Consider the following 71,356-nt stretch of genomic DNA (forward strand, 5'->3'; position numbering starts at 1 on the left):
AAGGGTGGAGTCTGGCTCCACCTCTCCCAGACCCCATTTAAGGGCTGGCCACCACTAGGGAAGAATCTCTTGTTGGAGATCCCTCTCTTGTGGAGCCCTGGGTGAGCCCTGACCATCAGTGACAGGTGAGCCTTTCTTTATTTACTAGTTGTCTGTATACCATCCAGATAAAATATACAAAATACAATCCACCTTTATTATTTTCTGTGGTTACTGTTCTTTTGGATTATACAGCCTACATGAGCCTAAAAAGTAACAGCTTCATCGGCTGTTCTGTTCACTCCTTTGCAGTCACAATAATGAAATCTGGAGGAAATTGAAAGCACTCTGACTGCAGAGCCTGTCAGCTAACCATTGTAATTTAGCTATGAAATAAATAACCATTGACTAGCAAGCACAATTAACTAATAATGTTAATAATAATTAGCTTCATCTTAACCCCATTTCAAAAAGACCCCTGGTAGTCTAGGGTGACCCTTTCACCCATGTCACTCTGCCCATGGGAGCTGGTACAACAAAAACAAAACAACAACAAAAAATCCAGGCATGTTTTCCTGTGAGCCATTTTGGTGTGCTCCTGGAAGAAGAGCTGGCTGTGGCCTGGGCAGCACGCAGCTTGTTAAGCTATTAACATCCAGCAATGTGCTGCTCCCTCTGCTTTGTGCAGGGATGAGCTCTCTCTCCTTCCTGGGCTGGAAAGCAGAGCTTCTACTGCCCTGACAGCAAGCCTGGTGCCAGAATGCCTGCAGCTCTCTGTCACAAAATTTGTATCATGTTTTGTTTTTATTTTACATTATAAAAACAAATGGCTCCCTTTTCTGTCTGTTCCGGACCTATAGCAAGCCATCAGCGAGCAGTGCATCTTCTAAGAACGACAGAAGTCATTGTGGTGTAATGAAGTCTCCAGCCTTCATGGGCACTTCCTGGGCCAGTGCTGGTTGCTGAGAGGAGCTGCTGGTGGGCAGGGCCATTTTCAAACTCCCCTTTTTATGCCCACTGCGTTCATACTCTTTGCATCTGCTAGCTGGGCCTGCTGAGCTGACTGCAATGCCAAACAGGGTTGCAGTACAGTTTGCTGCCTTCCTTGGAAAAGGATACCACCTGCTCAACAGCCTTCTGATGGATGCTCATTGTCCCTTCCCTCCCAGAGGGGCTGATTTCTGAGACTATTTGTTCCTCTGCAGGCTGTAGTCCTGTCACCTGGTATGATTTCCCTGCTGGGTTCAGCCATCCTCTGAGTGCCATGCCAAGCATGAGCAGCTGAGAATCTCACCTAGTGACTCACCCAGACTCAGGTCAGGAGGAGGTCAACCAGAGTCCCTTTGGCAGCACTGATGGTATCTGATGCTCTTGCTCCTCCCCTTCCCTCTTCCAGCTAGCTGGTCAGAGTGGGACTTAAAGTGGTGCACCAGAGGTTGACGTTCTTTAAGAAGCAGCAGGAAATCAGCCTTCAGTGCAAAGGTTATCTGTTCCTACGCATTTCAGTTATGGCAATCGCAGGACAGGGTCAGAAAATCATTTTGCATTCCCCAGCTTCTTGTGTGAAAGGTGTTTTGGCTCATCATGGGCTCATCATGCCTAGCTGCACCATGGTTTTTCCTGCTGCATCTTACTTGCTGCAGTCACCTCTTCCCAGGAATGTGTGGGGCTTAATGTAGTCAAGTCACTCATCATAGAATCACAGAACTATAGAATATCCCAAGCTGGAAGGGACCCTCAAGAACTGTGGAGTCCAGCTCCTGGCTCCACATAAGACTACCCAAAATTAAAAACCTGTATCTCATCTGCTGCTGCTCATCGCTCATACTGACTCTTGCTCCTGCTATCTACCAGTATTCTTCTTCTGCTGCTCATTATCTCTGTCCTTATCAACTCAGATATCATATTTGTCAGTCTTAGGGTCTAGACATCACTTGGGGAAAGGAGATGGAAGCTGCCTCCTCTCTGCTGTGCCTTTATAACCTAAGGTAGGCAGATGGACAACAGCTCCAGCCTGTGCCTGCCTCTGACAGGGTTGGTTGATGACCATGCTGTTCTGCTGCTATTTTTAGCTCTAATCTTCTTGCTTTGTAGCTAAATGCTGGTAGCAGAGAACGCAGCTGTATTGCTGCTTTCTTGCATGCTCTTTGCTACCATTTCTGACTGTATGCACGTCATTGCACAACACTTGATAACAACAGTGCTCCCTCTCTTACACAAAATATGGAATTTCAATTGCACTTGTCTCTGCCTCCCCCTAATCCTGATGCAGAGTGAAGCACAAAAAACACACTTTAAAGCACTTCTAAACATCTCAAAATGAAATGATTTGAATAAGGACCCAAAAGCCTCATTCACTGTGGATTTCAACTGCTCTCTTCAGGTGGCACTCAATTGAAAGGGGAGGAGGAGGATGCAGGGTTACCACTTCCATGGTGATGACTGTCAGTGCAAGTAGTAATCTGTTAGCATTCCATCAAGAGAGAACCCTGCTCAGACTTAAAAAGCCACAAAACATTGGATTTAGTGTACATGTTGACTTGCCATGTATTAAATGCTTATTCTTAGTATTAAGGATGGGCTGGTCCTGGAGAATGGGAGAGGTGCCTGAAGACAGGAGGATAGCCAGTGTCACTCCGGTCTTCAAAAAGGGAAAGAAATAGGATCTGGGGAACTATAGGCTGGTCGGACTGACCTCTGTCCCTGGAAGGGTTTGTTCTGGATGCAATTTCTTGTCTGTTGGAAGAGAAGAGAGAGTAGTCAGCGTGGGTTCACCAGGGGGAGGTTGCACTCAACCAACCTGGTGGCCTTCTGTGATGTAATTACTGGCTGAGTGGATGAGGGGAGAGCAGTAGATGTAGTTATTTACTACACACAATTTTCAATTCAGAGAATGCAGACTTGCACTGATTTATGCACTATTTTGCTGATCCTAACAACAGAAATCCAGCAGTCCTGCCCAGGGAGAAGGAGGCAGGGAAGGGAGGAAGTCTGCTTGGTCTAGGGGTATGAATGATGTCTGGAGCACCCCTCTTCCTCAACAGGAGATTTCCAGTGGTGTCAGGGACAGAGCTGGAGGTGGTTGTCTTTGGGAAGAAGGTGTACTCCTTTGGCTTTCTGTAGAAGAAGAAATTCACTACCACACTAGCAGCTAAAGTTGGTGGAACTTCAGGCTATGAAAATGTACTTTAAATCTTCTGTTTTTAAGAAGAGAAACTCTAACACAAGCCCAGATGAAACTGCAATACAAGAGAGTAGGAACAACAACATTCTATTTACAAAATTTCCTTCTAAGAAAGAGTAAGAAGAGCAAAGAAGGAAGTCATATTTAAAAAAAGGAAAAAAAAGCCTGAAGACAGGAGACAAATCAGGAAAGGGTAAAGCCCTCAGCCCAAAAATGTTGTTCTGCCATATAGGTGGCATACAAAAGAGGTGTGGTTTAGACTGCAAATCAGGAAGCTATTGGAAAAGGAGGGTCACTCACAGGAGGCACCCAGCTCCAGCTGTAGTGCTAATAAGGAAAACTTTGTATAAAAAATCCCTCCTTTAGTTTATTCAGTGGAAAGCTAGGGGTTGAACCAGTTGTAATGGCTGGCACGCATAATTCTCACAACGGTTTCAGGCTACCTGCCAGCTGTTGCCATACAGGTAGCAACCTCCTGCTCCGTTGTGCCCATGTCTCCACGCTTACCCTGAACCAAGCCTTCAGACTGCACTGCCTTGCCCAGCTTCACCAAGTGGGTCATGCACTGTGCCAAGGGCAGCTATGCCCATATGACTCCTGGTTTGGCTCTGCACTACAGGAAAGATGCTAAGGATCTGGAGAGTGTTCAGAGGTCAACAAATGTGGTGAGGGCTCTGGAGCACAAGTCTTATGGGGAACAGCTGAAGGCACTGGGGTTGCTCAGTCTTGAGAAAAAAAAAACCATGGATTTCTACAGAAAACTGCAGAGGCTGTTATGAAGCAGGTGAGTAGTACTGACTCAGAGGTGACTAATGCTCCACATAAGGTTGTGGCTAAGCAGCCTTTCTGACCCACAAGTGTGGCAAATCCTGGCCCACTTGCTGCTCCTGAGTCCCCAGTCTGGCGGTATTTCCCAACCAGGTTTCCTTTCACCCGCTTGATAAAGGGTGTGCTCAGCAAAGACTGGTAGGCAAAGACTTCCCCATACTGGAAGATTGCTCAGGCCTACTGGGAGAGCTCATGGGTCAGCAGGGCACCAGCACAGCTGCCCTGCTGCATGCCTTGGGGAGAGGGAGACAGCACCTACACTCTGCTCCTTGGTGCAGTATGGGTACTTACAGGAGTCAGGCTCCAAGATCTCTGTATTGGGGAAGAACCATAGATATCATTTGTCTGGCCTTTGACACAGTCTTCCATAACATCCTTCTCTCTGAAATGGAGCTGGATTTGATGAATGGACTGTTTGATGGACAAGAAACTGGTTGTGAGATCATACCCAGAGAGCGGCGATCAATGGTTCAGAGTCCAGACAGAGATCAGTGATAAATGGTTCCCCTCAGGGGTCAGTACCGTGCTTTTCAACATCTTCATCAGTGATATCAACAGTGGGATTGAATGCACCCTCAGCAGGTTTGCAGTTGACACCAAACTAAGTGGTGCCTCAACATGACCGAGGGACAGAATGCCATCCAGAGAGACCCAGACAGGCTCAAGAAGTGGGCCCAGGAGAATCTCATGTGGTTCAACAAATCCAAGTGCAAGGTCTGCACCTCAGCCACTGATTGGTAATAATGACTTTTATGCCCACCATACCAAAATATTTTCCTCCTTCCTCATAACTCACTGCCACTAAGGACAGTTTCACCACTGATTTACAGTGCATTATATGACAAAAACATATTATAAATCCTTGGAGGGTTATGGCATCCTTATCTGAAATTTACTTACACTGGCATGAAAATACCACTAAGCGAAGGGCAATTCAAGTCTCAGTTATTATTTTTTTAATTCTAGTTTTCAGAAAGCTGAATGCCTTGTTGTGTATGAAAATAGCAATGCAGTAGATTTTAGTGTAAATTGTAGGGGAGGGATTCAATCATTTGAAGTCTCAAAACACATTTTCTCTTCTCCCTTTCTGATTGAAAGTCTACTAAAAAAAATTCCTCAAAAACCAAAGCCTTATTTTACTAAGCATACATATATAAAAAACAGTACTTAGCTCAAAGAAATGTTTATGTGTTCATTTCAGTGCCTTTCAATTGAGAGAGTTGAAACAGTAAAGTGATTCCATAGCCACTGCTTTTTCTGTGTGCATAAATAATACATTGTTTTGTTTCATTCAGCAACTGACTCAAGGTTGAAAAGAACAGTGGAACAGCCTGTTTTCCTCTGTCCACTGTCCTCTGTTCTCAGTATGAATCAAAACACTGTGAGGGAGGCAGACCTCTACCAGTTCGGAAATATCAGTGGGAATTTCAATCAAAAATTCTCAGTTTGATTCTTTAACTGCAGCTACCATCTGCTTTGTTTTGAAAAATGAAAGTTTAGTATAAAAGTTAGTATAATGAGCCATCACTGGCCTGACTTCTAAGGCTTTCATATTCATCAAAGTAGTAAGGTGATGAACCAAATGCTGAAAGAGCAGCACTGTCACCATTTCTTACCCAGCCATCATGACTCTAGAAAGCTCTGGGGTTGGCCCATAAAAACCCTACCACTGTCTTAACTGTTTTCAGGTAGCTTCCTGAAAGGAAAGACAGGAAAGCTGTTATCTTTCTTCAGTGTCTCCACCCTATGTGTGGCTTAAGTCTTGTTTAAATCACTGGGCATGGTCCCTCTGCTTTTCTGCTTGCCATCTGGTTATACGTTGTGTCTCTTTTGGAAAGACCAAGCACCTGAAAAAAATACACCAGCTAATGCTCAGAGAGGAGAGGTTTGTCTGGGATGTGAGCTTGCTTTGGTACATGCCTGCATACATGCCCTCGGAAGCACAGAAGTGCTCTAGGTCAGTGGTAGGAGTCTGCTGTCTTTTAAGACATGAAAAGACAGCTTTTAGAAAGTAACAGTAATGGTGACTTTCAACTGTAGGAGAGAGGTCAATTCATGCCAGAGCCAGAGAACTCTCTGCACATGGCTACTTCTTTAGCTGCATATTGTCATTTAACCTATCAAGCAGCTCAGCACCATACAGACCTCGGCTCACTCCCCTCTCCTCCTGGGGGGATGGACGAGAGAACTGGGCACAAGAAGTAGAACTTTTAGGTCAAGTTAAAATCTATTTACTAGATCAAAAAAGGAAGATAGAAATAATAGTAACGATAATTTATATTTACAAAACAAGTGATCACAGTGCAATTGTTTTACCATGCACTAACTTATGCCCAGCTGCCCCACTACTAGCTCCCCTCAGTTTTATATTTTCTTCACATAATGACATACAGTGTGGAATATTCCTGTGGTCATTTGGGTTAGCTGTCCTGGTTCAGTCCCCTCCCAGCTCCCTGTGCCCCTTCCCCCAGCCTCCTCACTGGTAGAAGTGTGAGATGCTTAAATACCGAAACATCCTTGGCTCTGTGCAGCACTGCTCAAAAATTAGTACAAACATCGGTGTGCTATTAACACGGTTATTCTCCTACAGCCAAAACATAGCATCACACCTGACTCTATGAAGAAAATCAACTCTGTCCCAGAAGAAACCAGGATACTATAGCAGTTGCCACAGCTTCCAGCCCTTCTGAAGTCCAGCACAAAGCAAATACACTATGTTGTAAAGATACTCCTTTTTACCTCGCTTGTAAAGCAAGCAAAGGCGGTGACAGAGCCTTTATTTGAGGTGGAGGCGCTACAGAAAGAGATATTAGAGATAAGGGGAATGAACTCACCCCTCCCGGTGACCGTTTCGGCTAAGGAATGCAGCCGCCTCTCGTTTGAACACTGGCGCGCCGGGAGGAAGGGAGCCGCGGAGGGGGAGGGGCAACCCGCGCAGGCTCTGAGCGTATCTGCGCTCCCGGAAGCGCCGCCGAGAGGGAGTGGGCGAGGACCGGTGGACCTGGGCTCCTGCACTCAGGTCACTCATGCTCATTCACTGGTTTAGGCTGTGACCAGGCAATCCCACTATGCTCGCCATTACGCTAGCTTGTTTTCTCAGCCAGAGGTTTAGTATTAGTTTTAATCTTAATGTCATTTTATTCAGAAATACAACCTGCTGTCTCCTCCTCAAGTACACAAACATGTCCAGCATAGCAAATAACTTGAAACACCGCAGTACAACTATTTTTAATAAATAAGTAAATAAACACAGCATAACATGGGACTTAGAGCAAAAAGAACCTCAATATGGAAACTGTCATAAGCTGAAGACAGTAAGAGTTAAGCAGGCAACAATATTATAGTGCTAAATTTTGCTCTGTGCTTCAGACATTAAACTGTAGCAAAGCAGCATGTTTAGTGTCAGAAGGAAGTTGCTCTGGGGCAAAGTCCTTCCTCCATTTATTATCTCCTGTAGAGCAGCATTATGACAAAACTTTTTGTAATAACTTTTTGTCCTTAAGAGCTTTAACTTAAAAGACATACTCTAGTCTCGCTTCTATTCTCTTAGAAGAATTCCTGTTCTTACATATTTGTAGCCTTCTGTCCATGAGACACCTTACCTAATGTGGTTTCTCTGCTGGATTTTGGCTAAAATCCCACATGTTGCTGACACTGGGGACTAGGCACACATCACATGTCCCTCTTCAGTCTTGTAAGGCAGCTGATAAAGTAACATGGACCTGAATGTTTTTTAAAGACATTCCCTTTTACAGAGGGATCATCAGGTAAATTTAAAAATATGTTGTTTTGAAACTGGAGTGGTATTAAAATGCTTAATTATGATTCTTTGTCTTCTCTTGTAATAATGCCATCCTGCACATTATTTTATAAGGCACCACTTTAAATAAACATTGCCTGAAAAAAAAAATCTAATATTCACTTTTTTCCCCCTGGATTTATTATTTTTTGCAACCTGAAATGTATCATGACAAGATCTAGATAACTCTGAAGTTTGTTGGAGTACTCCTCTTTGTGAGAAATCTAATGAAGAGGTTTTAATCTCCTTTTATAGGAGCTACTTCTTGCACCTGGGTCAAGGCAACCACCACTATCAACTCAAGCTAGAGAATGAAAGGATAAAGTATAGTCATGACAAAGAAATCCTGGGGGTACTGGTGGATGGCAGCTGGACATAAGCCAGCAATATGCCCTCACAGCTGAGAAAGCCAATCATATCCTGAGCTTCATCAAAAGCAGCGTGGCCAGCTGGGCAAGAGAGGTGATCTTACCCCCCTTCTCTGAACTGGTTATGCCTCACCTGGAGTACTGCACTGTGGGGTAAATAACTCCCAAGGATGGTACTTCACAAAGAAATAGTATAGATGATGGTATATTTTGAGTAGGGTCAAAATATATTAAATTGAGTAGGATCAAAATGTATTTGATTGGTTGGGAGTGGATAGTCCAATCCTGGGTAGCCCACTGTGTGATCCAAAAAGTGAGCCCCCGATACACAGCCCAACTATCTGTGCAAATATTCAGGATACCATCACCAGGTTCCTTGGTTATAACCACCCACACAGCCCACAGCTCTGCCCACTGGCTGCTTTGACCATCCCCGTCCTTGAACCATATTGTGTCTGTGGCAGGATGGTACGCTACTGCTCTCCACTTACTTGGGTTGCCCTTGCTGGACCCTTCCGCGTACCAGGCATCTTCAGGAATGGGATATTTTCCTTCCTGGACGGGACTCTTATGTGGCAGAGCAACCAAAGTTTGTTTCGGTGCATCACTGTGATACATTACTGGACCTAGAACCTTCTGAAGCTCTTCTTTCAACGGTGAGGAAGACAGACTACTCCTCTGACTGAGATAGGCGGCCCATCATGCCACCATCTGTGCCTGGGCCACACCTGTCTTAGGAAGGTGGGTCAGATCTTTTACCCACCCCTGAATTGGCAACGTAGTCTTAACTATAACTTCGTCCGTTTGGGTTATTGGCTCTACCACTTGTAATGCGGAATAGGCAGCCAATAACTGTTTTTCAATCATACTATATCTTTCCTCTGCTCCATGCCACACCTGAGACCAAAATCCAATGGGGGTCCAAACAGAACTCGGACGTTGCCACAGGCCCCAGCCAAAGCCATCCTGAGTAACATGAACATCCAATTCAGCTGGGAGGGTAGGATCAAATATACCCAATGCCTGGGCTTGTTTCACCACCTGTTTTGCCTGTTGAAAAGCATCCTGTTCTGTTCTCCCCCATTCCCATAATTGGCCCTTTATGGTAAGTCTATATAAAGGTCTCAGCAGCTGCTCCAAATGAGGTATAAAGGAACGCCAATATTCCAATATACCTAGGAACTCCTGCAGCTGCTTTGGTGTTGTAGGGACTGGAAATGCCTGAACCTTATCTACAATGGCACTGGGCAACACTTTGGTCTTTCCTGACCAGACCACCCCCAGAAATTTTACGGACAGTCCTGGACCTTGCACCTTTTGAGGATTGATAGCCCATCCTCTTTCACTTAGGTAGGCAGTTAATGAATCTGCTGCCTCCCCTACTGCTTCCAGCGAGTTGGATGTTAACAGGAGATCATCAATATAGTGGTATAGGTTTACGTTATAATGTTTTCCCCAATTAGCCAGGTCACACACCACCAAATTATGACAATACGTTGGTGAATGCACGTACCCCTGTGGCAGGACCTGAAAGGTCCACTGCCTGCCTCCCCATGTAAATGCAAATTGATTTTGTGATTCCTCGGCAATCGGTATACTAAAAAACACATTTGCCAAATCCAGGACACAATGTTAGGTTTTGATCTCTCTACTGAGAGTGTCCATTAAGGAAGCAATATTGGGCACGGCCACATGAATGGGTGGCGTGACCTTATTTAGTTCCCTATATTCCACCGTCATTCTCCATGTTCCATCCAACTTCCGTACTGGCCATATGGGGGAATTATATGGGCTGTGTGCAGGTCTTATAATACCTACTTTCTCTAATTCCTGCACCACCTTTGATATTTCTTCTTGCCCCCCCGGGAGTCTACACTGTCTTATGTTAGTAATCCGGCGTGGTTTCAGCAAAGAAATGTGCTCATGTTTTGCATGGCCCCTCAATATTGTTTGTATTGCCTGGATACTAATGTACCTCTGCTGTAGTCTGAACTCTCCCACAGTTGTCTGGAGAGCCAGACCCCATAAAATGTCTATGCCCAAGATGTATTCTGGGATTGGGGCAATCGACACTTTATACTCCCGGGGCAGGAGACACCCAACTCCCAATTTCAACCATGTTTGGGTGACTGGAATAGTCTGTCCCCCAAACCCACCAATCATCACTCTATTACCCTTAAATTTCATTGGATCTCCATATATGATTGATGTCTCTGCACCAGTATCCACTAGAGCCATCACTTTCTGTACATTTGTCTTAGACCAGAATATTGTCAGTTCTACATAGGGCCTCCGGTCACATCTGGAGGCCATATGGGGACAGTGTTTTTCGTTAATCCATGAACTTTGCCAGATCCAAATCTTTTGCCACAGGTGGCTCAGGCACTATAGCCCGCAACACCTGCAGACGTTTTTTCTTCTGTTCAGTATTATGAAGTCGGCCAGATTCCAGGTTGTTGTCGGTATTTCTTGTATAATTTGTGATTTTCTGGGAGCACTCTGAAATTTTTGATCCTTTTTAAGCTGTTTCCACAGCTGTAACAAAACACAGCTGAGGTGCCCATCGATTTCAGTAAACACAACCCCAGCCCATATGAGGTCATTAAACATGGTCCTTCAGGATACCCATACGGGGCCTGATTGGGGTATCCGTGGAGCAGACTTTCTAGTTTTAATGGGGAAGGCCTCAGATTCTTCCACTATATGGACGTTGTGCTTGGTTCTTATGCGCTCTGTTTTTCCTAAATCTGCCACCAACTGGGCTGCCTGCTGTACGATGGCTTCTGAGGCCACCAATGGATTTAATATAGAAACTAATGTCCCGTATAGGTGAGAGGGGGCCTACTGTAATATTATATCTCACATGCCTGCTGTAAATTTCTCTGTATCGGGGCTTTCAAATACATCCGCGTACATGCCTCCCTCATACCTAACTCTCAGATGTATGTCTGGAGGTCCTCCATAGAGGACCACAAACCAGCGCTGACGGGATATATCGGTTTTGTTAGGCCATGTTAGGTGGCATGCTGCCATTAACCAATCTATAATAGAATGGTTTTCATCATTGTAGTGGACGGCTGCATATAACTTTTGCCTCAAGGCTGGGTGTATGGTTATGGATGCTAATTTTGACATCTCCATCCCATTCACTAGAACACTTTCGGTTCCTGCATCCCATAACCTTAGGAGCCATGATGGTATGCTTTCTCTCGGTTTTTGATGGAACCATTGTACTAGGTCCATCAACTCATTAGCTGTATATGGACATGCTGTCACAGGAAGGCAGGTTTCAGCAGGGGGCCATTGGTCAGGAGGCACCCCTGCTGGTCTATCTTGTACCTTTTTTGTTTTATGCGTTATAATAGGTCGATCTCGAATGGATTCATAATAGATGGATTTTTGAGATCTGCCTTAGAGATCTTTTTTCCTGTCATATCTAAGTCTGCCTCCTCTGATTTTTGGATGTCCTCTACCAATATACTCCATATTTGTCTCGTGAGGACATTTAGATCAGGTTTTTTGGTTGTTAATGTACCCAGCTGTTGCTCAAGTTTCTCAGTACGCTCTCTTAATAATTAGTTTTCAGTTTCCATGTTAATATTTGCAGCATCTAACTTATGCATGGCCATTACTAGAGGCCAGGCTACTGCAGAGGCAGCTAGCTGCTGCTCCTTCATAGTGAATGTATCTTTATCTAATCCTAGAAAGTAGTCAGTCAAATAAGCTGGGGAGGGAGAGGCAGTCCTTGGAACCCACAGGGGTCCCCATTTCTCAATGACTGATGCCAACCCATAGCAGGGTGACCCCATGAACCCTGGAATTAGACCAGGGATTGTTTGGTCTAGGGGGGTAACGTTCTCCCCCCTGGGCCCATTTAAACATATTCCAAATGAAGGACATGTTTGGTAAGTATGAATTATTATTACTAGGCCTTCCTGCTTGCCAAGTTCAGGGTAAATAATTCCCAAGGATGGTACGTCACAAAGAAATAGCATAGATGATGGTGTATTTTGAGGAGATCTATATAGATAGCACACAAATAATACAAAAGAGAAGATAGCTCACCTTCAGGATGACAAGGCTCACAGGGGACTCCATGTGGGAGGGATCTCTGAGAAGAAATCTTTCCCTGGTGGTGGTTAGCCCTTAAATGGGGTTTGGGAGAGTATATCACCTTCACCTGTGCCCCCGTGGCTGACTCGGTGCTCACCTCAGGTGGCCAATCAGTGGTTCAGGTCATGATTCAGCAGTTCCCATACATGTATCCAGGTATGAAGTCCTCAGTACAGGTAAGAGAAGGACCTGTTGGAGCAAATTCTGATGAGGGCCACAAAAATGATTTAAGGGGTGGATCCTGTCCTCTTCAAGAGCAGGGTGAGAGCTGAGGCTGTTGAGCATAAAGAAGAGACAGCTCTGAGGAAACCTGGTAGTAGCATTTCAGTATCTAAAGGGGAACTACAAGAAAGAAGGGGACAGACTCTTCAGCAAAGTCTAGGGTGACAGAACAAGGGGAAACAGTTTCAAGCTTAAAGAGGGGAGATTTAGGTTTGATATGAGCAAGAAGAGTGTGGTGAAGTACTGGAACAGATTGCCCAGAGATGTGAATGCTCCGCCCCTGCAGACTTTCAATGCAATGCTGGATCAGGCCCTGGGCAACCTGATGTGGCTGTGAATGTCCCTGTTCATTGCAAGGGAGTTGGACTAGTAGGTCCCTGTCATCTTTAAGGATTCTCTGATGATTCCATCATGATTCTGTGATGATTTATATGTTAGTGCTAGTGTGCAATGCACAAACATCTCATTACTGTTTTCTTTACAGCAATTCTATTGACAAGAAATATTTTTTCCCACAAGGCCTTCCTATTTCAAAAATCTCCAATTACATGCACACACACAAAAAAAGATTACAAACAACTTTACAGAAAATCTTAGCAGACATTCTGTTGTTCAGTTTGGCCAATTTGTGTTTGCAATGATAATAAAGGAACCTATAACAGCATGGAATTATTTCTCAAAGGTGAAGATTCCTTTGAATTTGCAGTTTTGTAATGAGAAAGCATGTAGGAAGATGTGTGGTTGAATCTTTCTAAGTAATCCAGATCTCAAAGAATCCTCAGCTTCAGAAACCACAATTTCTGCTCACCTTTCCTCAGCACAGCCTTCAAAGTGTTTCAGAGTCTAACGTGCCCCATTCTGATGCTGATGTTACCGACACTCCATGGCATCTGACTACGGGCACTTATTCTGAACTAGCTGCCTACTTCTCTCCCAGGCCAAGACACTAAAAATTATTAGTTTTGATTCTGAACTCTTTGGGGAAAATGGCATTGAAGACTTTGTTTTTGATTCATGGGTTACTGATCATGATAAGTCCACAGTCTCCTTGAGAATCTGTGTCTAAAAATGTAGGCATTTATTTTAAGAACTACAGCTACTGTTTTATTTATTTATTTATTTATTTATTTTTATTCGTAGGAAAAATGTGCAGTTTTAAAATCTTACCCTGAAAGGATGCCATCATCATCAGCCATGTAGCCCAGCAGCTGCAGGCTGCTGGCTTCTCCAGTGGTGATCTGAAACAATTGAAGAGATTTCTGGGGTGTCCATAAATGAAAGTCTCTTGTTTGGTTTCTTTTCCTGTTCATGGTTAGCAAAATCAGAAGGAGTGCAAGACAGAGCAGGCTGCTCTGAAATGGGTAGCAAGTGGTATGTCTTGGTTCCACTAGTGTTTTGCCTGCACACGTAAGACTGCGTGCTTCCATTAGGCAGTCTTCAGTGACTGATACAATTTTTCGTCCTCTTCCTTTACATGAAGATTCTGCTTGTGAGAACTGTAAAATGAGCACATGAAGTGAAAAAACATACTACAAAGTGAGGGCTATTTCCTTGAATTTCTCTGTGGAGTCTTTAGGCCTGTGGGCTGTTAGCAAAGAAGATGACGCTTGAAAACACCAGGGAAAGCGTTAACATAGAAACACATGCAAAACTATCAGCTCAGAACTAGAAAACAGCGATCCTGTGAGACAAGAACAAGATTATCTCCATGAGAATGTGCCATCGTGGAAACTGCTACCATTGGTTGTGGGTATTACATGGAACAAAGGAAATATAGCTGGAGTGTACAATAAATGCTAAAACGTCAGCCAAGGCCCAGTCAGCACTACATGAGGTAAGGTAATTGAAGGAGGTCTGTGGGCCAGATATACTCTTGGAGCATTATGCCACCTCACTTTGCTTATGTTTTCCTTGTTGCGACCTGGCCTCAGCTCACGCAGAGTGAAGGGCTCTGTGGATGGGCTACCCAAGGGCTGCTGCCCCATGGGCCTTTTGGGGCAGATGAAGGAATCACAACATGACTACAGAGGGCTCATGAAAACCTGAATAAAGTGATTCCTGCACTGTGGGGTGGCAAACATTCCTGGCTGTGAGGGATTCCCACAGCACTGGTGCAGTAAAGCTGCTCTTCAACTCAGCAGCTGTGGCAGCAGCTCTGTAACATATCACCATTATGTCATTACGATACCTCTGCAAGTGCTGCGATGAAACTTTCTTTTTTTTATCTCAATTGGATTAGCAGTCTCTGAGATGAAGCAAGGCTGCCTGCCAGAACATTCAGCCACAAAAATAATGCTGGGGCACAAAGACAACCAGAACCCATTCCCCTGCCCGCTGCAGAGGCTGCCGCAGGCGGCTCGGAGCTCCGCGAAGTGGGCAGAACTCACTCTTTGCAGTAGTCCCAAGGGACCACACCCGCTCCTCGCTCTCCTTCCGGCTCCGGGATTCGAACCGGCTGTTCCACAACCTCACGGCCCAGTGGCCGCCGTCTCCAACTGCGCATGCTCAGGAACGAAGGTCGGCGAGGCACACGTGCAGCCGTCGTGAGGGGAGTGGAAGGGAGCAGCAGGATATGCGCATGCGCAAGCGGATGCCTGCGTACATTCGTTGCTATAGGACGGCGGGAGCGGGCGGTGCCCTGTGGGCGGTTCGGGATGCGTATTTGTGCCGGCGGCGCGGCCCGGCTCGGTCTCACTTCACCTTAGCTTACCTCTATCGGTTGCCATGGAGGAGCAGCGAGTGAGTGCTGTTGCCAGGCTCGCGGTACCCTTGAGGGACTTCGGTGGGGCTCTGGGGCCGGCTGAGGGCTCGGGTGCCCGGGCGAGCTGTGAAAGGCGGCGGTGGGGGAGGAGTGCCCGGTGCCGCCGGGCGGGGCTGGCGCCATGCTGCCGGGCGGACACGCTGCGGGGCAGGCGCGGTGTGCCAAGCACAGTGCTCCTTTCTAAAGACTGCTCTTTGCAGGAAGTTCTGACTCAGCCCTTCGGCTTGCGGGCCTTCGGGCTTCTCTGGCTTCCTGTGCCTGGGAGCTGCTTCTGAGCAGCGTCTGTGCAGCTTGTGTTGCTCGTCGTCTGCATCTTACGATTTAGGGATCTTTGCTATCTTTGTTACTAAGTATTTCCGTGCTGGCACTTCATACTTGTTCGGTGCTTCTGAAGGTGAGATGTGAATTGCCAAGAAGTGCCGCTGAGTCTGGAGCTGCTTTACGTGGGTTAGCCTGAGATAGGGCTGCAGCTGTTCTGGGTGCTCCAGGTTGGCATTCACGTCGTGTTTGGATTTCGGTGTTGCTGAGAGGTTGCAGTTCATTTCATATTTCACAGTACTTTGTCTGCTAATTTTCTGTTATCTTCAGCCTTTTTCAAACTCGTGCTACTTCAATGTATGGAAGAAGTGCAGACTAGGCTAGTGAAGGCTGTGTAAATGTGTCCTGTCTGAAACACGGTCAGTATCAGGCTGAATTTAGGCTGCTGAACAGAAGCTTTGTTTTGAATCCAGCTGTATTGTGAGTGTGATCTTGAGCAAGCTGACAACTTACTGTTTAATCAGCGCTGATTTAACTATTTTACTGAAGTTTACTTTTTAGCTTCTACTAGGTTTGCAGCTGCTTCAACAGGTTTCATGCAATATCAGTTACTGGTTACTCAGAGGGGGGTATATTGTCTTATGCTGCTGGCAAAACTACAAGACATCACGTGTTGCATGGCTTCATCTCCTCTTTCATACCCTTTTATGTTTACAACCTTCATACATAAACAGCAGAAAATATAATACATATTAATGATCATAAAAAAGGTATATTGACAGTGGTTACAAGCTGACTACGTTCTGATGGCTCCTGCATTGGTGGTGTATTGGATTAATGGAGCAAGACTTTAGTAGCGAAGAGGCTGCAGACGACGCCTGTGAGAAGAGACTAGGGCTATTGTCCTGTCAGACAGGGGCAATTCCAGCTGGTTCCAAAACTGGCTCACTGCTGGCCATGCAGAGATCACCAGCAGTGCAGATGGTGCCTCTGTGATAACATAACTTCAGTAAAATAAAACAAAGCACTGTGCAGCATCTGTTGTGAAAGGAGTGAGGAAAATAGGAGAAAAGCAGCCCTGCAGCCACCGAGGTCAGTGCAGAGGGAGGTCAGGAGGTGTTCCAGGTCCTGGAGACAAGAGTACCCTGCAGTCTATGGGAGAGATTATGGTGGAGCAGTCTGTGTGAAGGAATGTGCTTAGTTTTTATTTTTCCCTTTCCTAATCTAATGCCCAAGCTGGTAGTAAGTTAAATTATACTTTCCCAAGCTTAGTCTGTTTTGCCCATGCTGGCAACTGGTAAATGATCCCCTTTTCCTTCTCTCAACCCACATGCTTCTTCACCTCATTTTATTACCTTGTCCCGCTGAGGAGCGGGAGTGGAAGAGTGTCTTAGTGAGCATCTTGCCACTGTCCAAGGTTAAACTGTCTCAGGTGGATAAGAAAAATGCTCTGTTTTTAGGCCTCTTGTATCTGTGTTTGCAGAAGGCTTCTAACTCTCCAAGTTTCATTATACTTGGTGGAATTTGTTTGGAGAAATTTGTGGCTTATTTTAAAAGTTATGTACTGATTGATTGGTTTACCTTCAGGTGTGAAAAAACTTGTTTACTAGTTTGCTTAGAGTTGCTGCTGTATTTTATATGATTATTTAAATGATTACCAAGCTTTTTTCAAATGTAAGTCTTTTCCTTTAGTCATACACATGTATAAAAGCCAAAAGCATTGTTCAGAACCATGTACAAGACTGATCTTTTTTCTGCATGGTAGAACTGAGTAAGCTCTAAAATCCCAGTTGAAAGAGGATTGGGAATTTTCTTGTTCATCCAAATTGACAGTTATGTTTATAGGATCTAAGGCTTAACTATGGGCTGACATGCAAAAACAATTGCTTCTGGTTGGTAATGAATGTAAAAGCAGCTGGTTGGATGGTTGCATTCATCTGGTGGTCTGTGCACAAAGGTATCTTTTAACTATGTTAAGCTTTAACCCAGCAATGAACAGATTCTGCAATGAAGTGATGAAGGCTTGTTATGCTGTCTGTTTCTGCAAGAAACCAATCTGGTTTTATATTTGCATCTGACAGTCAATTCCAGGCATTGCTAGCAGTTGCATTATGTCTTTCACAACATGCATTGTGATAGTGTTTTGTAAAGCAGTAGAGCTTTTTCTTTAATAGAGTATTATAGTGTGCACACAGGAAGTGGACCACAGTCACAGTAAATGCATTGAGGGTTCTTTGAAGGCTTGTGAGGAAGGGGGTCAGAAAAAAATGGGCTTGGGACTGTCAGAAAGGTTTCTTAAAGTAACATTAGGATTCACTGTAGAAGTAGATTCTAATAATCCTTAGAGGTCCCTTCTAACCCCTACAATTTTGCGATTCTGTGATTTTTTTTTTCTTGCTCTTTAGCAGACATGAGATCTTTAGTAAAGGGTTAAGAAATTGCTGGGGGAGGGAGGTGGAGCATGAGATAATGGCCTCTGTGACATCTTTTAGATAGCACACTTCAAAAACAGGCTTATAAGCTTCTCCATCAACCTTGGTTACTTGTGTTGTCAAGTAACAGTGTTAAGTGTTGCAACTCAAAACAGTCCAGAGGAATACTAAATCCTAATTACAATTAAGGCAGCTTATGCTTTTTTAACAAGCCACATAAACATAGCATTTTAGATTCAGATTTGCTTTGAAAACTGATATATTTGGTATTCTGATATGTTCAGAATTTGAACTTTACTGTAAAGAGTTAAGTTTTACGTACCAAGGCTCAGTGTACTTTACTACAGTCTTCTAACACAAGAATGACTTTTTAAGGTTAAACTTTGTTTTAATTTATAAAGCATGTTTTGATGTGCTTAGCAATTTTTCATACTGAGTATGTATATTGCAAGTTTAATCTACTGTTTTTTAATGGCTGACAGTAATATCTTGTAGAGAACTTCGTCTTTCCCAGTTGCTGCTGTGCTTTTGTCTTTGAGGTTGCTCTTAGAGTATACAAAGTACTTACCACATTACATGTGCAATAAGCCTAATATAGCTACTAGGTTTACTCTGCTGATTGCATAGAATAAATGGTTAGTTTAGTTATTTCACAGAACCACAGAATTGTAGGGGTTGGAAGGGACCTCTAGAGAGCACCTAGTCCAACCCTCTTTTTTATTTACTCTAGCTTATTTATTTTTTTTACAATAGATAAGGTTAATTTTTCCAGTGGGTTTCTTTTCAACTGCTTTATTTTCTTTATTGCTTCTCTGCTCTGTTGCTTTGCTCCATCTTCTAGTGAAGTTATGCAGAGTAGTGTGGTGACAGTAAGTAGCCTGGTTATTTAGGTGACTGGGGATTTTTAATGTAATTAAAGTTTAATTTGGTAAAATGCTTTTTTGGTCATTAATGTTTTTTTCCATTAAAAATGTATCTTGTGGTCTTGTATTAGAAGAATTGAGCTTACAGTTAGAACGTGCATGGTAAATTTTCATGTGTTGAAGTTTTAAGCTACAAAAGGACCCTGTAATTTTTGTTTGTAATCCTAGGAGACTCTGCAAAGGATAATCTCAACTCTCGCGAACAAAAATGATGAAATACACAACTTCATTGACATGCTGAACCAAACAATACAAAATGTACAGGTATGTTTGTCAGGATTCATAGTCTGTACATGGTGGGGAGTGGCTTTATATCAGGTTTAGTAAGCCTTAAACTGGTTGTGTAGTGTGTCAGGGGTGGGCTGTAAAAATCAAATTTAAAATCTAACTTATGTTGGAGCCAAATAAAAACATTTTATTTCTAAAATTCTGCCTCAGCTTGCAAGGTGCAGTGATTTTCCTTTTCTTGCAGAAAGCTATCTGGGATTTGATTTGTTTGGAAGGAACTATCTGATTTTGATGTATTATGTCAGACTCAAGTTAGTTGCAAGTTATTTCAGACTTACTGGCAGACTGAAAACTGAGACCATCTAAACACTTGAGAATTCTTTGCGCTGCTGGTAGTTAGTGTTCCCAAATTGATGGGTTTGAGTAAATTTTTAGAAGATTTACCTCTTAGTTGTGGTTTAGGTTCTTTTAGTCTGTCAGTAAGCAGATTTTTCTTGTTAAAACTGAGCCAAGTTGATTTCAGAAAATAGTTATTCAGAAAATCTTTAAGATTACTTTGAGTGCAGTTTAGTTTCAAATAAAAGTTCTTCAAATGGAACTGCCTAATTATGTGTTTACAAACATTTGGGAGCCAGTATATAATTGTGAGAGAAAGCTGAAGGCTTTTTGACATGGAATGCCATTGCCAAATGTTAGTTCTGTGCAAGTTTGACTATTAGAGTTTTCTTGATTTTCACTGTACTGATGTCATGTGTCTCTAAATCACCGTAGTGATTCTATGGTGATTTAGAGACACATGTGATTACAATCATGTATATCTAGATCACCGTACTGATGTCATGTGTCTCTAAAAGGGGCCCCTCCATTTAATATTTTATATGATGAAGTGAGGAGCAATAACAAGATATATTGTGGTTATGGCAGAGTGTATTTAGGCAAACTGCATGATTTTTAGTCTAAAAGATAAGTGAGTCTGCATTGTTTCCACTACAAATTGCAGCTGTTTTCAATTCTCTTCTCAGATAAACTCTTCTAATGCGATCAGTGAGTTGGTTGATGAATTCGATGGTTTATATTCTATATTGGATGAGATGAAGGGGAGTATGTCTAGCACTATTCAGCAAGAACAGGCTCGTAAAATTCATGTTCTTCGGGTAAGTGTAAAATTCTTTGCAGTTAGGTACAAGAAATTTTAAACTGATTTAAAGTCTTAACTGAAAATGAAATTTTTTTAATTGTATTGCAAGAAATAGTATAGCTTCAAGGTGTCTTTTAAGTGCTTCTCTGACCTCTTCTAGTCCCTGGTCTATGTTCTGGGCATTACTGTCTATCAAGGAAGTGGTATACCATGTAACTTACAGGCGGAGAAATACTGCATAGCAGTATGGCATATGTTTCTGTTTTCAAACTAATGAACAGCTTCTGGTCTGAGATCACTTTCTTTCTCTGTTTGGAATATGACCAAAACAGTATATGGACCTACTTGAAGTGATTTTCTGACTTTTTCTTGAGTTTATGTGGAAAATGTATGGGAGTTGCTTAGGGACATGTTGCAAGTTATTTCAGACTTATTGGCAGACTGAAAACTGAGACCATCTAAACACTTGAGAATTCTTTGCGCTGTTGGTAGTTAGTGTTCCCAAATTAATAGGTTTGAGTAAAATTGTAGAAGATTTACCACTTAGTTGTGGTTTAGGTTCTTTTAGTCTGTCAGTAAGCAGATTTTTCTTGTTAAAACTGAGCCAAGTTGATTTGGGCAGCCCATTCCAGTGCTTGAGCACTCTTTCGGAGAAGTATTTCCTAGCATCCAGGCTGAATTTCCCCTCTTGCAACTTGAAGCCATTCCCTCTAGTCCTATCCCTAATTATCACTAATTATGGGAGTGAGGAGGCCGGCCTCCAGCTTGCTACAACCTCCTTTCAGGTAGTTATAGAGTAACAAGTTTTTCCCTCAGCCTCCTTTTCTGAACAATCCCAGCTCTCTCAGCCATTCCTCATAGAACCAGGCTCTTCACCAGCTTCTGTTGCCCTTCTCCCAACAATCTGCCTGGGGGAGAGGGAGGCCTTACAGAGGGATCTGGACAGGCTGGATTGCTGGGCTGAAGCCAATGGGATGAGGTTCAATGAGACCAAGTGCCGGGTCCTGCACTTTGGCCATAATAGCCCCATGCAGCACTATAGGCTTGGGGATGTGTGGCTGGATGACTGTGAAGAGGAAAGGGACCTGGGGCTGTTGGTTGATGCTTGGCTGAACGTGAGCTGACAGTGTACCTAGGTGGCAAAGAGGGCCAATGGCATGCTAGCCTGCCTTAGAGGTAGTGTGGCCAGCAGGAGCAGGGAGGTGATCATCCCCCTGTACTCAGCTCTAGTGCATCTGCACCTCGAGTACTGTGTTCAGCTTTGAGCCCCTCACTACAAGGAAGACATTGAGGCCCTGCAATGTGTCCAGAGAAGGGCAGTGAAACTGTGAGGAGTCTGGAGCACAAGTCTTATGAGAATGGCTGAGGGAGCTGGGATTGTTTTGTCTGGGGAAGAGGAGGCTCAGGGGAGACCTCATTACACTCTACAACTTCTTGAAGGGAGGTTGTGATGAGGAGGGGTTTGGCCCCTTCTCCCAGGCAACAAACAGGACCTGAGGAAATGTCTATAAGTTATATCATAGGAGGTTTAGATTGGACATAAGGAGAAACTTTTTATCTCAAAGAGTGGTCAGGCACTGGAATGGTCTGCACAGGGAGGTGGTGGAGTCACTGTCCCTGGCAGTGTTCAAGAGGTATTTGGATAAGGGGCTATGAGAAATGGTTTAGTAGCTTGTGCTAATAATGGTAATGGGTGGATGTTTAGACTAGATGATCTTGTAGGTCCTTTCCAACCTTGTAATTCTGTGATGGCTCTACATCCAGGTTGAGGACAGTGATGAGTGGTGTCCTCCAGGGGTCTGTCTTGGGGCTAGTGCTCTTCAGCATCTTTATTGATGACAGATACAGTGGTACTGAGTGTACCCTCAGCAAATGATAAGGGTCATCATCTACTGATGACACCAAGCTGAGTGGTGCAGTCGACAGGACAGAAGGAAGGAATGCCATCCAAAGGGACATTAAAAAGTGGATCCTGGTGAAGTTCAGCAAGGCCAAGTGCGAAGTGTTGCACTTGAGTCAGGGCAGTCCCAGATATGTGTACGAACTGGGAGAAGAACTCCTTGAGAGCAGCACTGTGGAGAAGGATGAAAGGATGGCTATTAGCCAGCAGTATGCTCTTGCAGATTGGATAGCTAATTTTATGCTGAGCTGCATCAAAAGATGGATGGCTAGCAGGGTGAGAGAGGTAATCTTCTCCATCTGCTCTGCTCTTGTGAGGCCCCATCTTCGGTGCTATGCCCAAGTCTGGGGCACCCAGCACAAGAAAGATGTGGAGCTGTTGGTATGGTTCTAGAGAAGGGCAACAAAGGTGCTCACAGGGCTGGAGCAGCTCTCCAGCCCTACTACAACAGACTGAAGGAGCTGGGTTTGTTCAACCTGGAGAAGAGAATGGTTTCTAGTACTTGAGGGGCGCTCAGGAGGGAGGCTGACTTTATACAGAGTCTGTTATTGATAGAAGGAGAATAGTTTTAAACTAAAAGAGGGCAGATTTGCTTTAGATATCAGGAGAAATTCTGTACTCAGAGTGGTAAAGCACTGGTATATGCTGCCCAGAGAAGTGTTGGATGCCCTGTCCCTGGATGTGTTTAAGTCCAGTTTGGATAGAGCCTTCAACCTGATCCCGTGGGTAGCAACACTACTCACAGCAGGAGTTGGAACTGGATATGTTTTAGTGTCCCTTTCATCCCAAGCTATTCTATGAAAGTGTTTCTGCTATTAACTTGTTTTGAATTATTACAGTATATTAAGTATCACATGGATAGAAAGGCATCTTGAATGGCTATAGAAAAGCTGATGCCAGGTGTAAAATGTGTATCTTGTTTGATCTGCAGGCTATTTACAATCCTGTGGAGTATTCAAAATTATCTATTTAGGGAGTATATCCTTAGTTATGATTGAAGTTCCTTATGCGTTACTTTAGCCATTAATAAATTACTATTTCCAGTGAATAATTGTCAGTTATTAAACTGACACTCATCTTAAAGTTTCTTGTTGCTTTTCCTTCTCTGTTCCTCTTTCTGTATCATCATTCATTATACTGTAGTTCTTGTTTTTAGGATACCTATGCCAATTCTAGAAGGGGATAAAATGCCTTCCCTTTTTCAGTGTTCATTGATGAAGGACAGTTTTGCAGGTAGAAATAAGAGCATGTGGACTTTAGCATTTCATCGCTTCTGTAAACCTAATGTTATGAGAAATATGCCTTAAAAATCTAATCTGCCTTTTATATCCTGTTTCTGCATTCTCTACCAATTAAACTATATTTCCCTTTTGGATTTGTAGAATGTGCTCTCTTTCACTGTGCACTTGTCAAGCATGGTGAAGTTCTAGTTAACACTCAGTGTATATCAATTGACTAGCTAAGGTATCTTTTTAAGTTGTTAAAGAGGCATAGCAAAGCCATGTAGCTGTAATACTTGGCAAATAACTTCTTAAATATGAATACATAAAATATTATTTTTTCTTCAGAATCAGCTTAGCCAGTGTAGTAGTGCCCTGGAGAGTTCTGAAGAGCTACTGGAACTTGCTGCACAGTCACTGGACATAAAGGACCCTGTGAAATTCTCAGAGGTAGAAAATATTAAATGGATATGTGTTAGGCAAGTGCTGGTATTTGAATTAATTTGTATTGTGCTTGTGGACTCAGCAGAGTACTAACTGCATTGTTAAGACTGTAGTCTTGAGTTTTAACTTGTTTTTGTCAAGCTGACCTGTTGAGATCTGGTGTTCAAAGAAATTTAGTATCTGGGCAGGTCTGAATGTGCTTCTGAGTGTGCTCACATAACTATATGACTGGTGGACTTAACTCTGAGATATTTGTTGCTCAGATATGTGGGGTTGATGACTGGACAAAAAGCAGAGCCTATGCTTAGTTTCTGTATAAGTACAGTTAGCCTCTTCCAGCCATCTTTCAGTTGATGTGGTATCAGTCTTGGTTATACTTAAGTGTGTGTAAAGTTTGAGACCTTAAATGCACAGCTGTGAGTCATTCTAAATTGGTTTATCATGACTGCTATTAAATGCATTCTCTACTAAAATAGATATTGTCTTATTTATTGTGAGGAGGAAGGAAAAGGAATGTCTTTTCATGGATAACTAACAGTATTTAGCAAATCTGTATTGATGCTAGGTAAGTCAACCCAGAAAGTGATGGTGGAAATAAATCCCTGTAAAATGGAGCTGAAACTTTGGGGTAATCAGCCCTTAAAACCATGGCAAATGTCCCACTGTTTGCCCTGCACTGTTGCATGACACTTGCAAAGCATCCTTGTATTCTAAATGCAGTTGTATTTGTGTTTCAGAACTTCATGAAGGCTATGGTACAAATTTATAATTTGAACCCTTTTACTTTTATGAAAGATCTCATGAAACGGAATTCAGGACAGTTTGTTTTATATTCACGAAAACCTGCTAAATTTATTTACATTCTGTGAAGGCTAGAGCCAGACTTGGACCTTGCACTGTTATTCTAATGTGAATAATCCAGTCTTTGTCTCAGCTTGCTTATAAACGAGATTCAACATGTGCCTAAGTAGAAGAAAGATATATTACCAACCAATTGAACTGTTATGGATATACACTGACTCAGTACAGTGGGTTCTCTAATGTAACCTACTGTGAGAATTATTACAGTAATAGTAGAGTCACCCCCACCGAATCCAAGACCAAATTACTTTTGGTCTTTCTGTCTTTCAATGGGAACAAGAATGCAAATTACTCCAAAGGAATGGGCAGAAAAGCTGTCTTAACGTTACTTGTTATACCTTTTGGTAATGTGTACTGATTTGCTTTGAGTGTCAGTTTTGATTCATTTGCCTTGAAAGCTAAACTAAATGCTTTTCCTACCACTTCACTTTGGGTTATCTTTTCTGACTTGTAGTGATGTGTAAAGACTAATTCTTGAGCAGCATGTAGAATGTAGTTTTGTATTCGTTTTAAGTATTTGTGTATAGATAATCTCTAATGCTTTTTTCCAATCAAATATGCAGAGGCATGTTGTTGAATGTTTAGGGAAAAATGGCTTTAAATTTGGAGTTTTCTGGATCCCACGGTAAATCCATTCAAGAAAAACAGCTCAAGACTAGGCTTTTTTGTGTGTGTAGTGTTTTTATACTTTTAATGCATTAGCTTACCTAGAGGTCAGAGCATGAATACCAAACACATGCAAGAGTATAGTAGTTCAACAGGGCGTGATTTGATACTGCTGTGTAGTAGATTGGCCAAGAACCCTTTTTTTATCAGTGGTCTGGAAACAAACGAAATTCAGAGGTGTTAAGACAGGACTATCTTGCAGAGAAGTGTGTTCATTGAATGCCACATATTCCACCAGATGTAGAGATTATGAAGAAGGCTTCATAAGTAACACTGACTTATCTACAGCTGTCAAGTAGGAAAATCAGTATTAGTTCCAACAATAACTTTGACTTGATATAAAACAAAGCTCTCTCTTAAGCTGAATTATTTATAAACAGTTATTTCTACTTCCTGGTTTGGAAACACAGAATTATTTTTATATAGTAGGGATGTTTCCCTCCCACCACCCACTTTTTTTCTCTTCTATACTTAACAGAAAAATGTAGTCTTCGGAAAGGATGGTAGTAAAGATAACACTGCTACTAAGGTAGCATTAAACTCCGAATACAGTTTCAATAGGTCTAGCTAAGACATCGTGAACTTCTACAGTAATGTTTTCAGTTTGCTGTTCTTCTCAGTGAGGAGCTGGGATTTTTGTCTTTACAAATGCTGGTTAAGATTTCTCTTTGAAATATGACACTATTTCTGCTCCTTCCTCAGTGTTATCTCTTAAATACCGAAGAAAAACTGTATTTGGTGTTTTGGAATATTGGCATATGGAGACTGCCTTTTAGGGAGTGGTGTTAGAGTAGTACAATAACTTTCAAAGGAAACATGTTAGTCTTATTAATTTTTTGACTAAATATATATCATAGATAAGTTGAGTATGGTTAAATACCACTATGCACTTCCCAATTTGAATGGAAATAACAATAATTAAATTTTACTGACTTATGGGGCTCTTCTGAAATATGATGGAGAGTAACTTAATGGATGTGGAGAAATCTGCAGGGGGGGAAATTTACAGACAGGAAGTTTGGTAATTAGGAACTGATTTTCTGTGGTTCTTGAGACTGATCTTTTTCCAGGTAATATACATTTTTGCAATTCTAACTATTGCTATTCACATGCTTTATAGAAATTTTTTTCTGCAAATGTTGAACTTGTTTTGGTTCTTAAATCTGAGCAATAGAATTTAGGTTGTTCTCGGTCTTCTTGCATGGTGCTTCCTTTGAGACTTTCATGAAAATGCTGACTACTTTTTCTTTCTTCTCCCTGATGTGCCTCAAGGCTGCCAGACAGATCAAAGATAGGTACAGTACAAAGCCTACACTTTTTGTCTCTTTTAATTAGTTTTATCCTTGAAAATGTATTTTTTTTTTAAGGAACATAGTCAGCTTAAATCATTTTAATGGGAATCTTCTTTCTTAAGTGTTCTTCAGTGACATCACAACTTATGAAAGAACTAAAACTTTTTTTCATCTTCAGTGTTGTTCCTTGCTGGTTCTGGACTTTCATCCCTTCATAAAAAGGAATGTTTTTAACACAGGGAAATACATCTCTACTGCAAAACTTCTGATTGTTCAAATAACTGATTGATGAAGTTGAATAATATTTCAAGCTGACTCTATTCCTTTAAATTATGATCAAATCTTGATGAATGTATTACCACTTACAGACTTAGCTAGCTAGCTTTAAGTATTTCCAGTACTATCACTGGACTCTAAATTTATTCTATTGCGTTTTCCTTAAACGCTGTCTTGAAACTACTGCTTAGAAATGTAAACTTTTGTTTCAGAATAAATGCTAAGGCCATTTTCTTAAGCGTAAAGTGTTAATTGTACTCTGAGGGTCTGACATCCTGGTTCAGAACGCTTCTGATGTTGTACATAACAATTTGTAAGACCACTCACAGGATGTTACTTATGTATGTTAGTTCTACTGACCAAATGGGTTTGCTTTCAGGTTATGTATTTTCAGTGGAGAATCTGGTTGTATAAATAGTCTGGAGTTATATGTAAAATGAGTAATTTGTAGAAAATCTTCTCTTTTCCAAGGGTAATGATCTGGAGCAGTTAACAAAGTGGATGGTGGCAGTGATAGGTATCTTAGCACTTTAGAATTTAATTGATACTTAACTAATAATACTTAGAAAGTATCCTCTTATCCTTCCTAGTTTCTTGAAATGCTCTGCAAACTTGCTTTTGAACCACTTGTAACATGCTGTTTCTATTAGATTGGTGCCTAAAGAGAAGTTAGTATTGTCTGAAGCTGACTTCTATTGTTCTGTTAAAGCTAATCAGAGCATTTTCCTTTAAGAGATTTACTCCATACAGGGCAGGCAGTGGAATCTGACTGCTACCTGCCCATCCTAAATTCCAGGAAGTTAATTGTCTTGGGATATTGTCTGTTTTACTGTGCTCATTTTATTGGCATAATTGTCTTGTATTTCCCCAAACTATAATCTTCCCATGCTTGTATTTTAATATAAAGCTTCTTGTTTATTTGTTTTTCTTCACTGCCTAACATTTTGATGTTTTTCATCGTTCTTCAGTGTAACTGTAGTTTAGCACACCATCTCTACTATACACCAGTGAAGCGCATAGTATACCTCATGGGAAGTGATATGCGTTAGGCATTAAGGTGTAACATGAGTGTAGATTGGATGTTGGTGTTTCCAGTTGACTTTCCATTAATGTCTATTTTGTACTTAAGCTTTTTTTATAACAAAGTTAAGACCCTTATGCTGTCTCAAATCAATGTTATCAGGCCATGCAGCAGAATTTGAATGATTTTGGTGTTTCTCTATAAAAGAGACTTACTCTTTTACTTTGATCTAGTCAAAGTAGTACTCAAGTGTCCTAAGTGTATTCATAATAAGATTTAAATTAAGATTCCAGAAAAGGAAATGGAGTAGTGCTTTGCTTTGGTATATTGGTCTTATAAGTCTGATCAAATACTTGCATGTTCCTGAGTTGTGTCTGCAATGTTGGCATTTCATCCATGCAGAAGAATCAAATTTGCAAGATTCAGGTTTTTCACAAATATTTTAATGCCTTTCAGGCAACAGTTAGCTTTAGAAAATGCATTCAATTGTTTAGGTAGTGAGTGAATCTTGTCCTTTTTGGATGCCTTAAATTTAAAACATCGTTTCATGTTTCTGAATATGTAAAATGCAATCACATTCTGCACTGTTTTAGATTTCTATGCATTTTTTCATTTTGTGTAGGGTAATACAAGTTCTTTGTTTCAAATCAGATTCTAAGGCATTAAAGACAGGCTTCTCTAATCATTTTTAGTGTCTCTTTATTTACTAATAGAATCACTGGGAACTTGCACTGCAGTCTCTGAGACATCGGGGCTATTTTGGAATCTGTGCTAAACTGTTATGAAAGACTACAACATTTTTTAGCTAGAATATTCTTTGGCTAACAGTTTGGAATTAACAATACAGATATCTGAATGCTGTTTTTGAAACTGACTACAGGTCTTAAACAATGCAAAATGTGTTTTGCTAATACTGCTTTCCTGGCTTTAGAGTCACAATGGCTTCAGCATTTCGCATCTCTCTGAAACCAGAGGTCAGTGACAGTATGACTCATTTGATGGTGGACTTCACCCAAGAAAGGCATGCTCTCCAGTCTGTTAAGTTTTTGCCAGGTAAAAACTGTATGCAGTGAGTTTTGTTACTACTTGAAGAAATAACTATATTAAAACAATTTGCATGCATCCAAAGTTTTAATTGGATGTTAAGCTGAATATCTTGATGGTAAAAGTTTTCTAGTTTTTTTGTTCATTTCTATATAATAAGGCACTTCTGAGAACTATGCTTTTATTTTCTGAAGTGGGAATGTCTTCCAGACCATGTTTGGTTTTTTTTCTTGTATGTTCTTCTGTATTTTGTGAAACTATCTGAAGTTTCTGAAGACTGTACCTGGTAGCTTGATGCTTAGTGTTGCTCTGAAGTCCTAATAACCTATAGTAAATTGTGCATGGAACTGTAATCTATTGTTACTTATGTGAATAGTGATGTGATCTAAAATACATAGTAATGGTTATCTGCTACAACAGTGGAACTTCTGAAATTGTCTGTTGTGGTTTAAACTGGCCTGTACCTCAGCACCACACAGCCATTTGCTTGCTTGTCTGCAGCAGGATGGGAGAGAAAACTGGTAAAAATGTAGAAGTGCAAGAACTTGAGGTTTGAAGTAAGGACAGTTTAATAAGAAAGGGGTAAAAAATAAAGAAAACCATGCAAGAATAAATACAGAAGCAAATAATGCACAATATAATTCCTCACCAGCAGCTGGCTGATGGTGGTGCCAGTACCCTAGCAAAGATAACTCACTACAGTTTTTATTGTTCAGACTGACATAGAATCATTAAAGTTGGAAAAAACTTCCAAGGTCATCTAGTCTGCATACCACCAGTATTTCCCCACTAACCCATGCCCCCTTAGTACCACATTTTTAAATGTTTCATAGAATCACAGAATGGTCCAGCTTGGAAGGGACCTCAAGGATCATGAATCTCCACCCCCCTGCCACAGATAGGGCTACCAGTATCCCCATCTAATACTAGACCAGGTTGCCCAGGGCCCCATCCAGTCTGGCCTTGAATGCCTGCAGGGACTGGGCATCCACAACCTCTCTGGCAGCCTATTCCAGCACCTCACCACTCTCATCGTAAAGAACTTCCCCCTAACATCTGGCCTAAATCTTCCCTCCCTCAACTTAAAACCATTTCCCTTTGTCCTGCTGTTATCTACCCTTTTGAAGAGTTGATTCCCCTCCTGTTTATAGGCTCCCTTTAGGTACTGAAAGGCTGCAGTAAGGTCACCCCACAGCCTTCTTTCCTCCAGGCTGAACAGGCCCAGCTCCTTCAGCCTGTCTTCATAGTGAAGGTGCTCCAGCCCTCTGATTGTCTTTATAACCCTCTGTCACGGTGTTGTCCGTGACAGTGACCCAAAGGAAACCGAGAGGGGAGAGAAAAAAGAAACTGCGTCAGTGGCCGCGCGGCCGCCCGAGCAGAGCCGCGCTCCGGGAGGGGGAGGGGGAAACGGCGGGAAGAGATGGGTCTACAAGAAAACAACGGCACGATCTGAGAAGGAACGGTAACTTTACTAAATCTAATAAAATTGAACAATTGAAAGAGAGAGAAAAATTTTCAAACCAAAAGCTATGAGCTTACGCTAAGGAGGACCCGCAGGGGAAGCACACGTGCTGAACCTCCACGGCAGCCCAGAGCAACGCGCCCAGACCCAGCGCCGCCTCCATCCGGTGCGGAGCTCCGCCCCTCCCCTCTGCTGCTCCCCCAGCATTAACTCCTTAACTGCTGCATGATGCTCTGATGTGGAATACCGGCATCAAAACCACAAAACCACAACACCCTCCTCTGGACTCTCTCCAACAGCTCTCTGTATTTCTTGTACTGAGCCCAGACCTAGGTGCAGTACTCAAGCTGGGGCCTCACAAGAGCAGAGTAGAGAGGGACAGTTACTTCCCTGTCCCTGCTGGCCACCTCTCTTCTGATGGAGCCCAGGATACCAGATTCCATTTGCTTTTTGAGCTGTAAGAGCACGCTGCTTGCTCGTGTTAAGTTTTTCATTCATCAGGACCCCCAGGCCCTTCTCTGCAGGGCTGCTCTCAAGGACTGCTCCTTCCAGTCTGTATAGATGCCTGAGATTCCTCTGGTCCAAGTGCAAAACCTTGCACTTTGCTGCATTGAGCCTCATTAGGTTCACCTGGGCCCACTTTTTGTGTCTATTGTGGTTCCTCTGAACCTCATCCCTTCAATTCCACCATGTCAACCGCACCACTCAGCTTGGTGTCATTAGCAGACTTGCTGAGGGTGCATTTGATTCTGTCATTGATATCATTGATAAAGATATTAAAGAGTACTGGTCCTAAGACAAACCCCTGGGGGGCACCACTAATTACCAGCCTCCACATGTACGTAGAACTATTAATCACCACCCTCTGTCTGCGTTCTTTCAGCTGTTTTCTTATCCATTGGGTGGTCTATCCATCAAATCCACATCCCTCCAATTTGGAGGTAAGGGTGTGGTGGAGGACCATGTCAAAGGCCTTGCTCAAGTCCATGTAAATGACGTTGGTCACCTTCCATTCTCAAACACCTCCAGTGTTTCTCGAGCACCTCCAGGGATGGTGACTCCACTGCCTCCCTGGGCAGCCTGTTCCTGCACAACTGCTTTTTCTGAGAAGAAATTTTTCCTGAATTGCCTGTGGCACAACTTGAGGCCATTACCTCTAGTCTTAATGCTAGAAATACAGGAGGAGAGGCCAACCTCCTCAGGTGGTGATGGAGAAACAACAGAGAAATATCTGTTTGATGGTAAGTTTAGATGGTATATTCTAGTATATGTTTTATACTTCATTCATTTATTTCCTTTTTTCTTTCCACTTTGCCCTTCACTGAGTAATACTAAGAATATGTTGATGAGAATACTGCTGGCAGGGTTGTAAATTTCTTCGTCTGTATGTCACTAATCCAAATTCATGAAGCACTCAGCAGCATCGGTTTACTTTTTGCCCATCTATCTTTTATGCTGCAGATACAGTACATAGTAACAGGCATAATAAATTGTCAACAGTATTTCTAATTCTTAGCTGGCAATATCTAGTTGGAAATTCCTGTTGTATTTTTTGACTGTTAGTCATTTCTTTGTATTTTATGTATAAGGGAACAGTCTAGATAATCTGATCACATTGTGCACACTTGACAAGGGTGAAAGTGTTAAAATATGACTGCAAACATTCATAGTCTTATATATGGATGAAGATACAATTTAGCATGACCTTCCTTATATGCATGCATTTTTCTTTATTAAATTTTTTAATTTAAATTGTTTTGACTGTTCATTTGTAAAATGGAAAATTGTCTGGATATTGCTTTCTACTTTCTGTAGTGCTAAGCTATCGAGTAACTGGCACTGAAACGTGATAGCTCAAACTTGTAGGCAAAATTACCCTGATAGTGTTTCCTATGTGACCTAGGGTGGGAAGGTGAAAACAGTCTTGGTGTTGTTGGAAACTTTTTTCTCTGGGTAGCTTAGTTGTTCTCAAGCATTTTAAACGTATACTTTTTTGAATGTGCTTCCCTTAACCAAAGGGAGAAGCATACAGTTGAGCAATGCTATCTTAAAATATTTGTACAAGTAAATTTGGAAATGTGATATGTATAAAGCAAACTAGACCAGCTTCTAGTGGATGCTATATCTAGAAGCTATTTGTGTATTAACAATGAAATTGCAATTCTCTAAACATGACTTAAGTATAACTATTGCTAGAGAGACCAGCTTCAAGGCAGGTAAGACTGCATTGGGCAAGGGATCTAAAGCAAAAAAGACCTGCCAAAAAGCTCCTTTTAGGGCTTTTTTGAAGCCAGCAAGGCTCTGTGCCTGTGCTGGGGCTGGCAGCTTGTGGGCAGGCTGCTTAGCTAGCAGGGGTGGAGCTGGCACTGCCCGCTTTTTATCTCTTGACCTTGATCCTTGGATACTAGTCTATAAACAGCCTAGGGAGGGCAGAAGGTAGCACATCAGGTGAGAAAGGGTGTTGGTAGTGTCTGGGACTCTAGGTTTAACCATGATCTCTACCAGACAGCAGGCTTGCCACAGGAAGACTGTGGCAACTCAGAGGGCCTGCCTAGAAATGTTCAGGCCTCTGGCTGTAGAGAGTGCCTGAGGCTGCTGCTGCTGGGGGAGGATGGCCAGGATTTCACCTGCACAAGGTGTGAGCAGGTGGATGAGCTGCTCAGCCTGGTAGTAGAGCTTGGGGAGGAGGTGGAGAGACTGAAAGCCATCAGGGAGTGTGACCAGGAGACTGACTGCTGTAGTAAATTTCTGGTGGGACAGTGGGAGGAGTGCCAGGGAGACACCCTCAAAAAAGTGGTTCACCCCCTGCACTGTCAGAGTTGGACAGATCTGACATGTAAGGAGGGTTGGAAAGTCCCAGCTTGCCATCAGGAGCACACCCTCTGCCTGTCTAACCTGCTTCCCAGGTCCCCCAGCACTGGCACAGGCTGCTTGGGGGTGGTGGAGTCTCCTTGTCTGGAGATATTCAGGACCTGCCTGGACGCCTACCTGTGCGACCTGGTGTAGGGAATTTGCTTTGGCAGGGAGGTTGGACTCAATGATCTCTTGAGGTCCCTTCCAACACCTATGATTCTATAATAAGAAAGGTTTTTTAAAACATGTCAGCAGTAAAAGGAAGACTAGGGAAAATGTGGGTCCTCTACTAAATGAGGGGGGTGTTCTGATAACGGGATGCTGACAAAGCTGAGATACTAAATGCCTTCTTTGCTTCTGTTTTCACTGTGGGAACTCTCCTTCAGGACTTCATGGATCGTGGGGATAAGTGGGAGGGTCTTGGGAGTGGGAGGATGCTCTTTGGGAGAGAGGAGATGGTCTGAGAGCATTTATGCAACATCAAGATATGTAAATCGATGGGCCCCTATGGGATGCATCCATGTATGCTGAGAGATTTTGGCAGAGGTGACTGCTGAACTGCTCTCTGTCATTTTTTCTCAAAAAATGACAGAGGTTCTGGAGAATAGGAGAGATGCCTGAAGACAGGAGGATAGCCAATCCGGTCTTCAAAAAGGGAAAGAAGTAGGATCTGGGGAACTACAGGCTGGTCAGACTGACCTCTGTCCCTGGAATGGTGATTATTCTGGTTTGTTCTGGATGCCATCTCTGGTCTGTTGGAAGAGAAAAGAGAGTAGTTGTCATGTGTTATCCGTGACAGTGACCCAAGGGAAACCGAGAAGGGAGAGAGGAGAGAAAAAGAAACTGCGCCAGTGGCCACGCGGCCGCCCCAGCAGAGCCGCGCTCCGGGGGGGAGGGGGAAACAGTGGGAAGAGATGGGTCTACAAGAAGACAATCTGAGAAGGAACGGTAACTTTACTAAATATAATAAAATTGAACAATTGAGAGAGAGATAAAATTTCCACACCAAAAGCTGTGAGCTTACGTTAAGGAGGACCTGCAGGGGAAGCACACGTGCTGAACCTCCACGGCAGCCCAGAGGAACGCGCCCAGGCAGAGCGCCGCCTGCATCCGGTGCGGAGCTCCGCCCCTCTGCTGCTCCCCCAGCATTAACTCCTTCACTGCTGCGTGATGCTCTGGTGTGGAATACCGGCATCAACACCACAAAACCACAACAGTAGTCAGCGTGGGTTCACCAGGGGGAGGTCACACTCGACCAACCTGGTGGCCTTCTGTGATGTCATTACTGGCTGGGTGGATGAGGGGAGAGCAATGGATGTAGTCTACCTTGATTTCAGCAAGGCATTTGGCACTGTCTCTCACAGCATCCTTATAGGAAAGTTGAGGAAGTGTGAAATAGATGAGTGGATGGTGAGGTGAGTTGAGAACTGGCTGACTGGCAGAGCTCAGAGGGTTGTTATCTGTGGCACAGAGTCCAGTTGGAGGCAGGTACTTAGCAGTGTTCCTCAGGGTTGTTGCTGGGACCAGTCCTGTTCAACATCTTTATCAGTGTCCTTGATGAGGGGATAGAGTCCACCCTCAGCAATTTTGCTGATGATACGAAGTTGGGAGGATTAGCTGACATGTTTGAAGGCTGTGCTGCCATTCAGTGAGACCTGGACAGGCTGGAGAACTGGGCAGAAAGGAACCGGATGAGGCTTAACAAGAGCAAGCGTAGAGTTTACCTAGGGAGGAATAACCACATGCATGAATACAGGTTAGGGGATGAGCTGCTGGAGAGCAGCTCTAAGGAGAGGGACCTGAGTATCCTGGTGAATGACAGGCTGGACAGGAGCCAGCAGTGTGCCCTTGTGGCCAAGAGGGCCAATGGGATCCTGGGGTGCATTAAGAAGAGCATGGCCAGCAGGTCAAGGGATGTGATCCTCCCCCTCTACTCTGCCCTGGTGCGGCCTCACCTGGAGTACTGTGTCCAGTTCTGGGCTCCCCAGTACAGAAAAGACAGGGATCTCCTAGAAGGAGTCCAGCGGAGAGCCACAAAGATGATAAATGGCCTGGAGCACCTCCCTTATGAGGAAAGGCTGAGACCTCAGCCTGTTTGGAGGAGGAGATCTGATCCATGTCTATAAATATCTAAGAAGCGGGAGGCAAAGGGACAAGGCCGGACTCTTTTCAGTAGTGTGTAGCAGTAGGACAAGGGAAATGGCCACAAACTGATGTATGCAAAATTCTGCACAAGTGTGTGTGGGAACTTCTTCACAGTGTAGTGATGGAGCACTGGCAGAGGCTCCCCAGTGAGGCTGTGAAGTCTCCTTCTTTGGAGACGTTCAAGACCTGCCTGGACAACTATCACCTGGGCTAGGGAGCTGCTCTGGCAGGGTGGTTGGACTAGATGATCTCTAGAGGTCCCTTCCAACCCCTACAATTCTCTGATTCTGTGATAACTAAAGTGTTGCTAGTTGTCATCAGTTGTCACTGGGAGAAGTCACTGCGAAGAGTCTCATCAAGAAATTGTAGATTTAGTTGCACATAGCCTAAATGTAATTAGCAGTTGGTTACTTGGGCATAACATGGAAAAATGCATTACAAAACTTACAGTATTATGAAAAGTGGTGGGGTTTTTGTTTGTTTGTCTTGTTTTGTTTTGTTTTGTTTTTCCACTAAGCTTGTAGTTCTGCAAGTCCTGTGGATGCATCATCATTGTCAAATGATCCTGCTAGATATATTGGCCTCAGGCCACTTTGAAGTTACTGCGAATGCTGAAACAACAGTAAAAAAAAGCTTTTGCAGATCTCATTTCCAAAAGCTTTGTGCAAGAAGTGTTACGAACACTTTCAAGTGTTCACTTTGAAGTGACTTAAAAGTCACTTCAAGCAAGTGACTTAAGTGCTTTTCATTTCATGAAAACAGACTTCTGATTATAGACAAAACTACTGCGTCTTCTTTAGTAGATCTTCAGAATCTTTCCCCTTCTTTTAAGACAAAAGATGAAGAAGAAAGAACTTGATGACTGGTAACTGGCAAGTAGAAGCTATTTTACTGTTGTCTGTAGTGGTCTCAGCAAACTACGTGATAGTGTTTGAGGGATGCAATTGATACTAATCAGAAGACTCAGAGAAATAAAGCTTTTTAATGTTACCCAAAACATAGATTCATAACTGTAGGCTCAGTTCCTCTCTGCTCTTACATGTACTTTTTATTGCTTACAGAAGAGGATTAGCATAACTTACTAACAAAACCTGAATGTGTGTAAAATATGATGGAAATTTTAATTCTGATGTCAATGCATGTTTCTACTTTTGTGCATATTAAGTTAAAGTTATGCACAGTCATTTACTGTGCTTTGAAAATGGAATTTGGTCCCTAGAAGAAGTGAGTGTTACTGGGCTTCAGTCAGTTTCTGAATTCTAATAAATACAAGGAGAATGTAGAATATTAACTCTGTTCTCTCCTTCAAGCTGATTTCTGTATTTGTTTTTCTGCAGTTCCTAAAGCTCCAGTGATTGATTTGGCAGCGTGTCTAGTCATTGATAACTGTATAACAGTATCATGGAGAATGCCTGAAGAAGACAGCAGGGTTGATCACTTTGTACTGGAATATAGGAAAACAAACTTTGATGGGTTTGCTCGTGTAAAAGATGAGCAGTCTTGGGAGCTGATAGACTATATTAAAGCTACTGAATATACATTATCAGGTAAAGGCTGTTTATGCTTAAAACCCAAGAGTATTGAGGTAACTTATGCTTTGAAGCTTTGCAGAATATCCATTTTTCTGTGTCTAATGAAGCTTCGTTTCATGTTGGTCTTGGATGCTTTGAACAGTGACAGCTCTTTCTCATATTTGGAGTATGAGCTTTTATAAAATCTCATCTTTTAAATTAAGTTCATTATAATACATTAAATTTGTTTTTTGACAAACTGAAATAAATGGAAGACTGCAATATGAAGTAGATCTTAGTCTTGTACAGTTGTCAATGGTTAATCTCAATTCAGCTTTCTCAACATTTACTTTTTTAGGTCTAAAGTTTGATACAAAATATGTGAATGTTAGAGTACGAGCTTGCAACAAAGCTGTGGCAGGGGAGTACTCAGATCCTGTGACTCTGGAAACTAAAGGTAAAACTTGAAAGACTTTAACTTTGTCTTATAGGAAGCATAGAATGGCTTGGGTTGTAAGGGACCTTAAAACTCACTCAGTTACAGCTTCCCTGCTGTGGTCAGGATTGCCCTCAACAGCTGATGCTGCCCAGGGCCCCATCCCACCTGCCCTTGAGCACCTCTAGGGATGGGGCACCCACAGCTTCTCTGGGCAGCTGTGCCAGGGCCTCACTGCCCTCTGAGTAAACAATTTCTTTGCCAACATCTAACCTAAGTCTTCCCTCTTTTAGTTTAAAGCCATTCTCCTTCATCACATAACTGTTTGCCTGAGAAAAAGTCAGTCTCCCTCCTGCTTATAAGCTCCCTTTCAGTACTGCACTGGGATCTCCCTGGAACCTTCTCCAGATGGAATAAGCCGAGCTCACAACCTGTCTTAGCAGGAGGGTTGCTCCTGCCCTGTTAGTCTTTCTGGATAGTTTGACTATGTAGCTCTAGATTCTAATCATGGTAATGATTCAAAAAATAAGCAGCTCCAGACTGAGGTAATCTGAGGCTAGTGGATCCTTGATAATGTTTTCTAGTAAACAAATAATAGTTCCATGAAAGTGATGTTTTGTAACGGAATACAATTCTGAACTGTTCTGCTGGAAGTAATGATCCTGGTGTTCTTAACTAAAGCAAATTCTGTACAATAAAGGGCAAATACGAACTAGACAATTAACATATCAATTGTTACTTGTAACAGTTGTTATATACAACCTGAACGAAGCAGTGTGCATTCTTGTAACTATTTTAATACTTCTAAGCAGTGGTCATTGTAGAGTGTTCATATATTTAATATTTAAATACTTCAGCTACTTACATTTCCTTAATCCAATACCAGAAATGTAATTATGGTTTTTATTTCTTTGAGCAGTTACAAGACTGTTCGGTGTATTTTTCTACCTTAACCCTGTGTCAAATTTGCTTTCTTCTATAATCAGCCCATAGAAACTCAGTATCCGCATTCACATGCTTGCTTTATGGTTTGTTTTTTAAGACGTGTTGCTGAGCTCCGAAATCTTAAAATCTCAAGTATACTTTCAGCACCTATAGCTGATTCTATTACAGCATTAACAGAATAATTTATAAGTATCTCTAGGGGACTTTGCATGCTGTGTTCATTTTCTTTTCTTGGATGAAGAAGTTGGCTGCATCAAATACCAGGTCTCTTCTAGTTTCATACATCCCCTACTGTTTTCATATCTATAATGGACTTCGCAGTTCCACTCATGTCTTACCCTGTCAGTTTGTTTTTTGCACATTTGTAGTCCTTATTAATCACAAATACCTTGTTGGAGAATTAGTGCTGCGGTGCATGGAGAATGAGTATGACATTTTAAATCATTCATAACTGTAAGTATTAAAGTTGGTTGTAACTAGCAGAAAGTGCTAGTTGAATTTAACTGGTAACTCAATAGCGTTACAAAGATGAAAAACATGTTTTTATATAACCTGTACACTAAAGGTAGAAAGTTGTTCTTACCTTGATTCCAAGTGTCAAACTAATAAGGTGAAAGTAAAATAATAATCTGTTACTATTTCTCTATTACTTCCATCTTTCTTTTTTTTTTTTTTGAGTCTCTCCAGGGGGAGAATGCTATTTCACTTAACAGTTTCTCGTTTTGTTTTGACCAGCATTTGTGTTCAATTTGGACAATACTTCATCTCATCTGAACTTAAAAGTTGAAGATTCCTATGTTGAATGGGAACCTACTGGAGGTAAAGGACAAGAAAAAGTAAAAGGGAAAGAAAATAAATGCAGGTGAGAGCTCTGTAAATACATATATTGTCTGAAATACCTTACCTGGCAATTAAAAGGGGATGGTAGGAAGAAATTAAATTGATGGTACAACAGTGGGACACCAAAGGAATTTTCACTCAGAAAAATTCTTTGCCTGGAATGTTCATTCTTTATTTCTCTCCTGGAACAGCTATAGAGGCTATTTATGGAATCAGTCATAAATGTCTAAAACATTAACGTGAGTTTTTCAAAATACATTTGCCAAAGTGTTAGTCAGAGTTCTAAAATAAGATGAGGTAAATGTCAGGAAGTAAATGGTATTCAGCTCTAAAATAGCGTCCAGTAGTTTTGCAGATCAATACTTATAAATGGACAGGTTTTCTACTATAAAAATAATAAAAGAATCCTTTAGAACTGACTGCTTTTCCTTTTGGGAAAGCTAAAGTTAAGAAAGAAATTTGTACTATAAATGTTATTTGAATTTATCCCATAACTTACTGGTGAGGAAAAGGTACCAATACATAAACCAGATGGTGGAAGATAATGATAATAGAACGTATCTTTTGTAAAATGCTTTGGCCTCCTGCTGGTTGTCTTGCAGATACATCCATGGATGTGGCTGGCCAAATATGCCCCAAAGGCACATAGCAGACTGTTGCCTACCAGGTGTCCTACCTATTTTTCTGCAGAATTGGTCTTCCTTCAGCGGTCCCCCGGTCTCTCCTATTTTGTGAGGTTCTTCCAACTGGAAAACCTCATCTACAGCAGTGAGCCTGGTTGTCAGCTGATTCTCTCCACAGCTGATTCTCTCCACAGTCCTCTTGGCAGTCCATATCCATGACTGAAGATATGAAGAGTGTGAGAGTAGGTCAACAGTCTTGCTAAAATAAAGATGTGAATGGTGTCCATTACTTTTCCCTTGCCTACGGAGCTGGTTAATTTTTCCTCAGAGGCAGCTGATTTTCAAGAGAAACTTGAAAGTATAAAAAGCACTGGTTGAAATAATAAATGAACAAATATGTTCCCTATAGGCATATTCTGTCAGAAGTATGGTAACTTAATGCTGTTTTAAAAATGTGAATAATTTATTGTAATAATGGAACAGTTGTTTAATGAATACTTAATTCTGTCTGACAGTGGCCAGAATACTGTGCTGAAGAGCAGTAAAAGGTGATAATATACCTCATTCTTAGGATCCATCTAACATCTAGTTTTGTTGGGAATCTTTGCTAAATGCGTTTGCTTGATGTAGTGAGCAATCTAATAGCCTTTATCAGTAACAGCATATATGTGCTTTTTAGAATTTTTAAGAATTTGACTGTGTATTCACAGATCTTGTGTATGTTTTCTAGTGACTGGAAAATAGTCCTATAAGAGTACCTCCTGGTGTGCAGGATGTGTGATTCAGTAGAAGAACTGTGCATTCTACAGTTTATACAAAGACCCCAGTTATTTATAGATTTATCTGTACATAATAGGTATATGTTTGTAATACACATTTTTAAATTTCTGGCACATGGTGATTTAAAACTTTCTTCCAAATGTGATCACTGTTCATCACTTAATGTCTTTAGCTCTTATTTTTAATCCAGCTACTTTTTGCTTCTGATCTTGTATAATAATTGTCTTTGGTAAGAGGAAATATGTGTTTACATGTTTTCCAAGATGACAGAGTTTAAACTGATGGTATATGTAAAATGTTTAATGGCAATTCTACCTACTGAATCAACTTTTCAAATGAGAAGGCATCAATTTTATTATGTAAAGGCTGTCAGAATGTTCCCTTAATCCTCGTATAACTATGTTTTCAGTTAAGAGTTTTGTTATAAATTTCTATTAGAACTCCTTTTTGAGAAATTACTCATCTTTTTTGCTCTCTTGTACTTTTTCACTGGCTTAGTAGTTGTGGGATCGAAGCAAATGCCTGCATTCTTAATTTCTCACAGATATTACTTTTCTGTGCTGTCCATCATGGGGATATGTGTTTTTGTTTGACATTAGCAGTACTGAATAATTTGTGTAGGTGAAACAAGCTCTTGAAGCTGTGCACTGCCTATCATTCTACAACAGGAAGCTATCAGTTCCTACTGAACTAGATTTTAAGCCTGCTTTGGGGATTGACTTCTTGCTCTGTAAGCATACCTTGGAGTCTTTGTCTCTTTTCTGTAGCTGTCAGTAAAAGACTTCCTTAATTCTTGCTTTTGCTTGGGTAGGACATGGCCATGTTCAACCGTGTCTTAGGCTCACCTTTTCTTGCAGGATATTTAGGATCTTTGATTCATTCAGGAGGCTTTTCCTCCCTGTTTAAAAGTATCAGCACAAAATTATAGGTTCATAGGTTAATAAGGTTGGAAAGGACCTACAAGATCATCTAGTCCAACCATCCTCCTATCACTATGCCTACCCACTGAACTACTAAATCAAATCCCTTAGCACCTCATCTAAACGCTTCTTGAACAGTGCTAGGGATGGTGCCTCAACCACCTCCCTAGGCAGGCCATTCCAGTGCCTGACCACTCTTTCAGAGAAAAAATGTTTCCTCAGGTCTAATCTAAGTCTTCCCCCGACACAACTTGTGGCCATTCCCTCTCATCCTGTCATTATTTATCAGGGAGAAGAGGCCCACCCCCTCCTCACCACAACCCCCCTTCAGGAAGCGGTAGAGTTCAGTAAGTTCATAAGTTCATAAGGTTGGAAAGGACCTATAAGATGGTCTAGTCCAACCATCCTCCTATCACTATCCCTACCCAACTACTAAATCAAATCCCTTAGCACCTCATCTAAACGCTTCTTGAACAGCGCTAGGGATGGTGCCTCAACCACCTCCCTAGGCAGGCCATTCCAGTGCCTGACCACTCTTTCAGTGAAAAAATGTTTCCTCAGGTCTAATCTAAATCTTCCCCGGCACAACTTGTGGCCATTCCCTCTCGTCCTGTCGTTATTTTTCAGGGAGAAGAGGCCCACCCCCTCCTCACCACAACCCCCCTTCAGGAAGTGGTAGAGTGCAATAAGGTCTCCTCTGAGCCTCCTCTTCTCCAGACTAAACAATCCCAGCTCCCTCAGCCGCTCCTCATAAAGCTTGTGCTCCAGACCCCTCACCAGTTTTGTTGCCCTTCTCTGAACACGCTCCAGGGCCTCAATGTCCTTCTTGTAGTGAGGGGCCCAAAACTGAACACAGTACTCGAGGTGCGGCCATACCAGAGCTGAGTACAGGGGGATGATCACCTCCCTGCTCCTGCTGGCTACACTATTTCTAATACAGGCCAGGATGCTGTTGGCCTTCTTGGCCGCCTGGGCACACTGCCGGCTCATGTTCAGCTGAGCATCAACCAACACCCCCAGGTCCTTTTCCTCTCTACATTCTTGAAGTCATTCTGCCCCAAGCCTATAGCATTGCATGGGGTTATTGTGGCCAAAGTGCAGGACCCGGCACTTGGTCTTACTGAACCTCATCCCATTGAGCTCAGCCCAGCTGTTCAGCCTATCCAAATCCCTCTGAAGGGCCTCCCTACCCTCAGGCAGTTTGACACATCCTCCCAACTTGGTGTCATCTGCAAACTTACTGAGGGTACACTCAATCCCCTCGTCTAGGTCATCAATAAAGATATTAAACAAGATGGGTCCCAAAACTGACCCTTTGGGGACACCACTCGTAACAGGACACCAGCTGAACTTAACTCCATTAACCACTACCCTCTGGGCACGGCCCTCCAGCCAGTTCTCCACCCAGAGAAGAGTGAACCTGTCCACACCACGGGCTGCCAGTTTCCTTAGGACAATACTGTGGGTGACCGTGTCAAAGGCCTTGCTGAAGTCCAGGTAGACTACATCAACAGCCTTTCCCTCATCTACTTGTCTGGTCACCCAGTCATAGAAGGAGATGAGGTTGGACAAGCACGACCTGCCCTTTGTGAACCCGTGCTGGCTGGGTCTGATCCCCTGGTTGCCATGCATGTGTCGTGTGATCTCCCTCAAGATCATCTGCTCCATAACTTTCCCTGATACCGAGGTCAGGCTGACAGGCCTGTAGTTCCCCGGGTCTTCCTTACGGCCTTCATAGGCAAGCCTCCAATCTTGTGGGACCTCTCCAGATAACCAGGAATTCTGATAGATGGCAGAAAGTGGCTCGGCAATCACCTCTGCCAGCTCCCTCAGCACCCTTGGGTGGATCCCATCTGGTCCCATGGATTTGTGGCAGTTCAGATGGAGGAGTAGATCTCTGACCGTCTCTGCTTGGATCACAGGGGGTGCATTATGCGCCCCGTCCCGGACTTCCAGGTCAGGGCAAGTACCCTGTGGACAACTGCTCTGTCTATTAAAGACAGATGTGAAGAAGGCATTGAGAACCTCAGCCTTTTCCTTATCATCTGTGGTTACATTCCCTGCCTCATCAAGTAAAGGAGAGAAATTTTCCTTAGTTTTTCTCTTGCTGTTAATATATTTGTAAAAGGGTTTCCGGTTCTCCTTTACAGCAGTAGCTAAGTTCAAGCTGAGCTTTAGCATTTCTAACTTTCTGCCTGCAAATCTTGGCCAGTTCTCTGTAGTCTCCCCAAGTAGCCTGTCCCATCTTCCAGAGGACATAGACTCTCTTTTTCTCTCGGAGTCTCAACAAAAGTTCCCGGTTCATCCACACTGGTCTTTTTCTCCTCCGGCTCGACTTACGGGACTCTGGGACAGCCTGCTCCTGTGCCTTTCAGATTTCCATCTTGAGGAGCATTAAATTAGTGTGTATTAGAGGGAAGAAAATCTGAAGCTAGCTTCATGGTTAGTGAAAAGGCTGTGGTTGTTAACAGTTGTTTCACATGCCAAATAGGCATCTTTCATAAGCTGGAAAGACATGATGGACATAATGATCTGTAACATAACTGTAAGACTGTATTAGCATCTTGGACCAGACTGGAAGGGGCTTTGTGCAACCTGATATAGAGAAGTGATCCTTGCCTACAGTGGAGTTGGAACTAGGTGGTCTTTACGGTCCCTTTCAACCCAAGCCATTCTGTGGTAACTACTGTTATCTGTCCTTGGTCTTCTCCAGAAGTGAACAAATGGTACTCTTAAGTGTGTTTTCTTTGGTGAAAAAAGATAAAACTGAGGCTAACTGCTGTGCTACAAGCAAGTTATAGTCATAGGACTATGATTTTGTTTTTAAGAGTGGAAGAAATGTATCACTTATCTGTTAGCTGATATAGTGTGTGCTGCTTTGGAAAGAGGGTACCAAACTGACTTACTTCTATAACATTTCCCACCTTTCCACTTCTGAAGGGAGAGCTAAGCGCTTAAAAGAAAAAAAAAAAAGCCATTTTTTCAAATTTTCATGCTAAATACAGTGCCATTGTCTGAACTGCTAAAGGCTGTTAGATTTGAGTTGAGAAAGCCCATGCAGGTGGCCACTTAAAGATTTGTAGGGAATTACACTGAAGACCTTTTAATGTATTCCTGACTTTGACAAAATTTAGCGAGGTATCTGCTTTTTTTCTTAGTCGTTCTCTAAGTGGCCACACTTGCTTTCTGTATAACTCAAGTTATACCTAATCTTACAAAAAAATTTCAGCAGCTTTTGCTGTATATGCAAAGGAATGGTCTCTAAAGCTGAATGAATTCTGCAGTGAATGTTTCCCCGTGAAATTATGCTTTAATACTTGGCTTTGCTTTGTTTTCTGTTGTTTGTTTGTTTTATGCTACCACTTGTTTCTTTTTCTTTTGGTAAGTAAACTACAAGTTTTCATGGTGATAACATTGAAAAGCTTTTCATGTAGTTTGGACTGTTGCATGATACACACTACCTGGTTTATGTAGTTTTTGCAAGCGATTTGGAAGTTTGGCTAGCTTCTGATCAGTATTGCTAATTTATATGGTAAGTTGTGATGCTAATGATAATCATCAGTCTGAGAACAGTGATCTCTCGAAGGCTTCCTTAACTGTATCAAAATAAATGAAGATGAACAAGATATTCTGGCACATTTTTATGTGATGGTTTAATACCACTCAGCTTTTGACTGCCACATGATTTTATTGTAATTGTGGTACTAGTCAAAGGGGACGTTTTCTGACCCTTTATGACATGGTGTTTGAGAACAGAAAGTCAGAATCAGTGTGGAATTATTCAGAACAGTAAGCAAGCTCAGCATCACTGTACTTGTCCTTGATATTTAAATAATAATTAGCATTACCAAACTGTAGCTGAAGTAAAAAGTTAAAGAGAAAACATCCTTTTTTTTTTTTTTATATAAGCTTGTATATACTGGATGCTGGGGGTTGTGGATTTGAAAATCTCCCTGAAATATGTCAGAAGTAACTTGCTTTCATGCTTATTCTCTAATGTAAATGATTGAACTCTAGTATGTTCTCCAGTGCAAAGTTTTCTACATTTGCTTTGTTACCACTTCTTGAGGGAGATTTTCTAATCATGCTTATCAAAAGCAAGGCCTTTATTGGTTAGGATTAGACTCAGGTCCCTATGAAGTTATTATGTGCTCCTCAGCACAATGTCTTATAGCACAGTTTAATTTTGTGTAGTTTTTAAAAGACTTCGTAACTAAATTTAATCCCCAATGATCAGTATATTTTTTTATACTTACCTTTTTTAGAAGGGTTGTGGTATGTTAAACTCTGGAAGTCTTGCCACATCTAAACAGAATTTATTGAAAGAGCTTTGATATTCATGGCTTTTGTATCATCTTCAGCATGTAATTTTTGAAATTACAGTCATTTAATTACTTTTTTGATTCTTCATTGGGTCGTACTGTTTCTTGGGATTTCTTTTGCAGTTTATCCAATCAATATGTGTACTGAAAAATCTGTCTTTATGTTGTTATTTATACTTTGCATTGAATATCTGCAGTGCATTCATACTCAACAGTTGTAGCTGATTTACAAGGTTTATTAGAAATGTTATGCAGAAAAATAAGTTGTCCGAGTTTCTGAGCATTCCAGGCAAAATACTGATTTATGTATAAGTTTGTGTCCCACATGTCTGCTTTTTCCGTTCTGTTTCCTTTCTCAACTTGTTACATTTTGATTTTTTTTTTCCTGGTTGTCATGTCTTCCCTCTTGATTTTGGTGCATGTGTACTAGCTGACTATTAGAGATGTGTTGCTAGTGGCTAAACTTGACACTGCTGTTTCAGTAGCTTGTGTATGTTTATTGCAACATAATTGGCTCTTGCTTAGAAAAAGTTATTTTGATGTGCATTGTTGTAGTAGTGTGTAAATCTTGAATGGTTCTTTTCTTAGAAGTGGTGCATCTCCAAAGAGGGCATCTGTTGGTGGAAAGGCCATAGTAAAGGGCAGCAGAGATCGTTTTGCTGGTGAATCATACACTGTGTTAGGTAAAGTGAACTTTTTTTTTCTACTTTGAGGTCAGATCAGATAAGAATCAGAGGACAAATCTGAGTTCATTTTGGGCTGTCTACTTGTTGCTGTCACACACAGAAGTAGCCTTGCCTATTTAGCACCAGAATTTTGAGCTGTACTAAGTGACTTCAGGTCTTTTCAAGTCCTCAGATATGGAGCTCTTAGTGACTGGCATTCATGTCTTCTCAACATGAGTTGATGTTAAATGCATCTTGTTTCAGTGAATATAAATAAAACCTGTCTCCTTATTCTACTTTACAATTATATCTCGTCTACTTGTACAATAATTCTTTTGTTACTAGTAGTTCAGATTTTTTCAGTTTTGAAGTCTTTGCTGTAAAGAAGACAAAATAGAGCAAAATTGGCTGGTTCCTGTATGGGAGCGAACATTGTAGGATAGAAATATAACAACTACATGTATCTTTTGCTAGGAAATAGTGCTATTGAAAGTGGGCAGCACTACTGGGAAGTGAGAGCGCAGAAGGACTGCAAATCCTACAGTGTGGGTGTGGCATATAAAACTCTGGGGAAATACGATCAGCTGGGAAAGACTAACACAAGCTGGTGCATCCATGTCAACAACTGGCTCCAAAACACATTTGCAGCAAAACATAATAATAAGACCAAGACACTGGATATACCTGTTCCAGACAGATTAGGAGTACACTGCAACTTTGATGGAGGTAAGCTACATTTCTATTAAACAGAGCTGAAAAGCGTATTTGAGTATTGGTGTCTAGGTGAAGCAATAAGGGGCAAAGAATACATTAATGATGCTTCCAACTGACAGTCTCTTATGAAGAGAGACAGACCTGTTCATGCAATAATGCTTGTAATGTCAAATGATGTGAGTTCATCTATGTGATACAGCTGCTGAGAATTTTTCAGTCATGTGGAATAAATTCATTTTATTCCAGGGAAATTATTCCAGGTGTTTCCCTGGAAAAGTACCAGACTTACAGAAAGTTGGACAGCAGCGGCATCTAAACACTTATTTCAGCTTGCTTTCTGCCTCTTTCAGGTCAGCTCACGTTTTACAATGCAGCCTCAAAGGTGCCGCTATATACCTTCAGGATAAAGTTTACACAGCCCTTGTTACCAGCCTTCATGGTCAGTATCCAAAATTTTGTTACATTTCTAATGCTGAATTCACTTTGCTAAAGACTAATAATTGTGTTTTAAAGGAGGAAACATGGATTATTGCCTTTGGTGAATACTTAAAAAAATGTTTGTTCCCTTTTTAATTTCACATGGCAATTACACAATACCAGTGCACTTCACTGGGGGGAACTCTTGGTTATAGGTGTCTCAACTGTGATAAGACTTTTCATCTTTGTAACAGTCTTTATAAATACATTATGTGTCCTGTTAGCTGATGATCCTGCTATAATAATTGATCCAAACCGATGCAGACAAAAGCCCAATATGCTAAAAGGTGCCAGAGCAGGTATTGTGAGATGAAACATTTTAGCTTTCAAATGTTTGAAAGCACTGGGATTTTCTTGCTAGTTGTTTCACTGGTCTGAATGCCTTTTTATTTATTTATTTATTTATTTTTGCCTATAATGTAGTCAGTGAAAACTTGCTATAACTGTGAAAATTCAAATTTTCAAAAAAATGTAGAAGTGGATAAGATATTCTGTACTTGTTTTTCCTTTAAGCACTTTTAACAAGTGGAATTGGCAGACCTCAGCTGCATTATAAGCTGTCTACTGAGCACATCATATTTTGGGAGCAGGATAGAAGGCTGGAAAAACTTGGGCATCAGAGGAGTGTCACTTTAGTTCACAGTAACAACTCAGCTCCCTGGACATTGGTCTTCAGGCTCTTGTAATCCAGACCAGAGAAAACACAGCACTGTAGTTCTAACATGTAATTGGGCTGATTAATAAAGATTGCACAAGCAGCCTTATTTGTCATCATACTTTGCTGTCAGACATACCACTGCAAGTTGATTTTACACTACTACAGCTGACATTAAATCAGTTCTTAAGACATGCAAGGGAGCGTCTGCTGGTACAACTCAGCCCATTTGTTCTCATCTCTTACAGAGTTTAACAGTTAGTGTCTGCAATCTCTCTTACAAACAGTATTTGTGCTAACTTGAATATAGATTAAGTAAAAAAGGCAAGCTGTTGTATTGAAATAAGTTTGTGAAATTGGGCACATATTCTTTAATGTCATTCTGTTGTAGAATATATGTCCCTTACAACAGCGGCCCTGAAGCGCCTCAAAACTTTTTTTACACTGAGCTATGTCAGTTTTTGCACTCACATAGTTCTGTCCTGTCACACTGAAACAAAGTACTGCTTTCAGACACTGTCTTTAAGTAGTTGTGTTAGCATATCAATCTTGAATATAGGATTTTTTTTGGTTATAAACTTAGGCTGAAAGCACAGAATGTGTAGCATCTTAGTTTTTTATGGTGTACTTCTGAGGCCCTGGGCAACCTGATCTAGTAGGTGGCAACCCTGTCTGTGGCAGAGGATTGGAAATAGATGAGCTTCAAGGTCCTTTCCAACCCAACTGTTCTGTGATTATTCAGAATTGGCTTCTGATTAGAGTATTAGAGTGAAAGAGAACAGACAAATGGATCTGTGGGTAAAGGTTTTATGTTAGTTCCACTATGGGAGGGGAGAAGAGAAATATAACTGCTTCATAATGTTTAGATAATTTGTGACTAACTTTTTTCCCTTCCTTCTTCAGATCTGGTGTGGTGGTCTTGCAGTAAGTACAGGTTTGCAGGTGCCAAGTGCAGTGAGAACACTCCAGAAAAGTGAAAATGGATTGAGTGGATCAACTGGTAGTCTAAACAATATTGCCCAGTAATGTCTATTGAACACTTGCATTGTTGAATGTTTTTTCAGTGTAGCTGCTATGTGCAGAAACTTGCGAATTTGTTTGAAAAGTAGGTAGGAAAATCAAAGAGCTGTAGCTATGTACTTTTCTATTACTGTACTTAAGCATTTTGTTATGGACTTGAATATTAATTTTGTTACAAATATTTTTCTATGAAGAATATAACAAATGGTATTTTCTTAGCTCTCCTAGCAATAATTATTTGACTATATATTAATACTACTGGTCTTCACATACAAACATGAGATAACAAGTAAGCATTTCAAAATACTATCTGTTCATGTAAGAGATTGTAGGGTAGATATGAAAAGAGAGCAATCTTTTTTTTCTAATTAAAAAATAAAATAAAATATCAAAAACTAATATCTAGTGTGCTTTTAGATTGGTAGTCATGCATTTTCTTTCACAAATCTATGTGTTTATGTTTTACCCAAAACTATGGGTTTTCATCTTAGTTATTACCTGGAAGTTTAATAGTAGTCAAATGATTAGTGGGAGAGCTTTTTTGTGGCAACAAAAAAGATATGTTATATTCTTTGTGGAAAGTGTTAACATTTCAGTGGGAATTATCTGTATATCATTTACTGTCAAAAATCTGCTTGATTCCCTCTGATCAAGTCCAAGACCTTAGAAATAATTTTGAGATATATAGTAAGTCTGCTCAGAAAGCAATGCCTTCCAGTTTATTATGTTGGCCCAGAATGTCAGAGAAGATGGTATGGTAATAGAGGTTAAGCCTAGGAAGGAGTAACCTCGTGCATCAGTACAGATTAGAGGCTGACTTGCTGGAAATTAGAAAGGAGCTCTGCACAGTAGGCCCTGGGTGTCCTTGTGAACAGGTTGACCACGAGCTAGTGATGTGCCTTTGTGGCCAAGAAGGCCCACAGTAACCTGGGCCACAGTAAGAAGAGTGTGATCATGAAGTTGAGAGAGGTGATTCTTCCCTTTTACTCTTCCCAGGCCATATGTGGAGTAGCGTCCAGTTCTGGGCTCCCCAGTACAAGAAAGAAGGGGAAACTACTGGAGAGAGTCCAGAGGAGGGCTACAGAGATTAAGGACCTGGAACATCTTTGTAAGAAAAGACTGAGAGACCTGGGACTGCTTTGCCTGGAGGAGGCTGACAGAGGACCTTATCAGCTCTGACAAATATCTAAAGAATGGGAGTTAAGAGGATGTGCTGCAGCTCTTTTTGGTGGTTCACAGCAACAGAAGAAAGGGGAACAGGCAGAAAATGATACAAAGGAAGCTCAAGAAAAACTTCTTGGCTTTGGGGGTGACAGAGCACTGAAACAAACTGCCTGGAGAAGTGGTGGAGTCTCCTCTGGAGATTCTCAAAACCTACTTGGATGCTTTCCTGTGCAACCTGCTGTAAGAAACCTGCTTTTTCAGGGGGTTGGACTTGATGATCTCCAGAGGTCCCTTCCTAACAGCTATGATTCTGTGATTATGTGACGTAATCCTTAAAGGAATAGCATCTGATGTTATTACATAGACATTGGTACTATCCAAATATTCCTTCCTGATTTCTTTAGTTTTTATGTAGTAAACACCTAAATGGGAGGACTCAGCTGCAAAGATGTTATTGTCATATGAGATTTGCATGCCTGGGCCCTGGTGGTGTTCAGAGAGAGAAGGGTTACGATGGATGCTTCTTATTATGAGGCTTGTTTAGACTGTGGTTAATAGACATCTAAATAGCCAAGTGCCTGTTCACACTACCCACTCATCTGCTTGGTTTTGTCTGTCCAGCCACAGTTTCTATTTAAATTAACCTTACTATAAACATTAATCTTTCTTTCCAGAGTAGAAAGTGTGTAATGAGAAATAACAGTGTGTTATCTCCAACTCTGTAATAAGAGCACTGCAGAGGGAGGTGATGTTTCCTCCTCTGCTCTGCGCTTGTGAGGCTCCATCTGGAGTACTACATCTAGGCTGGGGTCACCAAGCAGAAGAAAGATATGGAGCTCTTGGAGCAAGTCCAGAGGAGGTCACAGAATCACAAAATTGTAGGGGTTGGAAGGAACCTCTAGAGATCATAGAGTGTAACCCCCCTGCCAAAGCAGCTCCCTAGCCCAGGTTGCACAGGTAGGCAGGCGTCCAGGTGGAATGTCTCCAGAGAAGGAGACTCCACTGCCACTCAGGGCAGCCTGTGCCAGTGCTCCATCACCTTTACTGATCAAAAGGGTGGAGCTTCTCTTCCTGTGAAGAAAGGCTGAGGGAGCTGGGCTTGTTCAGTCTGTAGATGAGACACTTGTCTTCTCACAGTTAAAATACTTAGAAGCAGGAGATCAACTTGTTACATGGTCTCCAAGTGATTGGACAAGGTGGAATGTTTTTTAACTAAAAGAAGCAAGAGTTAGCTTAGGTGTCAGGGTAATTCTTCACTCAGTGGGCAGTGAGGTGCTGGCAGAGCTGCCCAGAGAAGCTGTGGGTGTCCCATCCCCGGAGGCACTCAAAGCTAGATTGGATGGGGCCCTTGTCAGCCTGAGTTGTTGGGTGGCAGCCCCCTGTGGGAGCTTGGAACTGACTGGGCTTTAAGGTCCCTTTCATCCTCAACTATTCTAGGCTTCTATGATTTTAATTATGAAATTATTTCAGGAAGTTGTAGTAAAACTTTTAAGGTAAACTTGGTCATACATGAGCTGTGAAAATGTATGAGGACTGCTCAGAAAGTAATGCCTCCTATATTACTATGTTGGCCCCCTGTGATGGAGGCAGATGTTGATGGTATGGCAGTAGAGACTGAATCTTCCAGACATTTTGTTGTTGTGTGACAGATGGCAGTGGAGGGGCAGTCTGACACAATAGCGTCTGACATGGAAATGCACATGAGGGAAAGGTGTGTCACTGAATTCCTCCATGTGGAAACAGTTGCACCCACTGACATTCATCGACCCTTGCTGAATGCTTATGGAGTCCAAACAGTGGCTGTTAGTACAGTGAGGCAGTGGCTGGTGTGTTTCAGCAGTGTCAACAGCAGGTCTCTTCTGCTGGAGCAGATTTTTATGAGCCGGCGTGCTGTGCTATTGCTCACAGCTAGCAAAAATGCATAGCTAATGGTGATGATTATATTAAAAAGAACTTTGTATCTGAGAATGTGCTGTATTGTAGTTTCCATGGAAATTACAGGCATTACTTTCAGCTCAACCTATGTAGTTTTTTTCTTTAATGTGTAGTTTGAAGGGAGCTTGAAGTTTTCCATACTGTGATTTTTTGACTTGCAAATTTTAGTTTAACCAGTGTCCTAAACTGACTTAACATGTGACTTTGTGAAAGACAGATTTGTTACAGTATTTGCACAGATGTCAAATCTCTGCTGCTAACAGCTAGTTCCATTGTTGTTCTGTTTCAGTAAATGGGGATATGAAGAATTGCCTTAAGCACTTTAGATTTTTTTAGTCTTTTTTGAGCTAGCATCAGTTTTGACTTGAGTACCAATATATCAGCGATACAGTTGATGCACTGTTTGTACAAAGAATATTCACAATGTTTGTTAAGAGCTTGCTCTGCTGCTAAAGGCACACAGCCTTAGGAGTTTCTTTTTGCCAGAGGCAGCTTCAGGGATTGGAGGGGTGGTTCTTTGTCAGGGATTGTCCTTTGTCTGACGCAGTAATACATACTGCTGGTGAACCCAGTTCTGAGCCTCCCTGCTCTGGAGCCAGAGACTGGTGGCAAGTTGGGAGAGATCTTCTAAATGACCAAAATGAGATTTTACTAGTACTTGCTTAACCTGTTACTGGTAATATTTCAGAGTGAAGTTAACTTCAGCATAACTTGTAAGGAAGTGGAGGTTTCCCTTAAATGGATATAGTGGAAGGTTATCTTCATTTCAGTGAAAAGCAGCATGAACTTGGGAAAGGAGATTGCAGAAAGGATGATGTAAAAAGCATCTGGGTGATAGGTGCTCCTTCAAATACCAAATAGAGACGGCAGAGTGGGACATGTCTTTTTTTCTTCATTGCTTTTTCCCCGCAACGAGCGGCATGAAGCTATTACACGAGTTCTCCTTCGCTGCTTCTCACATTCTGACAGCGGAGGTAGGCGTGCACTGCAGGTCACAGTTTGCTCCCACGGGGCGGGCCAAGCTGCTCCGTCAGACCTCATCCCATCTGCCATCATGCTTCGTCCCATCCCTCGGCAGCCCCCTGCAAGCAGACCTGCTGCCGCCCGCTGGAGGCAGGGCGCCTGCTGCTGTCTCACGCATGTATGTGTTGCAAGCATTGTGTATTAGTAAATAAAGCCGAGGGCTGATGCATATTCCTTGCCCTGTGGCACGCTGCCTTCATTGCTGCGCGGGCGCGCTGGAGCTGCGAAAGAATGGAGAGAGAGAAGCGGCGGAAGGGGGAGGGGCGGGGGAGGAAGAGGGAGGAAGGGGGAGGAAGGGGGAGAGGCGGGGCGGGGGGGGAGGGGGCGGGGCGAGGGGGGAAGGGGGAAAAAGGGGCGGAAGGAAGGGGGTGGGGAGCTCTTGCGCCTCCGCGCCGGGGCGGGCGCCCATGCGCACAGCCTGCGGCGCAGGTAAGGGTGGCCCATCCCCGCGCGGCGCCTGGCGTTCCGTCCGCCCCGGCGCTGAAGGCCGAACGGCGCTTCCGCCACGCGTTTCCCCGCAGGCTGGCGGCGGGGAAGATGAGAGGTGGCGGTGTTGGCGCGCGGCCCCGGGACCGATGCAGAAGGTCAATAAGAACGTGGTGCTGGCTGTGCTGAGCCTGGCCAGCCTGGTGTTCCTCCTCTTCCAGCTGTACTACTACAAGTTCTACCTGTCGCAGAAGGTAAAACAACGCGTCCGCCTTGGGCTGCTTTCCTGCGGTCCGTGATTGTGAACGAGGCTGCAGGTGATGTTCCTTGTATCGTCGTTGAAGGCTGAGCCACTGACTGCCGTGTCTTCACGGAGTAAATGTTCCCTTGCAGCGCGAAGTCTTTAGGCTTGCCTCTGTTGTCCTACTGCTTTGCCCCCCGAGTGCTTGCCTAGCGCTGCCTGCGGTTGCCAACCAGCTGCTTTACGCTCACTGACGTCTGCTCACAGTCTTGAGACCCGATTCTGCAATCCTTGCAGTCCCCGCGGCTTTGCTGACAACATACTGCTCTGGAGCAGCAGGTCTCGATCTCTATTCCAGTACTGTAGTTAGGTCGCTGTAGGCATGACCGCATCTATAATTATAAAGTGCTAACTGCATAAAAGCCCCTAAAAATATTGTTAAGAAGTCATAAACAGCTATTCAGCTGAAATTTATTTATCTTTCTTTGTTTTTATAGAATGGAGCAGTTTTTTCAAAAGCCAGAGGAGGCCAGGCTGGCCAAGACAGCACTAGATGGGTATGTGCATTACTGACTGCATGGTTCCTTTGCAGATCTCAGAGAACTTGTGCAGAATTGCACACTTAAGGTCTAGTTCTCTTGCCTCTTCACTGAGGGTTAAGAACTTAATGATGTTTTGTTTGCTGAGTGAAATGGTTACATGTTTCATAACTGCTCAAGATGGAGTTGAGACAAGTTACAGCTTAGCAACCTTTGCCTATGTGGTCCTGTGTGGCATTATACTCAAAAGCCAATCTCTCTGACAGAAGTTTTCATGTAGGCTTTCATGTACTTTCAGACAGAGTATCAAGAAGACTCACTTTTTGCCTGTAGCTTGTTCCATAGTGTCCTGGTAGAAGAGTCAGCTGCAGGTCACAGGGTAGTACTTCCCTGCTTGCTGCCCTGGCTTAGCCAGCTGCGAAGTGGCATTACCTGGTTCATAAAGATTTTCCCAAGCAGCAAAATCATACGTTTTAGCATTTACTGGTTGCCGTATTCCAGCATTCAGGAAAAGTGTTATGAGTGCCCCTGCATACTCAAAATTGGATGTTTTTGTTATGTTTTACCTAAGAGTTACAGGATTTGTTGCAACTGGAATTGGTCCTCGGAAATCAAAAACTCAGTCAGTTGAATACATATCTGTACGTGGTATATCTAAGTACAGATACTCAGGTACTTGTAGTTTGTAGTTGTTTACAGAAGTCTTTCACTGACAGATCACCTCCTGCAAGAGCAGCACAGGTGATTTAAGGAGAAGGCATGCTGGGAACTGATTGCCCTTTGCTTTGGATGCAGTATGATAATGCTGCTAGTTAGCAAAATAGCAGTTTAAGTGCCTTGTTTCTGCTGAGCAAAAGAAATGGTGTTCTTTTTAAGAACTGTACTTGGAAATAATCCAGACCAGCTGTTCCGTGGACTGCTTGTTGGCACTGAGACTCACTGTTCTTGGAGTTGGCATCCTCTTTAGAGTCACTAATGTGGTGTTAGGTGATGAAGTCAGGGGTAAGCTTCTAGTCTGCCAGTCTGTAAGCAGAATTCTCATTAGCTCTAACTTGATATTACTGGGTTATTAGTAAGTAATTAGTAATGCTCCTGTTTTCTTTCCATTCTTCTGAGTCCCTGCGTGATGAGTCCGAACTACTTAATGTGAATGAATTTCTGCTTGACACAATGATCATCTCTTCCTACTGATTAAGTTCCAATTAGAAACACCTGTTTCGGTGGAGAAGTAATAAGAAAAAAAAGTCAATATCTTTGCAGAGATTTGTTTCCTGTTCATCAGTCTGATCTGCTTGTTATGATTATAGAAATAACGTTAGCACATTGCTTGCCTTTTGGCTCAGTATCACTGAAATCACAAAGAGAGTGACTATACTCTGCTTGTAGAGTGCATGTAGTGTGCTGCTCTCTTACTTATATCTGTTGATCCATATTCTGTCTTCACTCATGTTCTTCCACTTCTCTGAAGCCAGAATCCTGTACCAGAGTTGGAAATTGTCACATGAGATGTGTTTGGATGGATTCAGCAAGTTGATTGTAAGAATATTAGTGCTTGAGTTGGAAGACCAGGGTCAGTTTGCTGGACTAGTAATTGAGCAGCAGGCTGTTGTTTTCCCTTATCATGCCTCATCTAGAAACCTTGAGATATAACAGACATAAAGCCTAGCAGTGCTGTTATAATCATTTTTTTTCTTTTTACTGCTTTGAACTGTGTTTTCCATTATGAAATTTAATTCTTGTAGTTAAACAATTTTAACAGCGGTTGCAGCTGTGATTGCTGTAAATTGTCCCTGTGCCATGGACATTTAAATGTACTTGATCAAAATTATCCTTTGAATCAAGTTGGTAAACCATCTCACCATGCCTTCTTGGTATATCTTTTACCTCTTTAGGCAGTGTGGCCATGGCAGAATGCCCTGGATTCTTCCTACCTCCTTGCCAAATCACTGTGCATGTTAGGCATCATGCATAGTTAGTGTTGCTGACAGTGTGGATCGTGTGAAGCAGCTTCCTTACTAGTGGTGTGAGTGACAGCAGATACTCCACACTGTTCTAAAATTTATTGTATTTCTCAGAATTCATCATAGCATTAAAATAAATCATAGCTGACTTTATCTCTCAGGAAAAGCCATGGATGTAAGAATTGCATTTCCTAAGGATGTTTTATGATTAGAGTAAGTTTATTCTTTCTGTTTATTTCACCAGCAGGCTAAGCTAAGACTATCACTTTTTTTTTTTTTGAAAGACAGTGGTTGATTTGTATTTGTGTACAAAGATTTAAGCTCTGAGGATTCATACGTGTCATTATTATTATTATTATTAGAGTCATAGAATCATAGAGGTTGGAAGGGACCTCTAGAGTTCGAGTCCAACCCCCTGCCAAAGCAGGTTCCCTACACCAGGTCACACAGGTAGGCATCCAGGCAGGTCCTGAATATCTCCAGAGAAGGAGACTCCACAACCCCCCCATGCAGCTGTGCCAGTGCTCCGTCACCCTCACCGTAAAGAAGTTCTTGTGCACATTTGTGTGGAACCTCCTGTGCTGCAGTTTCTGTCCGTTCCCCCTTGTCCTGTCTCCACACACTGCTGAAAAGAGTCTGGCCTCGCCACTTTGTCCCCCACACCTCAGATATTTATAAACCTGAATCAGGTCCCCTCTCAGTCCTCTTTTCTCAAGGCTAAACAGACCCAGTTCACTTAGCCTTTCTTCATAGGGGAGATCCTCCAGGCCCTTCACCATCTTTGTGGCCCTCCACTGGACTCTTTCCAAGAGATCCCTGTCTTTCTTATACTGGGGAGCCCAGAGCTGGACACAGTGCTCCAGATGAGGCCTCATCAAGGCAGAGTAGAGGGGGAGGATCACCTCCCTTGACCTGCTGGCCACACTCTTTTTAATGCATCCCAGAATGCCATTGGCCCTCTTGGACACCAGGGCACACTGCTGGCTCATGGTCAACCTGTCGTCCACCAGGACACCCAGATCCCTCTGTGCAGAGCTCCTCTCCAGCAGCTCATCCCCCAGCCTGTACTGGTGCATGCAATTATTCCTCCCTAGGTGCAATACTCTGCACTTGCTTTTGTTAAATTTCATCAGGTTTCTGACTGCCCAGCTCTCCAGCCTGTCCAGGTCTTGCTGAATGGCTGCACAGCCTTCAGGCGTGTCAGCCAATCCTCCCAGCTTCATATCCTCAGCAACCTTGCTCATCAATCCCCTCATCAAGGTCATTGATGAAGATGTTGAACAAGACTGGACCCAGGACAGGCCCCTGGGGGACACTGCTGGTTACAGATCTCAAACCGGACTCTGCACCACCAGTGACAACCCTCTGCACTCTGCCAGTTCTCAACACACTTCACTGTCCACTCATATATCCCATACATCTTAGCTTTGTTATAAAGATGTCATGGGGGACAGTATCAAATGCCTTACAGAAATCAAGGTAGAGGTATTATTTATTATTTATTGTTACTTGTTACTTGCTGGAGCCCTTCCTCTTTTTTTTTTCTTTTTGGTTTAGAGTGACTGCATTGTGCAGTCAGTGTTTGCATAAAACTTTACATGAAGGAATAGTACTATACTAGTGAACTGAAAATGTGTTTGCCTGGATCTTTTTAATGATTCAGTAAGGACTGTAAAGTTTTCTTCTTTCTCCCATTTGCCATTCTATTTTATGGTTGCTGGTATTTTTTTTTCAACAGAGACCTCTGCTCCTTCTTTCCAGTAGAGGTCTCTATTGAATCTAAGATGTAAAGCATTAACAGACAGGAGAGGTCTATCTTGTCTTCATGAAGAATCTGCCACAACCAATTTTCTGCACATGAAGTCCAGGCAATTTGTGTGAGTTTGCTTTTCAATATTTAGAATCACAGACGTAGATGTGAGTTCAGCACTTTCTGCAGAGTTGAGCCAGCCAGATCTGGTTGCTTCAGCCTTATGCCACCAAAGCATTCAATAGCTCTAAGAATAGAGATATTGTGACCTTTCTGGGCATCTGATCATATTCTAGGAAAAAATTCTGCTAACATCTGTCCACTTGTACCAGGTGCCTCTCAACCAATTCTGCTAACATCTGTACACTAGTACCAGGTGCCTCTCAACCAGCCAGAGTGGCAGCTCTGAGAAGAACTTGGTTTCATCCTCCCTGTACCTCCCCTTTATGCTGTTAAAGGCAGAACTAGACCTCCAGATTCTGTCTTACTAGATCTGGATAAACCCAACTGTCTTTGGCACACTGTAGGCTGCCCTTGTTTTCCATTAGAATACTTAGGTGCTTTTCTGCAGTTTCTCATCTTCAGCTGCCCCAGTCTTTCCTATTGGGTGGAGCTCACCCATCCCAGATGCCAGGCCTTGTCTTTGCCTAGATTGTCCTTGTTGTGCTTCCTGTCACCATCAATAGGAGTCACTGGACCCTTTCTTGATAGTCCTGCCTTCCAGCATACTGAATGATTTTCTAGTTTAGTGTAGTCTACTCAGATTGCTGAGAACACACTCCTTGCTATTGTAGAGATTTATTAATAAGTTACAAAACAGTGCTGACTAGGAGTGAACCCTGCTGAGATGCCAGTAGTGATTAGTGGTTGGTAGGGCATAGTACAGCTGATCCAGAGGTGTGTGCCTGCTGGTCAGCTGGTTCTCCATACACTCGTGCACTTATCCAGTCCATATCTCTTCACTTGAGGTTCAGGGATACTGTGTGGGAGTAAGTCAACAGACTTCCCTAAAATAAGGGTGTGAACAGCACCCATTACTATTCCCTTGCTCACAGAGCTAATTATTTCTTCCAAGGCAGTAAGGTCACTAGGTACAGTTTCACTTGGCTGACTTTCTCAGTCACGTTTTTGCCATTTGTATGCTTACATGTGAAATTACAGAGGCTTTTGCTCCAGACGCTTGTTGGGGATTGAGATAAAGCTGACCAGAGTTCCCCAGGTCCTCCTTTCTGAAATTAGCCTGGAATTTGCCCCTTTCTAGACTCAAAATATAACACAGCAGCTACAGAAAGACATCAGCCAGTTCCCTCTGCACCCATATGTGCTTTCCACCTACTCCTGTGATCTGTTAGTTTATTTAAGTGCTTTCCAACTTGATCTGAAAGTGGAAAGAATCTAGAGCTTAATTTAGAGCTTATACTAGATTGCAGCACTCTGAAGCACTTTATCTTCTGGAAATTTCTAAGTGAATACAAAAGACTTTTCCTCTAGTCTTAGAGATAGTGGAGTGCTTGAGAGAAGACTGCTCTTCTTAAAGAAGAAATTTCAGTTTCTGCAATTGCTTATGGAGGCAAAGGCACACTTAGAACATGTATTGGGAGATAAGATTTTCTTTTATCATTTGATCCAGAGTTAATGTGTTGACTTGTGTACCATTACAAATGATGTTTCTAACTTCTAGTTTTTTCTTCTGTCTAACAGCACGTGGTTAGGAAGTTCCTAGGCTTAATATCTAGTCACAATATACCAGTGTATTTGATCGATCCTTTAATTCTGGGACTTATCGATAAAGACATTGAACAGATAAGAAGTTCTGATGGCCCTAGTCCAGAATGCAAGTACTTCTGTGCTCCAAGAGACTTCACTACATTTGCGCTACTGGACAAAGCATGGAAACATGAAGTAAATTTCTTCTCTTCATCTCTTATCTTGTGTTCTAATGTGTTTAACTGTTCTATGATTTTGTGTCATAGTCCTTTCATGTTTGTATTAAGGACATAGAATTTGTTGTAAACCTGGTAAGAGTAAAGGTAGAAGAATCTGAAGTAAAAGGTATTCAGGCACTAGGCTGTGAGGTTTTAGAAACATGTAGAAACATGCAAGTTGTTGAAAGAGAATAGCAACCCTGACTCTGAAGAAAGTCACATAATTGACTTGCAAATAGGTATTAAGAGTCCTTCCTTATAATAAAAGGCTCTTGAGAAGCTGTCCACAGTATTTGGAAGCAATTGTTATAAGGTGCCATCCCCAAAAAGTAAAAAAGTTGATATTTTAAAATAGAAGGGGAAATCTTCAAGCCTGTTATGTACATATAGCCTTAATAAATGTTTAATCTGGGGATCTGTTGAGAAAATGCAAGTATTGATGTGACAGGGCTGGAAAGATTATGATAATCTGCTTATTTACATTTCTTTTAGTGCATCTGTGTACTTACACCATTTTGTTTTGTCACTTAGTATAGTAGCACCTGCTGTTTTTCTTCAGTAGTCTGAGATTTTAAAGTGGATGTGTTTAAAAGTGGAGATGTAGTAGGAGATGAAGGACAAAATTAAATTAACTTCCGCATTTGAGGCATCTGGAAGTACATAAACTATACAAACTAGGGCTGCTGTTTATAAATGTCTTTTTTTTCTTTTCCTTTTCACATTCACATCCCTGTCCACATCCCCATCAAGAAATATTAAAATGTTCTGTAGCTTTTTTACAGAAACAGTCCTAACCAAGTGAAGAGTGGTGGTGCTCTGGAGTTGATCAGAAGATTTAACCATAGCGGTTAAGAAATCAAAAGAACTGAGAATAACAACATAAAGCAGAACAGTAATAGAACTGCATCTCCCCATTCCTTGGTAGTTTATTGTTACTCTCTGTCCTATGTGGAGGAGTAACTGAAAGGGATTGTCAGATGCTGATTGGTTCTTACTGGGCAGAAAATCATACTTATTTATTTATTTATTTATTTTTAATGAAAATAGGAAAGTCAGTGGCTTAACATTAATATATTTAAAAATTTGAAATCTGTTGATAGCTGCCTATGCACATGAATGCTTTTATTACTGCAATGAATACAGCTTTTAATTACAGCATAGATTGTGGATTACAACTCATATTATTTGTGTAGAGTTTCTGCAAAGAGTTATTGATGCTACAAAATGCACAGTGTTTACTTCGTGGCTTTATTGACAATTAGCTGGTCAAAATTTAAGAAAATGAAACATAGCACTGGAATTGGTTTAGGTTCCTAATGTTTAAGTTGTGACGTACTGTTGAGTAGTTGATGCTTAAATGTGTTTAGAGAATGAGAATTGGGATTAATGTCAGTTTTTAAACTTCAGCATTCAGTTTTGGTTTAGCTTCTGTCTCTCTTTCTGTCTTTTCCTCTCTCCCATTTTTAGGTGGGACTTTTTAGAAATGCTGAGAAGATAGGGTTCCAGTGGCTAAAGGTTCTAAATAAGGACCCTCGCTTGGATGGGATGGATGACCTGTCTGGGACTGAAATTCCCTTGCACTACATTTTTAAACTAGCATCTCATGCCATTCACCTGGTGGTGTTCTATGAGAGGAGTGGTAATTTCCTTTGGCATGGCCCCCTAAGGCTCAAGCAACATATGGACAGAAAATCTGTGCCTTTCCGGAAATTGGATTTTGGTCGCTACCCTGGAGCATACGAAAAGTGAGTTCACAACAAAGGAGGCAAAAGGCTGTAGCATCATTTCCAAAATAATTTCTTTCTCTTGTATATAAACTTGACCTTTTCTATAAATTCTGACATGAATATTTTAGCTCTTGGAGTGCCTGTAAGATAAATTTATGAAGGTAAATCCAGTTCTGGTTGTTGAAAACAAGAGTTTCTCATCATTTACAAATGAGAAATGAGAGAAGTAAAGTTAAAATAGCTGGAGATGTAGTAATAACTGATACATGTTTGGTGTTCTTCCTACAGTCATATTTATCCAAAAGTTTCATACAGATTTTGAACATAGTTGAAAATGAAAGGCAACACAAATCTGTTTAGGAATAATTTCAATGACTATTGTTAAAAAATGTGAATGAAGAGAAGTCATGTTTATATCATGCAAACAAGTAGCAACATATACTTTTTAACCCACATGTGTAAAGTGCTGCTTCAACTCCTTATTTGTGTAAATATTTGAATTGATGGTATTATTTCTCCTTAGTCTTATGCTTAAACTTTGCATCACATTGGTAAAGTTAAAGAAAATGTCTGCCTTTTGTTACAGCGCTTTCAATAGCAATGTTTCAGAAAATACAGATGATGCCAAATCTTGTCATGGTTCTCAAAGCCAGGCATGTACAACTATGCTTTGAGAGCAATATTCTTTATGGCATGTGTTCGTATCATACTAAAACAGGCGGATGTTTCACAGGTCAGAATAAATCTATTCATGTTTTTTCCTTAAAGCCAAGTCTACTTTTGCTTCCTTTTAAAACATGGAAGCTATATGGACTGTGTTCCTAAACATTTAGAAATGACTATGTAAGCTGTTAAATATCACTTTACAGACTTTAAGTCAAGACTTACTGGTTTTCAAATTTTAAAGGTGAATAGCCTCTGTGGACATGTTGAAATTTGACTCTAAAACTGTATCCCATATTTAGACAACCAAATAAATAACCCGAATTTTCAAGAGCATTGAATAGCAAATCTGAACAAAATTAGCATAAGTTAAGAGTCAGTGAAGGAAATGCTGATATGAAAAAGTAAGTGTGGGCTTACAGGCACAGAATTTCTTTTTAAATGAAATTTGGAAGAGTATGAGAGTGTGTTGAAGCTTTTGTCCCTCCTCTTAAATCATTTTGGGTTTGTTTAGACAGAGGCGTCACTGACAGTAGTATGTTTGAAGTTTTCAAGTAGTGCTGGAGGACAAAATGGCTTGTTTGTAGAGGAGTTGAGCAGAGTAACCTATTATCTTTCTTTCCATGCAGGCCTGAACTTCTGCTTGTTTCTATTGATGATTTAAAAGTTCAAATTCCAAAAAATCCATCCAGTTTTCTAGAAGAGATGTCACACTCTAGATTTCTTGAATGTAGGTACAGAGAAGCTCGGGCTTTCTTTCAGGTTAGTGGTAATCAGTTAGCATTTCTGAGAAGTAATGCACATTTTCACCAGTTGACCCAAACCAGTTCATCACTTTTTTATTTGAATGCAACCTTTCACATGCATAGTGCTAACTATAGAACTCAGACTTTAGTAAATAGCAACTTTAGCTGTAGAATCATGATTCTTTTTTTTGACTTGTGAGTGTCTTTTTCTGTTTTCTATGGATATGGAAAGATGGGATAACTAACGTCTCCATAGTTTTATCATAATCTTACTGTTAAACAGATTTCATGAGTTGTTTTGCATCTTTGTAGTCTAAAATTTTACTTACGGCATTTCTCAAGGTTCTGGGTAATCCTTATTTTTATGTTCATTTGAGCCATGTATTGCAATTCTACATTCCCAGTTCTGATTTCCAATTCTCTGGAACCTCTAGGCAGTAACTGTCACACATAGAGAAAATGGGCTTGGGGAAGTATATTGAACTTCAATACTGAAATTAAGCAACTGGCTTCTATTTGGAGACTTCTTCAAGTGTCTGTCGCCCAGGAGATCATAGTGATGCCAGTTGTTGACTGATCAGTGAATTGTTCCCATGTTTGATTTGGGAACGTTTGCTCATGCTGCCTCCCTAGTTTTGGCTTTTCTTTACAGTTGTTACTGAGCTGTTGGCACAGTTTTCTATTCACGTTGCTACAGTTATGTAGCAAAAGTTCTCAACATCCAACTGTAGCACTTGGTGGCGCCAAATAAATTTCTGTTGTGCTCAGAAGCAATTACATCCCTGCTTTCCCCTAGACTATGGGTATTGGCTTAACTGTGAGCAGAGTTAGGAACTGTGTGCTGTTGCCACGTATCTTTGTCTAATTATATATAGTCTTGTTCTATTTTTCTGTGACCTTACATTACACTACTTTGTCAAAAATTAATATTGACATTTCATGGTTGAAATTTGACTTGTGATTCTAGTACACGTTCTCAAACTGAACTATGTGTGTGAGGACAGATAATGCCCAGATATTATTTAAATACATTTTCAGAGGTCATTTTTTCCTGGGATGCTGAAAAATGAGTGAAGTTTGCTCTCTTGTAACAGCTTAATTTTGCATTCCAGCTATACCCTGATGATGCCTCTATTGATGCAGTAGAATTCAGAAAAAGAGCAAAATCCTTGCTCCATCTGGCTGCCCTGACACTGAATAACTTGGGAGTAAAGTTCTGGCTGAGCAGTGGAACGTGCCTTGGTAAAACCTTTTTAATTAAGCTGAAATTTTTTAAATATCTTCTGTTGCATTTGTTATGTCACCTGAGGTTAGCAGCTGGAAGGTTGTATCTGTGAAGTCTGAAGCATATGTTCTGTGTTAGCTTGATTAAAATAAGGCCTTTTTCTCCTAACCACATGGTTTATCTTGAAGTACTTGAGCCTTGGAGATGATGAGTATATTCCAAGTAAAGTGTTAAACGTTGGCAGCTTCTGTGTTGTGTTGGTCTTCGCTTGGAAAGTAACTGCAAGTTCTCTTAAGTTGTGTGGCTTATAACTTGTTAAGTGCTGGCTGGAGGATATAATGATGAACATTTTTTTGATGTTCTTATAGACTCTCGTGTAATTTTTTTTCCCATGCTTTTTGATGTTTATCATTGGCCTTTTATTACTATTCAATATTTATTTATATATTTTAAAACACAGTCTTTTAATAAAAAATTAAACTAGTCGAGCAGGCACTACACAATTTTAATTCTGTTGGAAGTTGAAATAAGTATCTTATTACTGGTGAAGATTCTTTCCTTATTGAAATTTGCACATGTGAGTTATCACAACCTAAGTCACCTTCAGTTTTTTTAGTCCTAGAGAATATCATTTTTTGAAGGACCAGTTACCAAAATTGTGTTAATGAAACAAACAGAAGAATGTCCCTGTTAATGTCTTAGTGTTTTGCAGTAGTGCTTCAAATGTATTTCAGATAATCATAGAAAACTATAAGCATGGCTGCTGTTAATTTCTTATTAGATTTGGACTCAGATAAAGAATATATTTTCCAGGAAGACATTTAGAACAGGAAGCTGAAGATGTTCTCATTCTAAGACTAAGTACTTTCTCATTCCTGACTTTATGGAGAAAGGAAGTGACTGAGTCCATTAGTCCTCCTATTTAGTGATTAGTTCTCTTCAGTGTGATTCTTTTGTTACTAGATAAAGCAGAAGTCTTGTTTATGGCCTCATTTGAGGGTTTCAGGCTGCTTACTTTTTGACAGGTCATTTTTGTACTGCCTTTGTTTTACAACATATTTCTCATGCTCCAAAGTTAACTAATTCTTTTTTTTTTTTTCTCAGGATGGTATAGACAGTGCAGTGTCATTCCTTACAGCAAAGATGTGGACCTGGGGATCTTTATAAGGGACTACAAAGCTGATATCATTCCAGCCTTTCAGAAAGCAGGATTGCCATTAAAGCACAAATTTGGCAAGGTACCCAGATAAGGAAGAATTAATGTGTCTTTCTGTAGTTAAGCAAGTTTGAGTACTGCTGCAGTTCATTTACATAGAATTGGATAGCTGAACTCTCCTCCTGCAGTCTTTCTCTTAAATGTTTTACCTAAACATACAGACTCACTGATTTTTTTTGTGTTTTTGTGTAAGAAAACCCCACTCTTAATGATTTCAGTCTTGTTTGAGGAGTCTGAAATTCGTGCAGAAGAAATTTTACAAAGTTCTAGAGGAGTCTAATCTGTCAGTGCTTCTTGAGAAACTTAAGATAGAATTTAATATTTGATATTGGATGTGGCTGTACAAGAGGATTGGCAACAGCTCTGACATTATCTGCATCCTTGTGTGCAAAGATAGTGGAAAGGGAAGGATTGCTTGGGGTAGGTGCTGGGCTAGTCCATTTTCAGCTTATGTGTGGACCTTTGATATTTTTTTTTCTGATTCTAGAGTGGAATGTAGGGGCTAGAAGAAAGAAATAGAAGCACAGAAATACAAAGGTTCAGACATAGTTAAGTTATTATTGCTGGTTCTAGGGAGGTTTTTTAGTTGAGAAAGCTGTTATCATAGGTGTTAAATGAAGGTACTTACTAATCACTTGTTTATTCACTGATATTATTCTGCTCTTTTATTTAAGCCTTTTAGCAAATTGCACTTTCAGTTGTTAGCAGTTTCTGTATGGATTGCAGTGGGCTGTTGTGTGACCTGGGTGAGGATAGCTGGAAGCCTTAAGCAAGCCATTTTTTATTCTTGGTGCAGAGCAAATGCAGCTGTAAAAGTTGTTTTGTTGTAGCTTCAAGTGAACAGTACTTTTAGAGCTAACAGGAGTTTCATTTGGCTAGCCATACTGGTTTGAACTGGAATAGAGTTTAAGAATAAATTTATTTACTATTTACTAAGAATAAATTTATTCTTAGTATCTGGCATGGTGCTGTGTTTTGGATTTGCAATCAAAACAGTGTTGAAGACATCCCAGTATTTTATCTGGTGCTTATCAGTGCTTATACAGCATCAAGGCCTTTTCTGTTTCTTCTGCTAGCAGGTATTGCACAAAAATGTGAAGAGGACAGAGGCAAATGCAGAGAAACTGATCAAAGGGATATTTCATAAAGAAAGTTGGGATAGAGAAGAAAAAAGGGAAGGGTGTTCAGAATTATGACATCTATCTTCCCAAGTATCTGTTATGTGTAGTGAAGCCCTGCTTTCCTGGAATTGCCAGAACACCTGACTCCCAATGGGAAGTAATGAACTAATCCCTTATTTTGCTGTGCCTGAGTATGCAGCTTCTGCTTTATCCATTACTGTCTTTACTTGACCCACAAGTTTTATTGCTTTTCCTTTCACTCACCTTTTCCTGCTCCTCTGTCCTACTGGTAGTGAGAGGGAAGGTGACTGAGCAGGAGTGCAATGCTTATCAGCCTACTGGGGTTAACTCAACACAGGCACTTCTAAAATCCTTGTTTTAAAAACCTGCCATAATACCTTTTCTCCTGAAAGAGCTATATTTAAAAATAGAGTAGCAGACTTCATTGCAAGGAAAGGACATCAGTATCCACTTTTGTCTGTTTTACTGTAAGCATCTAAATGGAAAATGGTTTGCTTTAGATTTGTGCCTTTCTTCACGCTGTAATTTTGAGTTCTACTGGAAAAACTGCTGGAGTTCTGGCTTACTTGCCTATGCAGAATGATATTACAGTTCATCGTTGAACAGATAGCTCTATGTTCACTTTATGGCAGAAGGCAAGAAAATAGTGACAGAGCTTTGGGGAGGAAAAGAGAAGACAGTTCTACTGAGGTGTAGAAATTTTTTTTTTCAAGGCGCCAAAAAAAGAAATTGCTGAGTTACTATTTTCTGCACTTACTCTGGATCGTTGAAGTAAATCTGTTCCTTGAAGCCTGCTGGCTTATGTGTTATGAGTGCATATAGTCTGTATTTCTGTCCTGCAGGTGGAAGACAGTTTGGAACTCTCTTTCCAGGGAGATGATGATGTGAAACTTGATATTTTTTTCTTCTATGAAGAAGATGACCACATATGGAATGGAGGAACTCAGGCGAAGTCGGGAAAGAAATTCAAGTATGAACTGAATTTGTACCTCTAATAGGAAAGAAACTGAACAACTTAGGTTTTAGTCTTAGCATTCCATATTATGTGTTTTTATTTGGCAGAGTGTGCTCTTTGAGTATCATAGGAGTTTTTCTATTTTGAGACTACAAAAGTGAGAAGAGAAGAGTACTATGCCTTACTAGAGGTGTGCTGGGCCTGTGAAATGCTAGTTTTCTTGTGAAATTTGGGACAATACTGTCACGTCATGTATGAGGTAAATGCTGTCTGGAGTGTGCAAGCTCTAACTTAAAGAGTGAAGATGAGGAAAAAAGTCCAAAACTTTTTTTTGCTGGACAAACATGTTTAGTGAAAAACAAGTCCTTAAGCATCTGTCCTGATGAGTGTTATGCCAGAAAGCCTCAGTTGTCCTTCCAAAGTAAACTCCATAGGTTTGGATGTTGTGGTAATGATTTGGAATGTTTCACTCACGTGTTGTGGCATGTCTGCATTGCTGTCACAACACGAACTATTATTGCAGACCTTCTTGTTATTTATGTTCTAAGAATTGGATTTTAAATAGAATACTACATTTCTTTCTTAATTCTTTTCAGTGTTAAAACAGAAAATAAGTTCAACTTAATTAAGCTTCTTAATCTCTTGAACCAACTGAATAAAAGTTTTGATACTTAGATTTCTTGTCATTACCCATCTCATCCCAGAGATACTTACAGACTACTTGAAAGTCTTGCTGACTTGCATAGGATTTTTCCTGAACTGCATTTGCTTACCATTAGCTAATAGCAACTTAGTGAATGCTGTCATCCAGACAGTAATAGTGTGTGACTCGTTGCTGTAGATTTATTTGTTCTGAAACTATAAACCAAGATTGAGAAAGATGCCTTGACAGGCAGAGTCAAAAGGTACCCTTAAAAATAGACCACATTAAGAATTACTGGAATGTTCCTGCACAGGGAATGTAGTATGTTTCGTCGAATACGGACAACAGTTTTGAGGGTGTCCAGAGCAAGTATAGAGTTAGTTCTTTCTGTACAAAGTTATGAAGGATTTTTTTTGAAGGATTTTTCAGGCAGCTGAGCAGAAAGTTATTTTTTTCTGTACATGTGGTGTGACGAAACGTTTCATATCTGTTTCCATTCCAGTCAAGTTGACATTCTCTTTCAGAATTGCATTTCAGTAGCAGACTTCAGGACATACAATTTTGCTTAGCCCTCAGACTTTCAAAATTTTGAGACTAGCTGAATTAGAGAGGTCAATCCAAAGTAAAGTGATTGTTTGGTCATGTTGAATCTGAAGTGTCACCTGCTGTTCATTTGTATCAGAGAGACTGATTGCTGCTGGATCCAGCACACCACAGATCTGCGAGGCGGCTCGATTAATAGATACTTACGTTTTTAATAAATGAAGGGTAGAACAGTTTTGTTTGATTTTTTCAAAAATCTATTTTTGCCAATGTATTTTCTATTTATCTTGCTAAATAAAAGTAGAAGAATGGAAGTATTTCTCATTTTGTCTAGAAGATACTTTTCAGTAGCCATTTTTTCCCTACTTCCTTGGCAAGTGGTTTTCCAAACCATACAAGTCTTGCTATATGGTTTGCACCTTTATTTACACAAATACTCTCGCAACATTGCAGAGGCAGGCAAAATTAGAATTTCCCCATAACTGTGTCTTTGAGGTAACAATAACTGAAACCTCTTTGTTTTAAATTTGTGCTAGCTAGTGTCATTCTTAGCACAGAGTATGCATTTACAAAAACTTATCCTGTTAATAATTTCTATACTATATGCATTAATTCTTGAAATAAGTTAATTCTGTAATTGCTTAATGTGGAGGGTTTTCTGTAAGGATAAAATCTTCTCAGATTGATGAGACTAAAACTGGAAGAAGAAACAATGATCAGTACATGTGCACAAAAGCACCTGGCCCTGTCAGAGCCACTTGGAATTGCTGAACAATGAATAAGGATCCTGGTGGTGGGAAACCTCAATGAAACTAATACTTTTCATTGAGGAATGCAAACATTTGATTTTACTAATAGTTACATAATTTGATGGAGTTTCTAACTCCGTTTGAATTTGCAGATTAGATAGTTTAATTTAAAAGATCTGTTCATTTTCTGTGAAGTTCATTCTTTGGAGGATATATTATTTCAGTTGTTTGCTGATGGCATCCATGCATAAGTGAAAGCTCACTACAATTCAGCTTGATAGGTGAATGATTTCCAGGGTTAATAAGAAGTAAATCTCTTCTTGATGATTATAGACCGACTAATAAAAGTTCTTTACCTTGTTTTCCCCTTGGTAGCTTGTATTTTTTTCTCTTTTTACTTCTGTTTAAAGTTAAATGTCAGTCTCTGGTTATAAATTCAAAAGTGCTTGATTGCTCTTTTTCACCTCCGTTTAAAGCATGAAAGCAAGGTTTTATTTTCTGAAATTGCTAGCTCTGCTCTTAGAAATAATATTGTCTTTGTACTTTTTAGGAACTTGCCAGCTTTTTAATTTGTGAAAATGCACAAATCTTTTAGCTCTGTTCTCAAAAGTACTAACTGTTTTCATTTATATTTTAACCTGTGAAAATAATGTTTAGAACACTTCTTTTTTTTTTTTCTTCCCTCTGGAAGGCTTAAGAAGGAGGAATGATCCTCTGCAGGAATGGTGCATAGATTTCAGTTAAACATACAGGGCTCCTACAGGATGTCATTCTGAGCAAGCTGAAATTCACCTGTGAATTTCCAGTAGTATTAGTGTACCTCTAGGTGGGGCTTACATTGAGCCCTCTGCAGAAAAGGACAGGTACGAAACAAGCTGGGTATGGTAGATTAATATATTAATCTAATATAATAATTTAAATGGGTCAAAGGGGTTTCAGAAAGTACAGTGTGGCAGCTGTATCTTAATTCTTTGCAGCTGCTCCAGGTTTTGCACTGTGTTTAAGCAGGGTTACGGAAGGCAAATGGAATGCTTTGTTTCATGAGATTGAAGAAAGATAAAAACTTTCTTATAAAAAATTAGATGTTTGATTTCCATGCCTGACTCACAATAAAGTCTTTCATGCTGCATTTGAAATCCTCCTTTCCCAAAATGTATCAAATCTCTTGACATCCTTCAAACAAGGTAGCTTAATTTCACTTTGTAAGTGGAAAAGTAGAGATGGACTAATTTTTTTTTATGTGGAAGAATAGTAAGCACCAGTAGAATTAGAAATGCTCCTCCTTGGGAATATATGGCAAATGTTAACCAGCTACTGTTGGTAACAGCTCTGTCTAGTCAGTAAATAATGCTTCACAGATTGGAAACTGTGAAATAAGGAAAAAAAAAGTTTGTGAATTTAACTTGTCCACTCTCTGTACTTACTTGCTTTCTCAGTGTGCTAAGCATGTCTTCTGGT

General features: G+C 41.3%; 2 protein-coding genes across 4 annotated transcripts in view; both read left to right on the forward strand.

Annotated features, from left to right (window-relative positions):
• Positions 1-15,217: 15,217 nt before the first annotated feature.
• Positions 15,218-49,742, forward strand: FSD1L (fibronectin type III and SPRY domain containing 1 like). 3 transcript variants are annotated; one of them, XM_065740746.1, is made up of 14 exons: positions 15,218-15,232; positions 19,036-19,131; positions 20,118-20,249; positions 23,702-23,803; positions 26,597-26,619; positions 28,845-28,966; positions 36,755-36,964; positions 37,287-37,385; positions 39,045-39,171; positions 40,288-40,320; positions 46,383-46,477; positions 46,934-47,185; positions 47,524-47,612; positions 49,209-49,742. In XM_065740746.1, exons 1-14 carry the CDS (start codon positions 15,218-15,220, stop codon positions 49,329-49,331), a joined length of 1,518 nt encoding a protein of 505 aa, XP_065596818.1. In that variant the 3' UTR covers positions 49,332-49,742. The 3 variants fall into 3 exon arrangements, with proteins under 3 accessions (XP_065596818.1, XP_065596819.1, XP_065596820.1); XM_065740747.1 differs by lacking the exon at positions 40,288-40,320; XM_065740748.1 differs by lacking the exon at positions 40,288-40,320 and having other exon boundaries at positions 46,386-46,477.
• Positions 49,743-53,985: 4,243 nt separating this feature from the next.
• FKTN (fukutin) overlaps positions 53,986-71,356 on the forward strand; it is an 18,002-nt gene continuing 631 nt past the window's right edge. Inside the window, exons 1-8 of the mRNA XM_065740749.1 lie at positions 53,986-54,127; positions 54,612-54,671; positions 60,066-60,266; positions 61,757-62,034; positions 63,309-63,441; positions 64,538-64,667; positions 65,755-65,888; positions 67,851-67,978. Of these exons, the coding sequence (XP_065596821.1) occupies positions 54,023-54,127; positions 54,612-54,671; positions 60,066-60,266; positions 61,757-62,034; positions 63,309-63,441; positions 64,538-64,667; positions 65,755-65,888; positions 67,851-67,978 (1,169 nt within the window). The 5' untranslated portion in view covers positions 53,986-54,022. The remainder of the gene's footprint in view (positions 54,128-54,611; positions 54,672-60,065; positions 60,267-61,756; positions 62,035-63,308; positions 63,442-64,537; positions 64,668-65,754; positions 65,889-67,850; positions 67,979-71,356) is intronic.

The sequence above is a fragment of the Cyrtonyx montezumae genome, unplaced genomic scaffold, assembly GCF_038088225.1.
Source record: "Cyrtonyx montezumae isolate F1298 unplaced genomic scaffold, pur_monq_1.0 scaffold_29, whole genome shotgun sequence".
NCBI lineage: Eukaryota > Metazoa > Chordata > Aves > Galliformes > Odontophoridae > Cyrtonyx > Cyrtonyx montezumae.

Excerpts from the sequence above, each read along its gene's own strand:
- FSD1L (XM_065740746.1), top strand. Across the intron at positions 40,321-46,382 it reads GTGCTGAAGAGCAGTAAAAG|AAGTGGTGCATCTCCAAAGA; the intron begins GTGATAATATAC and ends TTCTTTTCTTAG. Across the intron at positions 47,186-47,523 it reads ACACTGCAACTTTGATGGAG|GTCAGCTCACGTTTTACAAT; the intron begins GTAAGCTACATT and ends TGCCTCTTTCAG.